Source organism: Trachypithecus francoisi, unplaced genomic scaffold (genome assembly GCF_009764315.1).
Source record: "Trachypithecus francoisi isolate TF-2019V2 unplaced genomic scaffold, Tfra_2.0 Contig00649, whole genome shotgun sequence".
Classification (NCBI taxonomy): Eukaryota; Metazoa; Chordata; class Mammalia; order Primates; family Cercopithecidae; genus Trachypithecus; species Trachypithecus francoisi.
The window spans coordinates 1,133-73,221 of record NW_022680795.1 but is presented as its reverse complement, the minus strand read 5'-3'; the positions used below and the strand labels follow the sequence as shown (position 1 = coordinate 73,221).

At 43.9% G+C, this 72,089-nt stretch overlaps 2 pseudogenes across 1 annotated transcript; one reads left to right on the top strand and one right to left on the bottom strand.

Moving 5' to 3' along the window:
- Positions 1 to 30,232: 30,232 nt before the first annotated feature.
- Positions 30,233 to 31,223, top strand: LOC117087394 (annotated as a pseudogene). Its single transcript, XR_004438798.1, has one exon. The product of XR_004438798.1 is annotated as a nucleophosmin-like (transcript).
- Positions 31,224 to 34,424: 3,201 nt separating this feature from the next.
- On the bottom strand, positions 34,425 to 35,804 carry LOC117087392 (annotated as a pseudogene).
- Positions 35,805 to 72,089: the final 36,285 nt, after the last annotated feature.

The following is a 72,089-nucleotide window of genomic DNA, read 5'->3' as shown; positions in this document are numbered from 1 at the left end:
AATGAGAGAACAACGAGCTTCTCCATAACTATTAAAATATAAGTTTCTTTCTCCCTGCCCTCCCCTATCAGACACCAGCAATTTTCTTTACAGTAATGGGAGCATGAACCGCACTGACCTCTTCCTACCAAACTGCAGTGCAGTTTTCTTTGCGGTGCAGCCTTTCTTTGATGCAAAGGTTGAACGAAACTCTCCTGAATGTATCTTGAACCCCTCAAGTTTACAAATCAGTTGGTAATCTTGGCCCTGTTTATGCAATGTGATTCTGCAGGATCCAAAAGGGTCCAGGAATGGGCTTTTCCAACAAGTCCCCAGTAAATGCTGATTGCGCTTTCCCAGACACATTATTAGCATTAGCAAGAGAAAGCAGGCACAGCAAAGAGTCCCTTACACACATCACATTTGTCCCAATACAAATACTTCTGGTACAAATAAAGACAACTAATTTCCACCCTGAAATACTATATTTTGTTGGCTTTTTTAAGTTTACAGGGACAACAGAAGACAGTAATGTCTGAGTAAATCTGTACTTGGGAAACCAAGTTATTAGTACATGTACTAATACATGTATTAGTACTAATACAATGTTTATTAAGTAGGTACTATGTGCTCAGGAGCATGTCACAGAACACTGTGCTGGGAATAACATATTTTGTGATTTAATTTTCATAGCACCCTGGGAGTTGGTACTAAGCGTTGAATAATTGTTAGCATTTAGATTAAGAGCAGAGTATTTGTATTTCTTCTTATGTTTCTCTATCATTAATTTTAAAAAGAAAATGTATAGGCCAGGCACAGTGGCTCACACCTGTAATCCTAGCACTTTGGGAGGCCTAGGCGGGCGGATCACAAGGTCAGGAGATCAAGACCACGGGAAACCCCGTCTCTACTAAAAATACAAAAAATTAGCTGGGCGTGGTGGTGGCGTCTGCAGTCCCAGCTACTCAGGAGGCTGAGGCAGGAGCGTGAACCCGGGAGGCGGAGCTTGCAGGGAGCTGAGATCATGCTGCTGCACTCCAGCCTGGGTGACAGAGCAAGACTCCATCTCAAAAAAAAAAAAAAAAAGAAAATGTACAGAATAATAATTCAATACAAAAAACATACGAAATGATGCAATTACATAAAGATTGAATAATCAGCTTCCAAATGGCTATTTTGTAAATAATGAAGTTAAGGCAGAAATAAAATTTTTGAAACTAATTAGAGCCAAAATACAACATACCAGAATCTCAGTTAGAGGTATGTGTTAAGATGTGTTAAGAAAAAAAATGTATACAATGTGTTTTATATATATATATGTATATAATGTGTTATATAATGTGTTAAGAAAAAAATGTATATAACTGAACATCCACATCAAAAAGTTAGAAAGATCTCAATTTAAAAATCTAATGTTAATTTCAAAAGTAAGAGCAAACCAACTTCAAAGCTCACAAAAGTCAAGAAACAACCAAAATCAGAGCTGAAATATAAAAATTTCAACGGGCCATGCACTGTGGCTCACTCCTGTAATCCCAGCACTTTGGGTGGCCAAGGCAGGCAGATCATGAGGTCAGGAGTTTAATTCCAGCTACTTGGGAGGCTGAGGCAGGAGAATTGCTTGAATTCCAGCTACTTGGGAGGCTGAGGCAGGAGAATCGCTTGAAAATGCAAGGCGGAGGTTGGAGTGAGCCAAGATCGTGCCACTGCACTCCAGCCTGGGCAGAAGAGCAAAACTCTGTCTCGAAAAAAAAAAAAAAAAAAGTTCAACGAAACCAGAAGTTGATTCTATGTAAAACCAAGAAGACAGATAAAACACTAGACTAATGGAGAAAAAAGAAATAATTCAAATAAAAACAATTGGACTAAAAAGTCAAAAAAAAACAACAGATGCTTATGAGGTTATGGAGAAACTGAATGCTTATACTCTGCTAACGGGAGTATAAATTTGTTTAACCATTGAGAAAAGCAGCTTGGCATGTTTTCCAAAACCTGAAAACAGAATTACCACTCCCAATCCCACAATGGGAATATACCCAATGAATGTAAGTTATTCTACCATGAAGATCCATGCACGCATATGTTAATTGCAGCACGATTCACAATAGCAAAATCAAGAAATAAACCTGTATGTCTTCAATGGTAGACTGGATAAAGAAAACGTGCTATGTAAACACCATGAAACACGATGTGGCTATAAGAAAGAACAACATCATGTCCTTTGCAGCAATGTCGATGGAGCTGGAGACTGTTATTTTTAGAAAACTAGTGCAGGAACAGAAAATCAAAAACTGTATGTTGTCACTTTTAAGTGGGAGTGAAATAATGAGAACATGTGGACACAAATAAGAGAACAACAGACACTGAGGTTCAGTTCAGGGTGGAGGGTTGGAGGATGAAGAAAATCAGAAAACAAATCTGTTGGGTACTATGCCTAGTATCTGAGTGATAAAATAATCTCTACACAAAAACTTCATGATATGATTTTACCTATATAACAAATCTGCATGTATCCTTGAACCTAAAATAAAAGGTAAAACAAAAATTCAGCTGGGTATGTGGTGGCTCACAACTGTAACCCCAGCCCATTGGGAGGCTGAGGCAGGCAGATCACCTGAGGCCAAAAGTTGGAGACCAACCTGTCCAACATGGTGAAATCCCATCTCTACTAAAAATACACAAATTAGCTGGGCGTGGTGGCACGCACCTGTAATCCCAGGTACTCAGGAGGCTGAAGCAGGACAATCACTTGAACCTGGGAGGCGGAGGTTGTAATGAGGTGAGATCGCACCACTGAACTCCAGCTTGGAGGACAGAGCGAGACTCCCTCTCAAACAAACAAACAAACAAAAATTACTATCTTGAAGAAAATATTCAGGCGTAGGCAACCACAGACTGCCAATTAATCTCTGATGACATAACCAAGAAATGTTCACCGGGATCTTACAAATAAGGAAACTACATAACTCTACCAAACAATAACTAAATCTGGTTTGCTTCATCGTGCAACTTATAACAGACTTTCTTCAAGTCTCTCCCATGGATCACAACCCACAAACCATAGCTGGGCGCTATTCTTGAATCACACGTTGATCAGATTCTCATTTTTACAGTGACTCTCATACATCTTTAAAAGGAAAAATGAGGAACTAGGGAACCCAGGACCACAGCTCTTTCCACTCATGAATCCTGTACCCTGAGTCAGGATTCTCCCCTAATAACTTTCCCATCCCCGCAAAATCTGGGTGAGATGAGGAGCTGGGAGTGCAGAGCAAACCAGAGAGGCCTCCAGTACAGGGCAAAGACACAGCAGAGGAAAAAGACTCAACTCCCAGTGTCCCAGCCGCTGGCCCAGGCACCATCTTGTGGCTTGAGGGGACTGAAAGCCGAGCTGGGCCAAAGAGGATTTGGGTCCTCAGACTCTGGAGCTGACTGCGAGAAAGTTTGGGTCCTGCCACAGCCACTTTCAGCCAGTTCCAACCAGCCTCCACCCCTCTCTCAGGATGACAGACCCAGCACTCACCATTTCTCGGCTGCCAGGGGGTCCCAGTCTTTCAGTCACAAATTTGCGGATACCTGCAGGACACAAGGACACATAGATTTGACCTCTAGGAGCAGAGGACACAGAGCAGTGAAGAGAAGAACTGCAGCTCTGGACGCAGAGAAACACAAGGACCCGCAAACTTATGGAAGCAGCCTGTTCTCTACAGCTGCATGCCTGATTGGATAGTTTCTAGTCTGCAGCTCTGATTGGATAAGATTTCAGGCCCCACCTTTCATGCCTGAATGAGGTAATATATCAGACTCTGGGCTGAATCCAGCAAAAGTAACAGCCTAGGCTGCAGCATTTACAGGCAGGGCTTCTTCCTTGATCTGAACCAGGCCAACTTCAGAGGATATTTGCATTTAACCTTGTGTATAACGTGACATGCATTTATAAATGATATACAATATTTATTCATAAATTGAAATAATAACAACCATTTTAAAATTTAGGATTTTATGACCTTTCTTGCTGCGGATCCTTTGCAGTCATATGGTGTGACTCTGTGGCTCCACCCAAATCTCATCTCAAATTGTAATTCCTGTCCATGTGCGGTGGCTCACACCTGTAATCCCAGCACTTTGGGAGGCCGAGGCAGGCAGGTCACTAGTTCAGGAGTTCAAGACAGGCCTGGTAAATGTGGTAAAACCCCGTCTGTACTAAAAATACAAAAATTATCCAGGCGTGGCCCAGCGCGCCTGTAGTCCCAGCTGATTTGCTTTAATGCGACCCCCAGAGCAAATGCCAGAGAAAAGACAAGTAGGCAAGGCAAAAAAAACCTTTATTTACAAACCAAATGTGAGGGAGGGGCGAGGTTCACCGGCCTCCGGCGGTGGAGGCCAACGAAGTCGCCCCAGCGTTCTCCGGCGAGGTTCCTAGGTCCGCACAGGAGCAGGGGCCAAGGAAGCTCGCTCTGGCGCTCTCCGGCAAGGTCCCTGGGTCCCACGCAGGAGGAGGGGCCAAGGAAGCTCACTCCGGCATTCTCGGAGGAGGTTCCTGGGTCCCGCGCAGGAGGGGGGGCCCAGGAAGTTCGCTCTGGTGTTCGCTCTCGGACGAGGTTCCCGGTCCCGTGGGTCCCGTATAGACGAGGAGGGGCCGAGGAAGTTCGCACCCTGCGCCGGCCAGGAGCGGCTTTTATGTCCTGGGCCCGGGAGTGGGAGGGCAGTGGGCGGGACATAGGCGGGTCAGGGGCGGGGTGGTAGGCGTGGCTAGGCGGGTTCCGGTTTCCCTCCGTCGGAGGTCGGGTTGCGCCTGCGCAGTCGACCGGTGTCTTTCCCAGGCACGGGAAAGTTGACGGTGAAGAACCCGGAACTGCGCCATCTTGCCTCCCCTCGTCCAAACACCAGCTACTTGGGAGGCTGAGGCAGGAGAATTGCTTGAACCTGGGAGAAAGAGGTTGCAGTGAGCCAAGATCGTGCTATTGCACTCAAGCCTGGGAGGCAGAGCAAGACTCCATCTCAAAAAAGAAAGAAAGAAAGAAACAAAAAAGAAATCCCTGAAACAAACAACAACAACAAAATAATGGATCAAGTTTCCCCCTTGTTTTATGTTCTTGGGAGCTTGAACTTGTAGCTGTGTGGCAGTATTTTCTCTTGGTTTCTACCATCACCATACAGAAAATTTGAAATTTATGTTTTTCTTAACTCTAAAAATGATCTTGAGCCATTAAAAACCTTTGCAAGCTCAAAATTGGCTGCTGTAGGCTTCTTCTGGGAGACTCCATTGGAGACTGCTCAGTGCTGTAGCTCAGTAGTTGGGCTTTGCTGTCTCACAGTGGCAACCGGCATTCAGAGTTCAATTTCTGGTGTAGGAAATGAGTCCTTTCTGATTTGACATCTGTGTGAACATTTGTTTATTCTCCTCCCCTCCATAAACCATTTTGGATTTTCCTTTCTCTGAGCTACCTTTGAAGATTCTAGATTTTGTAAAAACTGCTTGGCACCTTTTTGAAAATACCTTGTACACTCGTGGTTAGATTCATAACCTCAGTTAAAGCTTATTGGTTTCAGGAGGTGGAGGTTGCAGTGAGCCAAGTTTGGCCACTGCCCTCCAGCCTGGGTGACAGAGGGAGACTCCATCTCAAGACAAAACAAAACAAAACAAAACAAAAGCTTATTGGTTTGAACTGGGACGTTATGTTAGTGAAGTTCAAAAGTCATAAATATTGGCAATTTGGCATGGCTAAAGTCAAGCAATGTGAGAATTAAAAAAATGTTTTTAAAAAGGACATCATGGTTAAAAGCTGGCTTAATTATTATTGTTTTATTTACTTATTTATTTTGAGACAGATGATTTGCTTTCTAGGAAACTGATTTGCTTTCTAGGCTCACCAGGGCGAGTATTAAAGGACCAGCAAGTTGGCAAGGCAAGGAGCAAAAGTGCAAATTTATTTTTTGGTCAGCCAGCTTTGTAGGGGAGGGGTGAGGTCCATCGGTCTCCAGCAGGGGAGGCTGAGGGAGTCACCAGGTGGAGCTCTCTGGCGAGCTTCCTAATGCAGTCCCGACAGGAGTGGGGGCTGAGGAAGTTCACACACACACCTGCTGGGAGCGGCTTTTATGTCCTGGGCCTGGGGGTGGGAGGGCAGTGGGCGGGACATAGGCGGGTCGGGGCCGGGCGGTAGGCGTGGCTAGGCGGGTTCCGGTTTTTCTCCGACGGAGGTCGGGTTGCACCTGCACAGTCAACCCGTGTCTTTCCCAGGCACGGGAAAGTTGACGGTGAAGAACCCGGAACCGCGCCATCTTGCCTCCGTTCATCCAAACAGTCCAACCTTTTATTGATAACAGTGATAAGGGGTGCCGTGGTCTGTCTGGCTACTTCCTGCTGTTAAGGGACGTCATTAAGGTTGGGGTCTATGGTTGGTATTTGGACGTACGGATGAAGAAGCATCTGGTTGAAGGTGACGCGCGTGATCTCTTGAACTTTGGCTTGGAGAAATTTGATTAAAACAGGAGCGAGACATAAGACAAAACAGAGGATTAGTATGGGAATTAGGAATGGGAGCATCTGCTGTATTATGGGCAGCAGCCATACCGGTGGTCTGGGGGTAAAGGGGGTATTGTAGGTTTTTAATTCTGCTTTAATCCTGTTTAGGGTTTGAATGTTAGTGTCTACTACGCCTGACTCGTTTATGTAATAGCAGCATTCTTCTCCTAAGAAGAGGCATGTTCCTCCTTTTTCAGCAGTAAGTAAATCTAATGCTCGCCTATTTTGTGCTGCTACTTGGGCCACTGAGGTAATTTGACGCTGTAGAGAGGCCAGGCTTTCAGCTGAAGCCTCTATGGCCTCTCGAATTTGAGCTGTTAGAGATCGGGTAGACTGTACCGAGTAGGCAAGTGCCCCAGTTTCAAGCCCTGATGCCACCAGGGAGGAGGCCAGGGAGACTCCGATGACTAGGGGAAGGAAAACAGCCCGTTTTTGGAGGTCATTAGGAGGAGGGTTAAATTGTATGACAAGTTCAGCTATTCTGCTTTGCTATATAACGTTAAACTAGGTACTAGGGACACTGGGACACAGAGGGATTGACCAATGGATGTGTGATTAAGGACCTTGAAGAGGATTTTGTTGCACCACAAATAACCTCCGATGGGAGCCGTCTAGGTCTTAGCGGGTGGCTGGGTATAATTACACCAGGAGGTGTTTGGAGTAGGGTAGCAGAAAGGAAGGATTGGACTTTCTGGGTTTTGGTATAGTGGGACTTGGAGTAAGAACGGTTTTTGGGAGGCGCTTGTAGAGTTAGTTGTAGCCTTGAAAGCAGTAGGTAAAGGGACTGCCACTAAGGGGGCTCTTTCAAGGGCCTCACAGAGAAAACAGTGGGAGAGATTTGTTATGTTGGCTGCCTGTGTTAGGTTTAACCCTTGATGGACTAGTTTTAACCATGAGAAGGGGTCTTTATTGGAGGAGTGTAATTGATCTTGTAAGGCCGGTTCTTGTGATTGTATGGCTAAGGTTAAATTCTGTAGGACTTGTATGTTTTGAGGAAGGGATCTTTGCTGGACAAGTGTTCTTTTTATTAGGAGAGTAGCCATGGGAAATGAACTAAGAATTGTGTAGCCTGTGTAGAGTCCACCTTTGACTCCGTCTGCCCATTGGTGGTCCCATGTGTCTTTGATATTTAATTGGTATTGAAGGGGGGTTCGTTGATTCGCAACGGCAAAGAGAGCAGTGGGTTTCTCCTGTCTCAAGGTTGGATAATGGATCTTACAATAAATATAAGGGCATCCTAGGTTCTTTTGTTTCCAGTAAGTCTTACAATTATAATGTGTCTGATCATGCAGGAAGCAGAGAGCCTTAGCTCCAGCCGCACTGCAACACGATAGGGTGAAATTTATAGTAAGATGGGGTTGGCAGCCTGAAGGGGGGCAGTCAGCAGTGCCTTGTAGCTGTGAGTGCTGTTTATTTTTGTGTGACCAGGTTTCAACTATAGAGAATCTCCATATGAAAGTTGGGTTAGTAATAGAGATTGAAATGCAAGAAAAAGATAGTAATATAAGTATGAAATAGAACTTCATCTTCAGTGTAATCACAGAGTACACCTTGCCATCTATAAAGGTAAGCGGGAAAACCACTGTGATGGGCTATTATCTGGAGGCAAGTAGGGATTTTGGGTAAGATATTGGAATTCTGTTATGTTTATATAGAGTATGGCGAGAAATCGGGATAAGCGTAAGAGGTTAGGGAACATGTGGTGGTTGGGAGAGTTTGGTGAATTTGAGACGGGTAAGGGTAAGTCTAGTAGATGTCCACTGATTGTCTTTTGTGGGGGCCTTTTCTAATTGTGATATATGGACCCAGTGCATATGTCCTAGAAGTTTGGCTGCTGTGTATGTGGATAGGAGGATGGTATAGGGACCTTTCCACCTGGGTTGAAGATCTTTGGCTTGGATATCTTTTAAGTATACTTGGTCTCCTGGGCTGAGAGAGAGATGTGGGCTATAGGTGTCTGTTGGAGGGGGGTGTGCTAGTTCTGCATGTTGTCTCAGGAGTTGTCTCAAGAGGGTGAGGTATGGAAGATAAGTTGCCAGCCGGGAAGAAAGGGTAGGTAACTGCTAGAGGGTGAGGGGCCAGCCGTAAACTCATTCAAACGGACTGAGGCCTGTTGAACTCCATGGGGCTGCTCGCAGCCAGGTTGGGGCTAAAGGAAGGAGAGTTACCCACGATTGTCGAGTCTCGAGGGAGAGTTTGGTGAGCTGTTGTTTGATGAGTCCGTTAGCCTTTTCTACCTTACCAGAAGACTGAGGTCTATAAGGGATGTGGAGTTTCCAGGTGATGTGTAGGAGGGCTGCCACCGGTTGGACTACCTTGGAGATGAATGCTGGACCATTGTCGGACTGAAGGGTGACCGGGAGGCCAAACCTAGGGATAATATGTTCAGTGAGTATTGAAGCAACAATGTTAGCGATTTCTCCTGTGGTGGGATAGTCCTCTAAAACTGTGGAGGAGGTAACTACTGCATATCCTGCCTGTCTCTTTCCTTGAGGGTTGATAAAGGAGCTGCCATCCACAAATAGGGTTAGTTGTGCATTCTGAAGGGGCCGGTCATGCAAGTGTAGGTGGCTGGGGGGTTGAGCCTCCAGGACTTCAGGACAAGAATGTTTAGTATGAGGTGGTTTAAGAGGGTCTGGCAGTAAAGTGGCTGGATTTAGAGAGGAGCAAACTTCTAAAGTAACAGTGAGGTCTTCTATGAATAAGAGACGGAAAAGTTGGAGCAGGGATGGAGTTAAGTGGCTAATACTTTTATGAGAGATGAGATCCTGAAGACGGTGTGTGGAGAGGACTGTTACATTACTGCCTCTAATGAGCTTTTTAGCTTCCTGGGTCAGGCAGGCTGCCACTGCCAATGCACGCAGACAGGGTTGCCAGCCTTGTACAGTTGGGCCTAGTTGTTTGGATACATAGGCCACAGGGCGGTGGGTGCTGCCGACAGGCTGGTCTAAGAGACCAACTGTCACTTTCTGCCTTTCATCTGTAAAGAGTTGGAAGGGATGCTGGAAATCAGGCAGTGAGAGAGTGGGTTGTGAGAGAAGGCAAGCTTTTAAGTGGGTGAAATGAGTCGAGATTAACTTGGGGTTGGACAAGGCCCATGTGGGGTTTCTTTAACTGCGGCATATAAAGGTTTGGCTAAGATTCCAAAGTTGGGGATCCAATGTCTGAAAAAGCCTATTAGACCTAGGAAGGATTGAACTTCTTTTGCATCTTGAGGGGGAAGAAGGTTTTGTATTAGGGCCACACGGTCGGTAGTTAGTGACCGGGTTGTTGGGGTGATTTCAGTTCCCAAGTATGTGACGGTTTGGCGAGAAATTTGGGCCTTGTGTTTAGATACCCCATAACCTAGTGAGCCTAAATTGTTGAGGAGAGTTGCAGTGTCTAGAAGAGGCTCTTGTTTGGTAGGGCTACAGATTAGGAGATCATCTACATACTGCAGAACTTTGCTATTAGTGAGGGGGCAGGAAGCCAGGTCTCTTGCTAAGGCCTGACCGAAGAAGTGGGGGCTGTTCCGGAACCCTTGTGGGAGGACTGTCCACGTCAGTTGAGTGGACGTGTGTGTGTCTGGGTCTTCCCATGTGAAAGCAAAAAGGAACTGACAGTCTGTGTGTAGGGGGATGGTAAAGAAAGCATCCTTAAGGTCTAGCACAGTGAAATAAGTAGAATTGGTGGGGATATGGGACAGAAGGGTGTAAGGGTTGGGAACTACAGGGTGTGTTGGACGGATAACCACATTGACTAGCCGAAGATCCTGTACTAACCTACACGTTTCGTCTGCCTTTTTGACTGGAAGTATTGGAGTATTACAGGGGGGATGGGAGTGCGGACAAGAATATGTTGGCTAAGTAGCCATGTGATAATTGGCTTTAAACCTTGTAGATGTGTCAGAGAGAGAGAGAATTGGGGGCGGTTTGGGAAACGAGTGGGGTCTTTGAGCTTGACAAGAACTGGTGGGTGGTGGGCCGCTATGACTGGGATGGAAGTGTCCCACACTTGAGGGTGTACAAAATTTGGGAAGATCGGGGGTGGGGGTGGCATAGGAGGAACGTGTGCGCATGCACAAAGCATGAACAACAGGTCGTGAGGGGATTGAAGGGGAGTAGATGAGTTGGTGGGAATGGATATGGAGGCCTTTAAGGTGCTCAAGATGTCTCGGCCTAATAAGGGAGTAGGGCATGAGGGTATAATGAGGAACGAGTGCGCAAAGTAGTTGTTGGCCAGGCAGCAATTAAGGAGGGGAGTTTTTCGCGGAGTGGATGGCTTTCTGTTTACTCCTACTATGGAGATATTAGATGGAAGGCTAGGTCCAGAGAAGGATGGCAAAACAGAATAGGTAGCCCCGCTGTCGATCAAAAAATTAATTGTCTTACCCGCTACCAGGAGAGTTACCCATGGCTCGGCGAGGGTGATGGGGGTCCCCGAGTCTCAGCACCTTCAGTTATCATCGTCCAGATGTAGGAGCTGGAAGGAGCTCCCAGGATCCTGGGAAAGGGGGTCACGTTGAGACGTGGCACCTGTTCTCAGGGTGGGGCAATCAGACTTCCAGTGTCCTTCCTCTTGGCAAGCAGGGCAGGGGGTTGCTGGTGGACGAGGGTTAGGACATTCGCTGGCCCAGTGTCCTGACACCTTGCACTTATAGCAAGGCTGCGTTGGGGCTCGGGGGCCTTGTGGACACCTGTTGGCATAGTGTCCTGCCTCGCCGCATTTATAGCAGGCTCCTCTTGTAGCCTTGAAGTCTGCGGGGTGTGTGCTCTCTGGTTTGGGGTTACGACTGGGCTGTAAAGCCACCGCTAGGAGCTGTACCTTCTGTTTGAGGCGAGACTGCCGCTGTGCCTCAGCCGTTTCCTCTCTGGAGTTATAGACCTTAAAGGCTAGTTTAACTAGGTCTTGTATTGGTGTCTCGGGACCATTTTCCACCTTTTGGAGTTTTTTGCGAATATCAGGAGCTGATTGGGAAATGAAATGAGATGCCAAAGTGGTGGCCCCTGTGGGGGAGGCTGGATCTAGCCGGGTATATTGGGTTAGAGTCTCAGTTAGCCTATTTAGGAATGTGGCTGGATTTTCTTCCGGATTTTGAGAAATTTCTTTTAATTTGTTAAAATTTACGGCTTTGTTTGAAGCCATTTGCATACCAGCCAACAGGCACTGGACCATGATGTCTCTCCTACGGCGCCCAGGCTGGCCTACTTGGTAGTCCCAGTCTGGGTCTGCCGAGGGGACTGCTTGCTCCCCTAGTGGAATGGTGGTGTCAGTTAAATGTTGTTGGTTGGCGTGCTGCCTGGAGGCCACTAGGATGTGCTCTTGCTCCTCAGGGTTTAGGGTAGAGGTTAGGATAACCTGGAGGTCATGCCAAGTTAAGGCATAGGCCTGACAAAGGTATCTAAATTCCTTTATGTATACAGTGGGATTAGCTGAGAAATCCCCTAAACGCTTCTCAATTTTGGAAAGATCAGCCAGTGAAAAAGGGACATGTACTCTGACTACCCCCTCCACCCCAGCTACCTCTCGCAAAGGCGCTAACACTGTAGGAGGGTGTGGGGCAGGAGTGGGGGCATCAGCAGGGCACTTAGAGTGGGTGTGGGCAGCGATAGGGGACCCAAGGCGGCCAGTTGGGGGCCCTGAAGGAGGCACGGGACCAAGTGGATTACTAGTAGATAAGGAGGAGGAAGGAGGAGTCTGGATGGGGGGGGGAGGAGGAGTCTGGGCAGGAAGGGAGGGGTTGGAGAGAGCGGGGAGAGAAGGAGGAGTATAGGGCAGGTCGGGACGAGAGCATAAGGCCTAAAAGCCTTGTATGTAACTAATTTCAGACCACTTGCCTAGCCGCTGGCAGAAGTTGCTGAAGTCGATCAGAACATTGCAGTCTAAGGTGCCCTCTGGTGGCCATCGAGACTGATTGTCTAGTTGTATTGAGGCCACGCCACAGTGGAGAGGAATATTAACCACTTTCTTTTGAGGTCTTGTTCGAGTTGTAGAGTTTTTAGATTGGCTAGGAGACACCCTAAAGGGGTGCTCTTTGGAAATTTGGACTGGGGATTTCCCATTTGTTTCCTCTTTACTTACACAATGGACACAATGGAAATGGAAGTGGATCTCTGCCTGGCTTCAAAGCGTCCTTTGGAACCAGCAGAGACAGACTGGAGGCTCTTGGAGCCAAGGTGGAGATTACCTTCAGGCGGACGTCTCCGTCCTGAATGGGTCTCCCGAGCCACTTGATGGCTCAAAAGTGGGCCTCAGACCTGCGCAGGGTTTTTGGCTGAGGGAGGTAAAGAGGAGACAAGGGCACTTACCCCAGAGAGGCCGTGAGAGTGAGGGAAGCGGGTCCCAGGTCCTGGTCCATCCGCGGTGTGGAAGCAGGAGGAGGTTCCTCAGTCCTTAGAGGTCTGAGGAGGGGTCTCCTCCCGGGTTTCGGCACCACCTGATTTGCTTTCTAAGAAACTGATTTGCTTTCTAGGAAACTGATTTGCTTTCTAGGAAACTGATTTGCTTTCTAGGCTCACCAGGGTGAGTATTAAAGGACCAGCGAGTAGGCAAGGCAAGGAGCAAAACTGCAAATTTATTTTTTGGTCAGCCAGCTTTGTGGGGGAGGGGTGAGGTCCATCGGTCTCCGGCAGGGGAGGCCGAGGGAGTCACCCGGTGGAGCTCTCGGGGGAGGTTCCTAATGCAGTGCCCACAGGAGTGAGGGCTGAGGAAGTTTGCGCAGCACGCCCGAGGGAGCGGCTTTTATGTCCTGGCCTGGGAGTGGGAGGGCAGTGGGTGGGACATAGGTGGGTCAGGGGCCGGGTGGTAGGCGTGGCTAGGCGAGGTCCGGTTTTTCTCCGTCAGAGGTCGGGTTGCGCCTGCTGCAGTCAACCTGTGTCTTTCCCGGGCGTGGGAAAGTTGATGGTGAAGAACCTGGAACTGCGCCATCTTGCCTCCGTTCGTCCAAACAACGGAGTCTTGCTCTGTCACTCAGGCTGGAATGCAGTGGTGCAATCTTGGCTCACTGCAGCTTCCACCTCCCGGGATCAATCAATTCTCCTGCCTCAGCCTCCTGAGTAGTAGGGATTACAGACACCCACTACCATATGTGGCTAATTTTTGTATGTTTAGTAGAGACGGGGTTTCACCATGTTGGCCAGGCTGGTCTTGAATTCCTGACCTCAATGATCTGCCTGCCTCAGCTTCCCAAAGTGCTGGGATTACAAGCATGAGCCACCACACCTGGCCCAAAAGTCAGCTTAATTAATTGCAGATATTCAAGCTCCAACAGCTGGAAGTCCTTGGAAAAAAGAGAGAAGGTGCCACAATAGGCTTTTTGGGAAAAACATCTGTTTTCCTCATGAAACCCCAGGAATTGGAAGTAGATAGATCCCTCTCAGAGTCTAAGGCTCTGTTCCATTTTTGCATTGCATTATCCGATGATTTTTACTTTCCACGATATCAGAAATTACTTCACATTATGAGACAATTTAGATATGTAACAAGTAGGTAGGAAATATATATTTAGGGATGGTTAATGGCAGCTATGGGGGATACTCAGCGTTTTGCACATTTGAGTCAGAGATATGTGCTCTTGGCCACCTAGAAGGCATGGAAATGTAAGATGCCAATGGGAGAGGGGCCGATTCTCTCTTTTTGGGATCCAGGTTCTAGTATAAAAATAGCAGTCTTAATTTGTGGGGAGGTGGGGGAAAATCTGTTTTGCCTTCCAGCTGTGTCTACTTATTAGGCTGTAGAAACTGCTTGGTTTTTGCTTTCCTGGCCCTGTTTCTCCTAGGGATCCATCTTGAAGCCAGGGTGGTAATCCAATTAAGAAACTGATGAATGAAAAATCTTACAGGTACTTGATCTTCTTCCATCTGTGTATTTCTACATGTTGTGTGTGTAATATGAAGGAACTTTGATTAATTGGTTTAAAAATAATAAGAGCTCAAATCAAATATTTTATCAGAAAAATAGAAACCATGGTGTACTGTAGTTTACATCACTTTAGTAATCATGGGAAATAAAAACAGTTTTACATGCTAGGTATGTGAAAAAAGTAAAATGTGTTTTTGGTAAAAGATTACAAGAAGTCATGGGAATGTGGATTACTTTTGGCCTAAATTAAAGGATTAAAGGATTGTTTTAAGTTAGATAAAATGGAGCTGAAGGATTAACCAAGTTGTGAAAGGTTTGTAAAAATTTACATCTTGTAAAAGAAATTCTGTGTGTTAACATATTGTCTAAAGTTAAAGGTGTATTCAGTTTTTTTATAAATTGAACACTGGAATAAAAGTACAACTGGTTTTCCTTAGAGAACTAATCTGCTCTTTCACAAAATTTGTAAAGTGTTATAAAAGGGTTATAGGAATCTTACCATATGGTCAAACTGATTAAGACTAGATAGATTTGTCTATAAGGTTTTATTAAGAATTAGGTTTGACATCAATAGTGCACTAATGCAATGGTGAAATTTAGCTTTCTTTCATGAACAAGATTTTCATGTAATATTTTAAAAATGAAAGATTTTGTCCTTTTGAATAAACTGGAGCAAAAGGAAAGGAAAAAAAGATTGTTTGGAAAGTGAAGTCTTCCCTCTATTCGTGAGTAAAGGTTTTTGCCTTTTTAAAATTTTTGAGTTATCATTTTGGTTAATGAGTGACTTATGATAACTGGGATTTGACATTTGACAAACCTTTAAAAAATCAAATTATAAATTATGTATTTTTCTTACCTAAATATCTTTTAGATATTAGGTCCTCTAAAGTACAAAAATGACATTTTATTCGGTATAAAAATCATACAGGAAGAAATGTCAGAAAGCATTGTCAGGCTGGGTGCAATGACTCACACCTGAAATCCCAGCACTTTGGGAAGTCAAGTAGGGTGGATCACCTGATATCAGGAGTTAGAGACCAGCCTGGACAACATGGTGAAACCCTGTCTCTACTAAAAATACAAAAAAATTAGCCAGATGTGGTGGCATGCACCTGTAATCTCAGCTACTCAGGGGGCTGAGGCAGGAGAATAACTTGAACTCAGGAAGCGGAGGTTGCAGTGAGCAGAGATTGCAGCATTGCACTCCAGTCTGGGCAAAAAGAGTGATACTCTATCTCAAAAAAAAAAAGAAAAAGGAAAGAAAGAAAGCATTGTCAAATATGAAATGGTGTTTGATTTTCCTTGGGCTGTATTTGTATAAATATGTTATTGGTATGTGATTCAAAACAATGGAAAACTCCTATAATTCCAATATGACTTAGTGTATGTTATTAATAGTAATAATTGTTATGTAAAATCATTATATGCAACAGAAGTAACCAAAATCTGTCAATTGTAGCTTTAATAGTGGCTGTCCTAAGACTTCTTTATCATCCACAGACAATTGTTGTCTTGTTTTAATCCTCTTTGACAGGTGATTTACAATCATGTTTAGGACATTGATAGGTGCTCTTAAATGCAGGTTTCTGATAACTTTGGAAATTTTGGCAATAGAATAAAGAAAAAACTCTCAGGACTCTCATGGAGAGTTGAAATGTTCATGAATATCAAGCAGAAAGGGAGTTAACTGCATGGAGTGAACTAATATAAGACTAAAGTAATTTTTGACTTTGCCTGAAATATTACTGATTCTTTGTTTTGTTTTTCAGAGTCCTGAAAACTTTTATTTTGAGCTATTTACAGTTTTTAGCAATCGAATAAAATATACTTCTGTAAACAAAATTTGGAGCACATTTGTTGCTATCTGTTTTCTCCAGAATTTGGAAACTATTTGGGAGCATTCTTAACTTATGGCAATATAATTTGCATAAGTGCAAAAGAATGTTTTCTTCTACAACAGGACACTGCTGGAGAAATTAGTTATTTTGCCAAGGCTTTGACTGGAATGACATGCTTTCCTTTAAGGAATCAAACTTGACTTACAGAGCCAATAAAAGCCCACTGGGAAAACTGGCTTTATGCCTTGTCTACACAGTCCCTATACAGGGTTGCTAATCTGTGGTAAGTAAATAATGTCGCTTTTTCACAGGCTCATGAGCCCCAAGTTATCCCATGATATCAAAAGAGAAATTTATGCAACTCATATTTGAGGGTATAGACTCATGGCTGGCTCAGCTTTAAAAATTCTTATCTGAGATTCATTTTATGGAACAAAGTTTCATCAAATCCAATTTTTAAAACCTATGTAAAAATAATTATTCTTGCTGCACTTCATACAAATAATCAGGCCAAGTATAATAAAGCAACTTGGTCATACCATGATTTGTCTTTACTAAAATGGCAGACTGGGGAGAGTAAAAAATTATACTTTAAGAACTATGGTACATCTGTTATTAAATTCTAGATTTATCTGTTGTTGTTGAAATTTTTTTGAAGAAGTTGAATCTTTGAGTAAACCAATAACAAGTTCTAAAACTGAGGCAATAATAAATAGCTTACTAACCAAAAAAACCCAGGACCAGATGTTTTCACTGCCAAATTCTACCAGAGGTACAAAGAGTAACTGGTACCATTTCTTCTGAAACTATTCCAAACAATTGACAAAGAGGGACTCCTCCCTAACTCATTTAGTGAGGCCAGCATCATCCTGATACCAAAACCTGATGCTGGTGGCAGTGCAGCATGAGAGGGGGTGGGGATGGGGTTTATCCATGGGCCAGGGGTTAGAGGATTCCCTGGGCAGCACACTGCCTGGCTCCATTCTCTTCATATGAAATGTATTGGGAGGCTTTGATACACAGAGAAAGAGAAGACCTATCTCAATAAAGGGTGTGAATAGGGGATGAAATCAAGGACCAATCTTTGGAGGAGGGCTGCTTGTATCTATCTAACTCTGAGAACAGATTGGAGCAGCATGGGATTGGAGGAAGAGGGAGCCTCTTAAGGGAAAGGCCCCAAGAGGCTGGGCCCCTGCTCCCTCCCTTCCCCACAAGACCCCTTCAGCATCTTCCACCCAGGCCCTGTCAGTAACCTGTCCTTCCCTCTGTGTCTAGAAAATCAAAGTTCTCCAGGAGATGTAGCCACTATAGGTGGCTGAAAAAAATGACTATTTTCAGTCCAAGGAGCAATTTTGGGTCTGCTTTCAGGCAATGAAGTGGTGAAGTGAGAATGGGAGAAGAGGATCCAGTGAATTAGCATAGGGGAGGAGAAGACTCTTTTTTTGTGGCCAGCTGCAGAGAGCCTGTAGCCATAGCTCCCTGATCAGTGTCAGGTCCTGTTGCATAGTAACCACTGGGGCACAAATATTCCATCTGGGCAGGTACTGGGAGTGAGACCTGAGGTGTGACTCCCAGTAGCCTCACAGCTGCCTTAATGTCCTGCAGCTACAACCATTTCTGCCAGCTGCTGCCCCCATCCCAGCAGGCCAGCAGCTCATTCAGCACCTGTAGTGTCTGAGGCTCCACCAGAATGTGATTCAGGATATCAGCCCTGTACCATCCTTGACCTAGAGAGTGAGCCCCAGGGGACAATCTCGATGCAGGTATCAACTTAGCTCCATGGTGTCTCTGTTACCAAAGACCAAGTGCTCCCGCTGGTTGGGATCAGATCCTAGGAGCTCTGCAGGTGAGGTGGGTGACATGAGGCAGGCACCCCAATATTTGATGCTCTGGGGCTTAACACCTGCACAATAGGCACATGGCACCCCCACTTTACAGACACCCTGGTGAAGGTCAAAGCAGCCCTGAGAGGGGAAGAATCTGACCCAGAGCCTAGAGTTCCACCAGACAATTCTCAAACCAGGGTCTAAAAACCTCTTCCTCAAAATGGCTAAGGGTCAATATTTGCAGCTTTGCCAACCCATGTCGATTGCAGTGACTCAAATCTGCAGTTGCAGCATGACAGCAGCCTTCCGCAGACAACCTGTGAATTGAAGGCATCAGGCTGCAATCTCGTAGAACTTTCCTTACAGGCACTGGAAACTCCAATTTCAAAACATCAAGTATGAGTCTTCTTTTGGTTCGTTCGACCATTTGGAAATGTAAAATTCATCCTTGGCTCATGGGAGACAGAAGAGCAGGTGGGGACAGGCTGCACTTTGATGACCTCTGGCAGAAATGACGCTCAGAGGAGGAGATGACAGGAGGGGGTGAGCCCAACCCCCTCACAGCTGAGATTTACCCCAGGAGGGGTCCCTGTCGGCACCACCCTACTTATCCCTCATCTTGGCTTCAAGAGCAGTTCAGGTGAAGAGCAGGGGAACAGAAAAGACCTCAGCAACAAAAAGGAAGAGACTCAGGGTCAGGCAGCCATGTGGATGGATGGCTTTCAACAGTACATGCTACAGCAGCCATTGTTTTTTATTTTTTATTTATTTTTTACTTTTTGAGATAGAGTCTTGCTCTGTCACCCAGGCTGGAGTGCAGTGGTGTGATCTCGGCTCACTGCAATCTCCACCTGCCGAGCTCAAGCAATTACCCTGCCTCAGCCTCTTGAGTAGCTGGGATTACAGGGGTGCGCCAAAACACCTGGCTAATTTTGTAATTTTAATAGAGACAGGGTTTCACCGTATTGGCCAGACTGGTTTCAAACTCCTGACCTCTTCCTCCACCTGTTTGGCCTCCCAAAGTGCTGAGTTTACAGGCATGAGTCACTGCACCCGGCCTAATTTTTATATTTTTAGTAGAGATGAGGTTTCGTCATGTTGGCCAGGCTGGTCTCGAACTCCTGACCTCAGGTGATCCACTCGCCTTGGCCTCCCAAGTGCTAGGATTACAGGTGTGAGCCACTGCACCGGCCAACAGCAGTCATTTACACCAAGTTGAGCAAGGCATGACCAGCCCCAGGAGGACCATGGTGGGGGCTCTGTGGGGTAGAGGACATTCTGTATTCTGCACTTATATGGAAGCTCCACATAGCAGTCATTACAGGAAACACACTGGTTTTACTCAGTATACAAGTAGGACACCAGGACTGGCCAGTTGGGTCTCACTGGTCAGTGGGGTAAAGAGGTTCAGGTGGGCCCACAGGGTGTGGCTGCTGGTTGGCTTAACAGAGGAGGACCCAGGCTTGGGCGAGGAAGCCATCAGAGTTACCAAGTGAGTGGGTCAGAGCTCGAAACAGAGCAGGCAGGGAGCCCTGCCGTCTCCCCGTGAGGGCTGAGAAGCTGGGGTGGGAACACAACCCATGGGCAGATGCACACAGGTGATCTCTGGGCCCCTGCCCCTGACCAGTGACTGCCCAGTTGCTAAGGAGCCACTGAGGCCTGAGACCCAGGGACACACCACCTGATCATCACCCCCAGGTGTTTCTGCCAAGACCTAAGTGCAGGCAGGCGTTTTGGGATTGGGGTCTGGGGCAGGGGTGCATGTTCCTATCTGGCAGGCGCTCTGACCTAGACCTGCCTGAGCTGACTGCACCATCACTTGTTTTTCTGCCTATGTATGGCCTAGATTCAAAGGTCTAGCTGTCCATTCTGGCCACACCATTCTCTGACTTCTCTGCCAGGCCCTATTGTGCCTGACCTACCTAAGCCGGCCCCACCTGCCCAGTGATCACCAGAATCCTGCCAGCCAGAAGGACTCACTTTTGACCCCTGAAATATCCACAGGAGCCTTTATTTATTTATTTATTTATTGAGATGGAGTCTCACTCTGTCGCCCGGGCTGGAGTGCAGTGGTGTGATCTCAGAGGAGCCTGTCTTTAGGACGGGCCACAGCTCAGGGCCAGCTTTCTGGAAGCCCCAGAGTCAGGGGTACTCCTGTTCTGACTTCCAGCCTTCCAGTCCTGGCTATCTTGTTTTTTGGGGACTACTCAGCCCTGGGAGCTGCCCGAAGCCCCCAAATGGCAGAGAACGTCCTGATCATGACAGCCTCAGCCCAAGACCCCAGCCCAAGAGCAAAAGTCAGTTGGTTCTAGTGTCTGGATAGTGAAAACAGGTGAAGCCATCTGCACAAATATTGCCTTCAATCAGGTGCAGTTACAGACTAGGGGGGCCACAGAGCAGCCCCCAAGCCAGCCCTGCCCAGTCAAGAAATGAGGCAATCAGTGTGGCATGGAAAAAGGACCCTGTACTCAGCCAAAAGCTGAGCCCTGACCTGCCACCCACCCTGCCCGCGAGGGACTCTGACTTCAGGCCGAGGCAGGCAGCAGAGTTGTCAGCTTCTGTGATTCTATCCCATGGCCCACAAGGGCCTGAAGAGACCCAAAAAGAGCTGAGCTAGGGGAGTCAGAGAAAGGCCTGCTGAGTGAAGGGCAGCGTGGGCCTGGGCATGAGTGGGCACTAAGGGCACATGACCTGGCTCCCACTGGAGAGGAGGCAGCAGGGGAGAGTCCTGCAGAGCCCTCATATACTCCACTCAGCTCCCAGGTACATGTAGTGCCCATAAGCCTCTCAGGAGACCTAGGAATGGTTCTTCATTGGTCAAGAAATGAGGCAATCCCACCCAAACCCACACAGACACTGATGCCTGCACACATCAGAGAACAAACCTTTTGTGCCCAGGGTGAGGCAAAGGGGGAATATCCCCTCCTTCCCCCTGTGGATCCCAGAACACTTGCTCCTCCTGGTGCCTCCATCCCCAACCCCACAGGGTGCTGACCACAACTAAAGTGCTCCATGGAAAGAACAGCCCATGGTTGGATCCCAAGAGGCGTTATGTCCTGAACGGGCCATGCTGGGCCTAAGGTGGTAGTTCCCAATCACAGAGCCTCTCACTTTGCCACCCACTGGCCCTGTGCTTCAGCTTCCCTTGGTGGCACATAGTAACAATCCCACTCTGAAGGCTGGAGGACCCACAGAGGCCGCCACACCCAGTTAAATGGCTGCATTGTGAAAGTCGGGGGCAAGAGACATCCTTTGCCTTGGGTCTCTTGCCTTGGGACTGATGTCCATCAGGCCACAGCCAGGCCGGCCTGCTGGAGAGGGCTGTGTTCCTTGTACTCTGAGTGGGAAATGGTGCTCAGAGTTCTGGGTCACTACTGTTGACTCCCGCAAAACACAGGGGCAGGCATGCTCCATTATGTAAGCCTTGGGTCAATCCCAGAGAATAAGCATCAAATTCACTCCTGTCTGAAGCTGTCTGCCCCGAGGCATTTGGATTTTGGGGTGAGATAAGGATCTGGAGTCAGCAACAAAGTGTTCTGGTTTTGGAAACACATGAAGTTCTCTGCAGCTCTCTGAGGTACAGGACATGGTGCCAGGTCTGTGCTTTAAAAAAGTCTAAGAGGAGTGGGGGTGCCTGGAAGGAACTCTGAAGCCAAGGTTAAGGGTTTCACGTTTCCTACATCCCCACCGGAGACATTCCACAAAGTCTCATGACAAACTCGGAATAGGCAAATAATAATAATAATAATATAAAAAAATAAAAAAGAGTTGGGATGCAGAAAAGTGGAGGGGAGAGGAGGGAGTGATAAGACATTACAGGGGATCATCTGGACCAATCCTGAAACACTCCTACCATGTCATGCCCATCAGTCCTCTCAGACAGCTGAGGAATCTGAGGTCTGGAGGAGGCAATCAGAGCCTGGACAGGCAGCTGGCAGCCTGGAGCCCCCAAGGTCCAGGCAGACACCACCCCAACCCTCAGCCAGAGGCAGACGGACTCCCAGCTCATTCACTTGGAAATCACTCAGGTTGGCTGTGCCATTGGCCTTCCCAAATCCTCCCCTTCCACTTACCAGACAACAGCCTTCCTGCAAAGCTGCCAGGCTAGGGATGAGGATGCCTCAGTCCCCCTAGGAATTGGCTGTCCCAAGGGGGCAGGTGCCTGGCAGCCACCCACCAGGCCACTGCTCTCTTCTTACTGCGTGGAGCCCGGGGCTCATGTAAAGAGCAGTTGGCATGCACAGCGCTTAGCCCGGCTCGATTGGGGACTGTAGGTGCTGCACCTCTGGGACCGTGGTACCCCTGCAGGTTGGGGTCAGCGCACCCTTCCCCCTGCTGGCCCCACAAACCCTTCTAGAAGACCCACCACGATCTTCCTGACCCTGACAGCCAGCGGCCCCACAGCGCTGGGACATCTGCCCACTGCCCTTCTCCGTGCATTGGACACCCTATTAGCCCACCAGGTGTGAAAGCAGGGTGGGGGCAGTGGTGATGTCAGAGGGTGTCACCTCGTCGTGCCCACACTGGGGGCTGGACATGAGCTCATGCACTCATACCCACCCTCCAAAGTCCAGCCTCTCACTTTGGCCAAAGCTGGCCAGGAACTGGGGCCTTGCGACAGAGGGGACAGACATCTCCGTGCCGACTCCCTGCAGCGTCCTCACAGTTGGGTGTCACTTCTGCCACTGCAGGTGCCACATCATATGCTGTGCCCAGGTGGCTCCAGCTGCAATCTTCAGGAAGCAGGGGCAGCAAAACCAGGCACTGGCCCCACGGTGCCACTCACACCTGTAGACCACTTTCCACCCAGGCACCCATTCCGCGTCCTTGAAGCCTCAACCCTCTGAACCTTTGCTTTGTGCTGGCTGAGTCTTTCTTTGCCTCACTCTCCAGGAGCTCTGGGGAGGTGTCGGCCACAGCGGCTGCAGCCAAGCAGAGCACAATTACCCAGGCCGAGGTGCCCAAGGTGGGGAGGGGACCTTAGCGTCTTTAACTAGTGCCCTCGACTACCGGCAGGCACGCTCCCTGCCAGGTCTGTGTATGACACCCGCAGAAGGAGGGTTATGAGAAGCAGGCTGCTTATCATAACTCCAGTTCTGGGCCCCCAGATGTGGGATAGAGGGGGACAGGCAGAACTGGGATGTGACTGTAATGGAGATGGGTCTGTAAAGGGCTGGCTGGAAGCTCCAGTCTCCTCTTTCCTTGGTAGGAGGCCTGAGGCCCATCTGCAGCTCTCTTTGACTCCTTTTATTCTGCAGAACACCCAGACCCCAGCCTTCTCATGGAAATCGTAAGATGCATGAGGCCCAGGGTTCTTTCAGCCTCTTCCCAACCATGGTCTTTCTATTTCCCCCATATATTTGGGGGACAGGAGGCACTTATTATAAACTGAAATTCCACCCACCTTATAGTTAGTCCTAGGATCTGTCATCTTGGTCAGAATCCCAGAGAGTGCCTCCCTACGTAGAAGAGGCCATTGGGCATCTTATCCCACATTCTGTGGACATGACCTGCTATGATGTCTGTCTACTTTGAAGGAGTGTCTAACTCATTGAATAGAATTGAGGCCCGGAGATCTATATGCTGTAGTCATTAAATTATGCTAAAATTCTCGAAAACTAACCACACAAAGTTAACGACTTAGTATTTCTGTGTTAAATGAAAGAATCCCAACCAGAACCTTCTTGGATATCTAAGTGGGCATGACACCCCTTTTCCAGCACCCAGGGATCCCTAATCTGCCTATATAAAGGATGATGACAGCCGAGCACGGTGGCTCATGTCTGTAATCCCAGCACTTTGGGAGGCCAAGATGGGTGGATTACCTAAGGTCGGGAGTTCAAGACTAGCCTGACCAACATGGAGAAACACCTTATCTACTAAAAATACAAAATTAACCAGGTGTGGTGGTGCATGCCTGTAATCCCAGCTACCTGGGAGGCTGAGGCAGGAGAATCACTTGAATCCGGGAGGCAGAGATTGCGGTGAGCTGAGATTATGCCATTGAACCCCAGCCTGGGCAAAAAAAGTGAAATTCCATCTCAAAAAAATAAATAAAAATAAATAAAGGATGATGACTAGCTAGAAAAAAATCCCTCACACTTTCTTTAAAATAGAAAACAGATTATTAATTTATCTTATTGAATAAAACAGATTTGCTTTCTATGTGCTGTGTGCTCTTTTGCCTTTTACTATAGTTCACATTTTACTCAGATCAGATAATTCATACTAGAGAAATACTATACATGTAACGGACATAGAAAGAGTTTGATCTAAAATATAAACCTTAGAAATAACCAGAATTCGCAGAGAATTCTTCCATAGGGAAATTTTTCAAATGCAATAAATGTGAAGAAGTATTCAAAAATCAAGTCTAAATAAACATCAGAGAATTTCCACGATAAAGTACAAAGGCACTAAATTTTTCAAACTTTACATTTAACAAGAATGTTTAATATAGAGAATAATCTAAAGTCAAAACAATGAGATAATTTGTTTGTTTGTTTGAAACGGAGTCTGGCTCTGTCGCCCAGGCTGGAGTGCAGTGGTGCAATTTCGGCTCACTGTAAGCTCCACCTCCCGGGTTCAAGCGATCCTCCTGCCTCAGCCTCCCAAGTAGCTGGGATTACAGGCACCTGCCACCACGCCTGGCTAATATTTGTATTTTTAGTAGAGACGGGGTTTCACCGTGTTGGTCAGATTGATCTCAAACTCCTGACCTCAGGTGATCCACCTCTCTCGGCCTCCCAAAGTCCTAGGATTACAGGCTTGAGCCACCATGCCCAGCCACATGTGGAATTTTATTGCTGTGCTTTTTCATATGAGGCATTATAGTATTTTCACATAGTATAGTTCTCTGGATATAAAAGCTCAAAAATTGTGATTCCTTGGACAGTCACTAAATCTTCAAGCAAAAACACATTTTTACATTCTTTTTACATTGATTACAAAAGACCATATGAAGAATCATTTTTAATATTAACTTGTTACATACTTGATACACTTTACATCATTTTTATGTTCTTGAGGGAGGGAAATTAGGATTCAGTTTATCACTAGACATTCAGGAGGCAAGTCAATCTTTTTTATTTCCTTATAAAATTAGCATCTTCATAAGCTGTTAAACAGAGGGTTATCTTAATTTTTATTGCAGTAGAAGGAAATATATTTAAAATATTTATAGATTTATAGCAAATAGAGACTCATTACTTAAAGGATAAATAACAATTTTTTCTTTTGTTATTTTTGCCAGTTTAAGGCAGTAGCTGTGTATGTCATATAAATGTCTTCCTACCACATCAAAAATGTTGCTTTTAACATTTTTGTTCATAAATTGAGAAGGAAGGAATTTTCTCTATATAAGTTTATATCATTGAACACATCGACATCAAAAAGAATATTAGAATCCAGCATGAAGATAATGACTAATAAAAATGAGGTACATATTTTATAAAAGCATAATCAGATTTGAATGAGGAATGCTTTCCATATCCTTGAAAGAAAAACTGTGGCTTGGGTTTTAAAGTGTTCTGAAAATGAAGTATTAAGATCCTATTTCTATAAGCAAGATCAGTCTTACTAATTTTGCCACAACTAAGAGCTAATTCATTCACTCTATGTGTGCCACTAAATCAAGAGATTGAGCAAGTCAAAAAAATTATACAGAAATTGGAACTGGAATAAACAGTAGCAGAACTGAAAAAATAGAATAGAAATGTTTCACAGGAGACTCAATCCTAAAGAAGAAAAATTCAGCAAACTCAAAGACAGGCTATTTAAAAATAACCAACCATAAAGTGAACAAATGTACACATTTCAGAAATTTCAGAAAAAGGGAGAAAGAGGAAAAGGAATTTAAATATATAATTTCTCATGTGGGGAAAGGAAAGAGAGATCAGACTGTTACTGTGCCTATGTAGAAAAAAGTAGACATAAGAGACTCCATTTTGTTCTGTACTAAGAGAAATTCTTCTGCCTTGAGATGCTGTTAATCTATAACCCTAGCCCCAACACTGTGCCACAGAGACATGTGCTGTGTTGACTCAAGGTTTAATGGATTTAGGGCTGAGCAGGATGTGCTTTGTTAAAAACAGTGCTTGAAGGCAGTATGCTTGGTAAAAGTCATCGCCATTCTCTCATCTCAAGTACCCAGAGACACAATACACTGCAGAAGGCCACAGGGACCTCTGCCTAGGAAAGCCAGATATTGTCCAAGGTTTCTTGTCATGTGATAGCCTGAGATATGGCCTCGTGGGAAGGGAAAGACCTGGCCATCCCCCAGCCCGACACTATAAAGGGTCTGTGCTGAGGAGGATGAGTGAAAGAGGAAGGCCTCTTTGCAGTTGAGACAAGAGGAAGGCATCTGTCTCCTGCTCATCCTGGGAATAGAATGTCTTGGTGTAAAATCCGATTGTATGTTCTATTTACTGAGATAGGAGAAAACCACCTTAAGGCTGGAGGTGAGACATGCTGGCAGCAATACTGCTCTTTATTGCACCCAGATGTTTGTGTGCATGCACATCAAGGCACAGCACCTTTCCTTAAACTTATTTATGACACAGAGACCTTTGTTCACATGTTTTCCTGCTGACCCTGTCCCCACTATTACCCTATTGTCCTGCCACATTCCCCTCTCCGAGATGGTAGAGATAATGATCAATAAATACTGAGGGAACTTAGAGACCGGTGCCGGCGTGGGTCTGTGCTGAGTGCCGGTCCCCTGGGCCCACTTTTCTTTCTCTATACTTTATCTCTGTCTTTTATTTCTTTTCTCAATCTCTTGTCCCACCTGATGAGAAACACCCACAGGTGTGGAGGGGCAGGCTACCCCTTCATCTTAAAACTTTCCAAATCTAGAAAAGAATATGAACATCCAGCTTTCTGAGGCTCAAAATACCTACAGCAAGAAGAACCTAATAAAGTTTGCCCTTGGACATATTATGATCGTCAAAACACAAAGATAAAGCACAAATCTTGAAAGCAGCACGAGATAAATTCTTCACATAGAAGGAAATCTTTATAATGGTATCAGTGGATTTTTCAGCAGAAACTTTGCAAGAAAACTGGGAGAACATATATTCAAAATGCTGAAAGAAGGAAAAAAACTGACAATTAAGAAGAGTTTAACCAACAAAGCTGTTCTTTAGAAATAATAGAGGTCAAGACATTCCAACATTTCGAGACAAAAAAGAAGGTGAGGGAATTTATCACACCTCAACCTGTCTTGCAAGAAATGCTAAAAGGCAGTCTTCATATTGATATGATCGAATGTAAATAATATGAAAAACATTAAAGTATAAATGTTACTGAAAATGGTAAATGCTTAGTGAAATTTAGAACACTCTAACACTGTAGTGGTTTTGCACAAGTCACTTTGAACTTTAGTAAAAAATCTATAAAAAATATTAAAAATGAAATAACTACAATAATTTGCTAATGGACACATAACATAAAAAGTTGTAAAGTTTGACATATATAGTATAAAATCTATGAAAGGGAGAAAATTTGTAAAGTTTTTCTATGCATAGAAGTTAAATTGTCATCCTAAACAAGATTGTTAAGATACAAGATGTTTTACATAAGTCTTATGACAACCACCAGGAAAAAAAAAACTGTAGTAGATACACAGAAGAAAAAGAGAAAGTAATTAAAGCATATAAAAACAACAAAAATTTAAGTTTGGGTGATGGCTTATGCCTATAATCCCCGCACTTTGGGAGCAAGATGGGAGAATCATGTGGCAGCCACAACTAAGGGCTCTGTTGGGTGTCTGCCATAGAATCTCTATACATCAGGTGCCTAATAAGTGCTGAGGCAGGTGAGGCTCCTGGGCAGATGGGTGGGTGACCTATAGACCTGCTTGCTTTGAGCACCTCCACCAACAAACGGGCCAGGCCTCCACTTTTCTTCCTATCTGTCCCGTCTCATTTGATGTGCCCAGTCACCCTTTGCAGTTGGCACTGTTTGTGTCCCATACCCACTGTCTGCATATGGACAGGGAAGGCTGGTGGGTGAAGAAACTCATCCAAGTCGCACAGTTGGTGAAATGTGGAGCTGGGATAAGACCCAGATCACTAGACTCTAGTCAGGGAATGGCTGGTCTGAGACAGCTGGTGCCAGAGGCATGGCCTGACCCTGCCCTGCCCTGCCCTAAGGAGCAGAGCTGCTCACCCCTTCCATCAGAGTCAATTGCTCTGCCAGCAGCTGGGGAGGGAATTCCACGTCAGGCAGCTCTGCACTGAGCTGGTTTTTTGCAGTTGCAATGCCTCAGAAGAGTGCGCAGCTGAAACCAAAACACCTAGGCAAGGGCAGTGTGGCTATGTGATGGGCCTGTTACTGGGGAGGATAGGCCCCCCCGTCAGTGGGTGCATTGGAGGCTGGCAGCTGTGAAACGTTGTGGCCCACTTGCCACCTCCCTTCCTCAAAAACAGGGTGGATTCCACTGTTGGGGTGCATGAAAGTGCCTGGTCTCCACACTTCCTCCTTGGCCTTGTGGCAGCAATAGCAGTGGCAGTAGTGACTGTGGCAGGAGCCCCAGGGTGAACCATTGGCCTCTGGAGCCAGGCTCTCAGAAGAATGCGGGCCACAGCTGAAATGCTCAGGCAGGAGTAGGTCAGCTGCACTGTGGACTCGATACTTGGAAAGGCAGGCCTTGTCTAGTAGGACTGAGTCATCTCACAGATCTGTAAGGCTCTTTTCATTTTTCTCATTCATCTGAAACATTGTCTTCAGATTGGTTAATTTCTAGGGCTCCATCTTCAAGTTTATTTCTTCTGTTTCTAATCAGCTGATCCTCTCAACAGTACTTTTTTATTATCATCTTTCTATTTGGTTCTTTTATAATTTCCATTTCTCTGCTGAGATCCCACATCTGCTCAATCATTATGAGAATATTTTTCTTTACCTCCATGACCATACTTATAATAGCTGCTTTCCAATTCTTGTCATCTTATTACAACACCTTGAACATCTTGGAGACAGCATCTAATGCCTGTTTAGTTTTAGTCTTGTATATGAATTACATTATCCTGCTTTTTTCACACATCTCATGAATTTTAAAATTATGTGCTGGAAACTATAATAACAATTATAGAGACTCTGAATGCTGTTGTGTTTCTTGAGGAGTATTATTATTTTTCTAGAAGAACTTAATTTGAACTCAACTCCAGTCCCAAACCCTATCTCCCCTACAGTGGACAAAGCTGAAATTCTTATTCACGTCTTACCCACCCATGTATTATACCATATGTGTTACATATAAATTATATTTCTATATAATTATATATCATATTTTATCAAAAATGTATTATTTTTCCTGTGAGAGTCTTGTTAAGCAAGATATTTCACTCTTACCTGAAGCCAGAAACTCAGTTTTGTTTGCTTTTTGATTTTTTTTGTGAATGGAATTAAATACTATGCATGCTTTTTAATCTGTTTTCTTGTATGCAACATTGTGATATTCATTCATCCCATTGTATGTATGTATATATATTTTTTTCAGTAAGGAAACGTTTGGTAATCTGACAGGAAAATGTAAAGACAGTTTGAAATTAGAGTTATTCTTTAACATCTGTTTCGTTGACAAGGACTGAGAGGAGGCAATTCACCTGTGCAAGATTACCTAAGAAAATGAGTGCACTCATTATAAACTTCAGAACCCAGCTGTGGCGACTCTGCTGTTTTTTTCAGGAATTAGGTACATTTAGTTTTTGCCTTGGTGGCTCCCTTTTCTAACAATCCCAGGGCTAGGGCCATCCTGCTTCTACAGGTGACATGACAATTATGGGCGTGAGGGAGATGAACTCACAGTATCCCTTCCTTATAACCATGGTTCAGGGACCACAATTCATACACAGACTCACTCCAAGACTCAGCCGGGTAAGCGTCTGTTTCTCAGCTTCTTTGCCAGTTAGTGATCAAGACTCAGGTGGGATGATGTCTGTAATTCTCTCACAATTTGTTCTTACATCTCACTGAATTATAACTAGTCAGTAGGTATTTCTAGATGAAATATTAATATTATGATATATAAATGTACAGATTGGTGGAAGAAAATTTGAAATTATGTAATCAAGCTAGAAACCATCATTCTGAGCAAACTATAGCAAGGACAGAAAACCAAACACCATCCCCGGTGTGATTCTGTCCTGCACAGCTGTTCTCTGGAGCAGCGTTCCTTTATCTCCGTCCGCCTTCTTTCCCACCTAAGTACTTGCCGCCACCTGATGGAAGATTCGATGGACATGGACATGAGCCCCCTGAGGCCCCAGAACTATCTTTTCAGTTGTGAATTAAAGGCCGACAAAGATTATCCGCATGAGCACCAGTTATCTTTAAGAACAGTCAGTTTAGGGGCTGGTGCAAAGAATGAATTGCACATTGTTGAAGCAGAGGCAATGAATTACGAAGGCAGTCCAATTAAAGTAACACTGGCAACTTTGAAAATGTCTGTACAGCCAACGGTTTCCCTTGGGGGCTTTGAAATAACACCACCAGTGGTCTTAAGGCTGAAGTGTGGTTCAGGACCAGTGCATATTAGTGGACAGCACTTAGTAGCTGTGGAGGAAGATTCAGAGTCAGAAGATGAAAAGGAGGAGGACGTGAAACTCTTAAGTGTATCTGGAAAGCGGTCTGCCCCTGGAGGTGGTAGCAAGGTTCCACATAAAAAAGTAAAACTTGTTGCTGATGAAGAAGATGATGATGATGAGGAGGAAGCTGAAGAAAAAGCACCAGTGAAGAAATCTATACGAGATACTCCAGCCAAAAATGCACAAAAGTCAAATCAGAATGGAAAAGACTCAAAACCATCATCACACCAAGATCAAAAAGACAAGAATCCTTCAAAAAACAGGAAAAAACTCCTAAAACACCAAAAGGACCTAGTTCTGTAGAAGACATTAAAGCAAAAATGCAAGCAAGTATAGAAAAAGGTGGTTCTCTTCCCAAAGTGGAAGCCAAGTTCATCAATTATGTGAAGAATTGCTTCCGGATGACTGACCAAGAGGCTATTCAAGATCTCTGGCAGTGGAGGAAGTCTCTTTAAGAAAATAGTTTAAACAATTTGTTAAAAATTTTCTGTCTTATTTTATTTCTGTAACAGTTGATATCTGGCTGTCCTTTTTATAATGCAGAGTGAGAACTTTCCCTACCGTGTTTGATAAATATTGTCCAGGTTCCATTGCCAAGAATGTGTTGTCCAAAATGCCTGTTTAGTTTTTACAGATGGAACTCCACCCTTTGCTTGGTTTTAAGTATGCAATGTTATGATAGGACATAGTAGTAGCAGTGGTCAGACATGGAAATGGTGGGGAGACAAAAATATACATGTGAAATAAAACTCAGTATTTTAATAAAGTTTAAAAAAAAGAAAAGAAAAGAAAATCAAACACCGTGTGTTCTCACTCATGGGTGGGAATTGAACAATGAGAACACTTGGACACAGGGTGGGGAATGCCACACACTGGGACCTGTCGTAGGGTTGGGGGAGCGGGGAGGGATAGTATTAGGAGATATACCTAATGTAAATGACAAGTTAACAGGTGCAGCACACCAACATGGCACATGTATACATATGTAACAAATCTGCATGCTGTGCACATGTACCCTAGAACTTAAAGTATAATAATAATAAATAAATTATGTAATCATATTAGAATTTGAATTTTGTTTGACTATTTTTAATTTTAATAAATTAGTACAACAAATTGTTTTATGCATTTATGCAAATCTTTACATTTTAAGACACTACAAATCTGCACTAATTCAGAGTGATGTATTTATACCACTTTGGGCTTAAGTTTGGAAATGCTGTAGTGTATTTATAATACTTAAGGATGGTTTGAATGATCACGTGATAAAACAAGATTTTTTTTTTCATGTTTCCAGAAATCTCTTTTATTTCTTTAGATATATAAAACACTGTTCTTTTATATTCTCTCTGATAATTCCAGTATCTGTATCTACAGTGTACGTGTTGTTTCTGCTGGGTCTCATAGTGTATTGTTGTCTTGTGATGTTTATGAATTTTAAAACGGGAGATCTCATTTTCTTTTCTTTTGTTTCTTTCTTTCTCTTTCTCTCTTTCTTTTCTTTCTTTCTTCCTTCCCTCCCGCCCGCCCTCCCTCCCTCCCTTCCTTCCTTCTTTCTTTTCCTGTAGAGATGCGGTTTCTCACTATGTTGCTCAGGCTGCTCTCAAACTCCTGGCCTCAAGTGCTGGGATTCCAGGCGTGAGCCACCGCGGTCGGTGGAGATAGTCATTTTCCTTGGAACTTGATCAACACAAAATCCTGAGGCCTCCTGTGGTTGTTTCCTCTCCGGCAGATTCTCAACCAAGGACACTTCTGCCCACAGGGACACATTTTGACATCCCGAGACAGTTCTGAGTGTCACAACTGTGTGTGCACGCACTTGTATGTACCTGTGCATGCTACTGGCACCTCGTGGATAGTGACCAGGGATGCTGCTCATATCGTGGAAGGAGACTGACCCACCCAGCATCACTAGGGCGGGCTCCAGGGAGGGTCTGCATGTGCCTCTGCCAGCCACCTAGACCGTGCCAGTCGGGAGCCACTTTAAATTCTCCCCTGGTAGTCTGCAGGGCCACGCACTAGCCTGATTGCAAACTGTAAACTTGGAGGACCTATATTTTTTTCACCTTGCATGGAACACCAAGGCTGAGAGACAGTTTTTCCAGAGGTGCCAGCCTGTCTCACATTTCCTTTTTAGCTGCGGGGTCCAGCTCTACATGGGCGGTCTCTCGATGAAGTTACCCCAGGACAGACACTGTTCTGTCTCCTGCTTCCAGTCCTGTAAAGATGCTAGGATCTCCCAGGGCATGACAGGCACCCTCAAAGGCAGATGTGGGGAGGCCCTAATGGTCCGACTGCAGCCTGCTGATGGGGGTGGGGTGATGGTGACTTCTCCCAGGCTGCCGCTGGCCCACCCACTGCACTACAGTCCACCTCGTGCTGGGGCTGTGGGGCATAGGCCTTCAGGACCTACTCCATTACCCTCCCAGGAGGTCCAGGCCTGGAGTCCTTATGTCCCTTGGAAAGCTCACTCCCATCCTCAGGGTAGGAGGGCAGTTGCACGCTGGGCTGGTTTGGGCCTGTCCTGGGACACCCCTGCAGGCCAGGTGCAGCAGGGGATGTGGCTCTGAGGGGTTGCTGTGGGTAGGTTAGTGTGGAGCTGGGTTCTGGAAGGGAGTTGCTACGCTGCCTGCCAGGATACCTCCTCTGAGACAGGGGTGCCTTGTGGGACAGTGCACCAAAGTGCACTGGGCACAAGGGGACCCTGTACCCCACACACACTGACCCTGCATCGGGGTCCGTGCACCCCCCATACACTGACTCCTCATCAGGGTCCCTGCGCCCAACACACACTGACCCTGCATCGGGGGCTCTGTGCCCCACACACACTGACCCTACATTAGGGGCCCTGGGCTGCAGAATCTATCCATGATGTTGTCATGCCCCTGACTCTGGTGGCACTGGGACCCTCCAGGATGGGCTGAACAGGGCCTCCCACCAGTGCATACCCCAGCACCTGCAGGAGTGGGCCTAGGCAGGGGGGCAGGGAGTGACGCCCAAGGGGACCTACCCCAGCCTCCTCTTGTACCCTGGGGATTCTCGTTTTTCTTGGCTGAGGGAAGTGGCCTCTCCCCGCTGAAACCTGGGGTCAGGCTGGGTGTGGGAGGAAAGGGGGATGAGTAGGACCCCAGACCCTGGGAATCCTGAGTGGGGGGTGACAGACTCTCCCTATGACGTGCCTGGGAACTGTCTGGAGGTCCAGGTTGATCCCCCTCCTAGGGACAGGGCCCTCCTGGGGAGCCAGGCTCACAGGTTGTTTTGTGGGACTCAAGGTGGGGCAGACACGTTGAGTCCCACAGGATGAGGAAGGCCATCACCTGGCCAGAATGAGGAAGGCCATCACCCTGGGGTCTGCAGGAGGCACACGCAGGCCAAGCTCTAGTCTACCTGGCTCCGCGATCCGCTGCAGCCAGTCTCTCAAGCTTGGCCGAGACCTGAAATCCGACCGCCATCCCTGGGGCTCCCGTGCCAGGCGGGCATCCCCTGCTTAGAGGTCATCCCCACCCCCTCCATCTGCTCCCGTCCGGGCGACAGCCGCTTTGTCCTGGTACCCTGGTTGAGGTCGGGGGAAGCTGCCCTTGGACCCGCAGGTCTCGGGCGCCTGGCGCCCTCTGCAGGCCTTTGTCGGAAGTGCAGCCTGGCGCGAGCAGTTCTTTTCCCTGGCGATGGGACCCCAGGGCAGGCAGCATCGCTGGAAGCCAGGGCAGCCAGAGATCTGGTAACTCGTGGAGGGGTCCCCCACTGTCCACTGACAGCGGCAGTAGTAGCTGCGGACTATGCGGACTCAAGAGAGCCCCAGCCCATGTCAGCACCTGAGGCCAAAACCGAGTCAAGGGCTCGGTGTCCGGTCAGCCGGGGACAGGCCTGGGGAACCAGGATGGCAAGGCGGACAGGAAGGCGCCGACTCCTGGACTGCCTGGGCCTGCTGGGGGTCTCCAGCCAGAGAGGTTGGGTGCGACAAGGCGCCCGCCCTCGAAGGGCTGAGTGCCAGGCCGGCCCTGGGGGCCCACTCAGTCCACACCTGCAAGATGAAGGTGGAGTACAGAGACTTCGCGTCCTGCTGGCTCAGGGCACCGGCCTCAAACAGCTGCTTAATGAGCACCTACTTCTCCTGCTCCAGCTGCGTGATGCGCTCACTCTTCTCGGTCACCTCCTGGGTGAGGAGTCGGTTCCGCTCCTTCAGCATGAGGATGATCTGCTGCTGCCATCCCGGAGACAAGGTGGACGTCAGGGCAGAGCAGGCGGCCCGGAGGAGGACGTGGGCAGGGCCTGGCTGGCCCAGGCTGCAGCCAGCAGCTCCCCCCGCCACCGGGCCACCTCCTCTACCTTGGGCAGTAGCCGTCCCAGTGGGCGAGGGCTCCCCACAGCCCCAACGTCGGCGCTGGCTCTGCTCTGGCCCAGGCGGCACTGGCACTCCTGCAGTCGTTGCAGCTGCTGCTGGTGCCAATTGCGGCCCGGCACCATCATCTCCAAACCCTGTGGCAGCATCTCCCTCTCCTCCTCCAGCTCCTACATCTGCGTCAGCAGGCCGCAGTCCACGCCGCTGGTGATGGTGTGCCTCCGACGTTCCCCTCGGGCACGGGGGGGGGGGGGGGGGCAGCCGGGCATCCCCTGAATCCGCCTCCAAGGCCCTGCAGGCCGCTGCACCTGCGTCCGCGCCCTGGCTCGGTTCCAGCGACTGGCTCTGGGACCGCTGGGGCTCGGCTGGGCAGGGCGGCGCCTTGGCGGGGGCGTACAGCTGCTCCAGGCTGCGGGCCGGGCCTCTGGGACCTGTCAGAGGGGCGCGAACGCCCAGGGACAGGGGCTTTCTCTCCAGGACCGTCAGCAGATCGTCAGCCGGTACAAACAGCAGGCGCTGGGGCGGCTGGTCTCCGGGCCCGGCCCGGGCGCTCGTGGGGTCCCGGGTGCGGCAATCGGCTTTCAGCAGCGAGGTGCGCAGGCCGGCAACGAAGCGCTGGAAGGTCAGGCAGCAGCTGACTGGGGCCACCTGACTCAGGCCTTTCAGCACCCCGCTAGGCAGCCCTCGCGCTTCGGCACCCTGCCAGCAGGACTGGATCTCTCGCAGGTGCACGCAGCCGTGCCGCCGGTGGTCCAGGATGTCTAACAGGGTGAGCAGGCTCTGCAGGAAGGCGCGCGGCAGCCCATCCGTGCTGCGCGCGGGCTAGGCGGGAGACACGCAGCCCCGCTAGGCCGTCGCGGCCCGGGCCATGGGCTCCCGGCCTGGGTCCCCTAGACCACCCGCATGAGTCCCCGCCTGACCCCACCGCGGGGCCAGCCCTGCGCACTCCCAAGACTTTCAGTATACTTCGCATTAAGAAGATTTTAGTAGATGACCTTAATAAAATTAAGTTTAATCCTATTATACTAATTGCTAATAGGGAGGTTTGTTTGTTTGGTTTTGCTACCACAAAACTATCTGAAAAGAACATCTTCTGCTATGTGTCTTATATAATTTTTATAGGATACATGAAACGTTGCATGCATGAATGTGATACTCAGCATGATATCAGAGTGATGTGATATGACAGCCATTCAATGCCTTATTTTTTTTTTCCAAAATACTTCTGGTGATTGCTTTTTCCATTAGCACAAAATCTACTTAAGTTCAGTTCTACAAACACCCATGATTCATTTTTATATATGTGTCACAGTTCTGGGTAGTGAAAACTAAATGAAGGAATGCAAAAAGTGAAAACTGCGTACTAAAGAAGTGTGTCCTGAGGGCCTGCTCAACATGGCAGAATAGGAACAGCTCCAGCCTCCAGCTCTCAGCGTGAGGGACACAGAAGATGGGTGATTTCTGCATTTTCTTTTTTTTTTTTTTTTTTTTTGAGACGGAGTCTGGCTCCGTCGCCCAGGCTGGAGTGCAGTGGCCGGATCTCAGCTCACTGCAAGCTCTGCCTCCCGGGTTTACTGCATTCTCCTGCCTCCGCCTCCCGAGTAGCTGGGACTACAGGTGTCCGCCTAGTCGCCCGGCTAGTTTTTTGTATTCTTTAGTAGAGACAGGGTTTCACCGTATTAGCCAGGGTGGTCTCGATCTCCTGACCTTGTGATCCGCCCGTCTCGGCCTCCCAAAGTGCTGGGATTACAGGCTTGAGCCACCGTGCCCGGCCGATTTCTGCATTTTCAACTGAGATACTGGGTTCATCTCACTGGGGCGTGTGGGACAGTTGGTGCTGGTCCTGGTCCACGGGCACAGCCCAACCAGCCAGAGCTCAAGCAGGGTGAGGCATGCCTCACCTGGGAAGCACAAGGGGGAAGGGAATTCCTTTTCCTAGCCAAAGGAAATTGAGACACACAACACCTGGAAAATCAGGTAACTCCCACCCTAATAGTGTGCTTTACTAAGGGTCTTAGCAAACTGCACACCAGGAGATTATATCCCACACCTGGCCCAGAGGGTCCCACACCCAGGGAGCCTCCCTCATTGCTAGCACAGCAGTCTGAGATCTAACTGCAAGGCAGCAGCCACACTGGGGGAGGGGCGCCCACCATTGCTGAGGCTTAAGCAGGTAAACAAAGCCTCCCAGAACTCCAATTGGGTGGAGCCCACCACAGGCTCAAGGAGGCTGGCCTGCCTCTGTAGACTCCTGCTCTGGGGACAGGGCATAACTAAACAAAAAGGAGCAGAAACCTGGGCAGAGGTAAATGCCCCTGTCTGACAGCTTCAAAGAGAGCAGTGGATCTCCCAGCACAGAGGTTGAGATCTGAGAATGGGGAGACTGCCTGCTCAAGTGGATCCCTGACCCCTGAGTAGCCTAACTGGGAGACATCCCCCACTAGGTGCAGACCAACACCTCACACAGTGGGGTACATTCCTGAGACGAAGCTTCCAGAACAAGAATCAGACAGCAACACTCACCATTCAGCAATATTCAATCTTCAGCAGCCTCCGCTGCTGATGCCCAGACAAACAGGGTCTGGAGTGGACCTCAGGCAAACTCCAACAGACCTACAGTTGACGGTCCTGACTGTTAGAAGGAAAACTAACAAACAGAAAGGACACCCACACCAAAACACCATCACTATGTTACCATCATCAAAGACCAAAAGCAGATAAAACCACAAAGATGGGGCCAGGTGCGGTGGCTCAAGCCTGTAATCCCAGCACTTTGGGAGGCCGAGGTGGGTGGATCACGAGGTCAGGAGATCGAGACCATCCTGGCTAACACGGTGAAACCCCGTCTCTACTGAAAACAAACAAAAAATTAGCCGGACGTGGTGGCGGGCACCTGTAGTCCCAGTTACTTGGGAGGCTGAGACAAGAGAATGGCATGAACCCAAGAGGCGGAGCTTGCCGTGAGCAGTGATCTGCCACTGCACTCCAGCCTGGGTGACAGAGTGAGACTCCGTCTCGGAAAAAAAAAAAAAAAACCACAAAGATGGGGGAAAAGCAGTGTAGAAAAGCTAGAAATTCAAAAAATCAGAGCACATCTCCCCTTCCAAAGGAATGCAGCTCATTGCCAGCAATGGAACAAAGCTGGACGGAGAAGGACTTTGACAAGTCAAGAGAAGAAGGCTTCAGTTGATCAAACTTCTCAGAGCTAAAGGAGGAACTATGTAACCAGTGCAAAGAAACTAAAAACCTTGAAAAAAGATTTGACAAATGGCTAACTAGAATAACCAATGTAGAGAAGTCCTTAAAAGAACTGATAGAGATGAAAACCATAACATGAGAACTACGTGACAAATGCACAAGCTTCAGTAACCAACTCGATCAACTGGGAGAAAGAGTATCAGCGATTGAAGATCAAATGAATTAAATGAAGCAAGAAGTGTAGAGAAACAAGAGTAAAAAGAAATGACCAAAGCCTCCAAGAAATATGGGATTATGTGAAAAGACCAAATCTATGATTGGTGTGCCTGAAAGTGACGGGGAAAATGGAACCAAGTTGGAAAAAACTCTGCAGAATATCATCCAGGAGAACTTCTCCAATCTAGTAAGGCAGGCCAATATTCAAATTCAGGAAATACAGAGAATGCCACAAAGACACTCCTCGAGAAAAGCAACTCCAAGACACATAATTGTCAGATTCACCAAAGTTGAAATGAAGGAAAAATGTTAAGGGCAGCCAGAGAGAAAGTTTGGGTTACCCACAAAGGGAAGCCCATCAGACTAACGGCAGATCTCTCAGCAGAAACTCTACAAGCCAGGACAGAGTGGGGGCCAATAGTCAACATTGTTAAAGAAAAGAATTTTCAACCCAGAATTTCATATCCAGCCAAACTAAGTTTCATAAGTGAAGGAGAAATAAAATCATTTAAAGACAAGCAAATGCTTAGAGATGTTGTCACCACCAGGCCTGCCCTACAAGAGATCCTGAAGGAAGCACTAAACATGGAAAGGAAAAACCAATACCAGCCTTGGCAAAAACATGTCAAAATGTAAAGTCCATCGATGCTAGGAAGAAACTGCATCAACTAACGAGCAAAATAACCATCTAATAACATAATGACAGGATCAAGTTCACACATAACAATATTAACCTTAAATGTAAATGGACTAAATGCTCCAATTAAAAGACACAGACTGGCAAACTGGATAAAGAGTCAAGGCCCATCAGTTTGCTGTATTCAGGAGACCCATGTCACATGCAGAGACACACATAGGCTCAAAATAAATGGATGGAGGAAGATCTACCAAGCAAATGGAAAACAAAAAAAAAGCAGGGGTTGCAATCCTAGTCTCTGATAAAACAGACTTTAAACCATCAAAGATCAAATGAGACAAAGAAGGCCATTACATAACAGTAAAGGGATCAATTCATCAGGAAGAGCTAACTATCCTAAATATATATGCACCCAATACAGGAGCACCCAGATTCATAAAGCAAGTCCTTAGAGACTTACAAAGAGATTTAGACTCCCACACAATAATAATAGAGACTTTAACACCCCACTGTCAACATTAGACAGATCAACGAGACAGAAAGTTAACAAGCATATCCAAGAGTTGAACTCAACTCTGCACCAAGTGGACCTAATGGACATCTACAGAACTCTCCACCCCAAATCAACAGAATATACATTCTTCTCAGCACCACATCGCACTTATTTCAAAATTGACCACATAGTTGGAAGTAAAGCACACCTCAGCAAATGTAAAAGAACAGAAATTATAACAAATTGTCTCTCAGAACACAGTGCAATCAAATTAGAACTCAGGACTAAGAAACTCAATCAAAACCGCTCAACTACACGGAAACTGAACAACCTGATCCTGAATGACTACTGGGTACATAACGAAATGAAGGCAGAAATAAAGATGGTTTCTCTTTGAAACCAATGAGAACAAAGATACAACATACCAGAATCTCTGGGACACATTTAAAGCAGTGTGTAGAGGGAAATTTATAGCACTAAATACCCACAAGCAAAAGCAGGAAAGATCTAAAATTGACACCCTAACATCACAATTAAAAGAACTAGAGAAACAAGAGTAAACACGTTCAGAAGCGAGCAGAAGGCAAGAAATAACTAAGATCAGAGCAGAACTGAAGGAGATAGAGACACAAAAAAACTTTCACAAAATCAATGAATGCAGGAGCTGGTTTTTTGAAAAGTTAAACAAAATTGATAGACCACTAGCAAGACTAATAAAGAAGAAAAGAGAGAAAAATGAAATAGATGCAATAAAAAATGATAAAGGGGATATCACCACCGATCCCTCAGAAATACAAACTACCATCAGAGAATACTATAAACACCTCCACATAAATAAACTAGAAAACTTAGAAGAAATGCATAATTTACTGGACACTTACACTCTCCCAAGACTAAACCAGGAAGAAGTTGAATCCCTGAATAGACCAATAGCTGACTCTGAAATTGAGGCAATAATTAATAGCCTACCAACCAAAAAAAGTCCAGGACCAGATGGATTCACAGCTGAATTCTACCAGAGGTACAAGAAGGAGCTGGTACCATTCCTTCTGAAACTATTCCAATCAATAGAAAAAGAGGGAATCCTCCCTAACTCATTTTATGAGGCCAGCATCATCCTGATACCAAAGCCTGGCAGAGACACAACAAAAAAAGAGAATTTTAGACCAATATCCCTGATGAACATCGATGCAAACATTCTCAATAAAATACTGGCGAACCGGATTCAGCAGCACATCAAAAAGCTTATCCACCATGATCAAGTGGGCTTCATCCCTGGGATGCAAGGCTGGTTCAACATTCGCAAATCAATAAATGTAATCCAGCATATAAACAGAACCAAAGACAAGAACCACACGATTATCTCAATAGGTGCAGAAAAGGCCTTTGACAAAATTCAACAGCCCTTCATGCTAAAATCTCTCAATAATTTCGGTATTGATGGAACGTATCTCAAAATAATAAGAGCTATTTATGACAAACCCACAGCCAATATCATACTGAATGGGCAAAAACTGGAAGCATTCCCTTTGAAAACTGGCACAAGACAGGGATGCCCTCTCTCACCACTCCTATTCAACATAGTGTTGGAAGTTCTGGCTAGGGCAATCAGGCAAGAGAAGGAAATAAAGGGTATTCAGTTAGGAAAAGAAGAAGTCAAATTGTCCTGTTTGCAGATGACATGATTGTATATTCAGAAAACCCCATCATCTCAGCCCCAAATCTCCTTAAGCTGATAAGCAACTTCAGCAAAGTCTCAGGATACAAAATCAATGTGCAAAAATCACAAGCATTCTATACACCAGTAACAGACAGAGAGCCAAATCATGAATGCACTCCCTTTCAAAATTGCTCAAAGAGAACAAAATACCTAGGAATCCAACTTACAAGGGATGTGAAGGACCTCTTCAAGGAGAACTACAAACCACTGCTCAGTGAAATCAAAGAGGACACAAACAAATGGAAGAACATACCATGCTCATGGATAGGAAGAATCAATATCGTGAAAATGGCCATACTGCCCAAGGTAATTTATAGATTCAATGCCATCCCCATTAAGCTACGAATGACTTTCTTCACAGAATTGGAAAAAACTGCTTTAGAGTTCGTATGGAACCAAAAAAGAGCCTGCATTGCCAAGACAATCCTAAGCCAAAAGAACCAAGCTGGAGGCATCACGCTACCTGACTTCAAACTATACTACAAGGCTACAGTAACCAAAACAGCATGGTACTGGTACCAAAACAGAGATACAGACCAATGGAACAGAACAGAACCCTCAGAAATAATACCACACATCTATAACCATCTGTTCTTTGTCAAACCTGACAAAAACAACAAATGGGGAAAGGATTCCCTATTTAATAAATGGTACTGGGAAAATTGGCTAGCCATAAGTAGAAAGCTGAAACTGGATCCTTTCCTTACTCCTTACACGAAAATTAATTCAAGATGGATTAGAGACTTAAATGTTAGACCTAATACCATAAAACCCCTAGAAGAAAACCTAGGCAATACCATTCAGGACGTAGGCATGGGCAAGGACTTCATGACTAAAACACCAAAAGCAATGGCAACAAAAGCCAACATTGACAAATGAGATCTAATTAAACTAAAGTGCTTCTGCACAGCAAAAGAAACTACCATCAGAGTGAACAGGCAACCTACAGAATGGGAGAAAATTTTTGCAATGTACTCATCTGACAAAGGGCTAATATCCAGAACCTACAAAGAACTCAAGTTTACAAGAAAAAAACAACTGCATCAAAAAGTGGGCAAAGGATATAAACAGACACTTCTCAAAAGAAGACATTCATACAGCCAACAGACACATGAAAAAATGTTCATCATCACTTGCCATCAGAGGAATGCAAATCAAAACCACAATGAGATACCATCTTACACCAGTTAGAATGGCAATCATTAAAAAGTCAGGAAACAACAGGTACTGGAGAGGATGTGGAGAAATAGGAACACTTTTACACTGTTGGTAGGACTGTACACTAGTTCAACCATTTTGGAAAACAGTGTGGCAATTCCTCAAGGATCTAGAACTAGAAATACCATTTGACCCAGCCATCCCATTACTGGGGATATACCCAAAGATTATAAGTCATGCTGCTATAAAGACACATACACATGTAAGTTTATTGCAGCACTATTCACAGTAGCAAAGACTTGGAATCAACCCAAATGTCCATCAGTGACAGACTGGATTAAGAAAATGTGGCACATATACACCATGGAATACTATGCAGCCATAAAAAAGGATGAGTTTGTGTCCTTTGTAGAGACATGGATGCAGCTGGAATCCTTCATTCTCAGCAAACTATGGCAAGAAGAGAAAACCAAACATCGCATGTTCTTACTCATAGGTGGGAATTGAACAATGAGATCACTTGGACACAGGAAGGGGAACATCACACATCTGGTCCTACTATGTGGAGGGAGGAGGGGGGAAGGATAGCATTAGGGGATATACCTAATGTAAATGACGGGTTAATGGGTGCAGCACACCAACATGGCACTTGTATACATATGTAACAAACCTGCACGTGTGCACATGTACCCTAGAACTTAAGTATATATAAAAAAAAAGTACCAAAAAAAAAAGGTGTGTCCTTGGTACTATCGGAGTACAGATAATGTGCGCCCTCTACTGGTGTGACTGTGCATGTGTGCGTGTTCGCTCAACTATATTACTAATTTGGTTATCATATAATGATCAGGCTGTATGTTTAAAAATTATATGTGATAATCAACATTAATCACAATGAATGTATGGATTAAATGAAAATGACGATGATAATTTTGAATTTGAAGTAAGTAACATTGATGATGGAAGTTCTATTGTTGTTTTTTTCAGGTACATAAAATATTTCCTATTTGCCATTAAAATGAACAGTTTCCACTTACATTATAATCCAAAAGTGCCTTCTTTGCCCAAGCTGGCATTGGAGTCTCCATCAACATCCTCCTCCTTTTCTCTTGTACCATGAAGCTCCTGGATCTTAAGCTCACTGACCTGACCACCAGTCACTTGGCTCATCCACATCATGATGCTGCTCACCATTGTGTTCTTGGTGTCTCGAGACGTTTTTAAGTCCCTTCATTTTCAAGATGACTTTGAGTGTAAGATACATTTTTAGCTGAGCAGGGTGGTGCGGGGCCTTTCCATCTGCATCATCTGCCTCCTGAGTGTGCTCTAGGCTGTCACCATCAGCCCCAGCACCTCCTGGTTGGTGAGGTTTAAACATAAACTCACAAATCACATTTCACACGTTCTTGTCTTCTTATGGTCCTTCAGTTTGTCCTGCAGTAATTACATGATCTTCTACACTGTGGTTGCTTCCAATATGACTCACACCAGTTTTCTGATGCTCAATAAATACTGCCTCATTTCCTCAAGGAAGTCCATCATCAGCAACCTTGTTTTTCTTACTCTCTCATTATCCAGAGATGTGTCCTTTGTGGGAATTATGCTGTTCTCAAGTGAATACGTGGTGACTGTCTTATGCAAACATCAGAGGCAATCCCAGCACCTTCACAGCACCAGACTCTCCCCAAGAGTTTCTCCAGAAAAAAGGGCCACCAAGACAGTCTTGCTGTTGGTGAGTTTCTTTGTGGCCATGTACTGGATGGATTTGAGTCTCTCATCCTACTTGATCCTGATATCAACGTATGACCCAGTCATCCTGGGTGTCCAGAGGCTTGTGATCAGTGCCTATGCCACTGTGAGCCCTGTGGTGCTAATAAGGTCTGAAAAAAAGATAATTGATATTCTGCAAATGATGTGACAGAAGTATTGTATATTTTTTCTATGAAAATACTTATCTGAAAAGGAGATTCTAACATCAGTTAAATTATTCAAGTATCAGAGGATTTGATATTTTATTTCATTGCAAACACCGTTATTTTATGTAAATCATTTGGAAACTGATGCTGCCAAATGCTTGATGGATCCTTTAGTTCATTGTCCACTGTGATTTCACAGCTCAATATGTTTGCAGTTTTTTGCATTTCATTTTGATTTCTTGAACTTCATTTTAATTTTTTTCTTTTTGAAGCATATTCTAAATAACCTCATATTGGTAATAAGATTTCTCATTTTTTTTACTTTTGGAAATCATTTAGTGCATCCTTACTTATTCAAAATATGTTAGTGAAGTATCTAATTATTGGTTGAACAGTAATTTCTCCAAGCAGTCTTACTTATTTCTGTTTTCTGGCTGAACACAGGCTCTGGAGAGTTTGCTCTCACCTTCATTGGTTCTCTCTTCTCTCTCATGGCTTTAAAGATTTTTTTCTTTTCTTTGATGTTATGCAGTTTGACTTTTATTTCTGTTGAGTATTTTTCGTTGGTGCTCACTTAATCACAATACGCTTCTGCATTCAAGGGTTTCCATCTGATATTCAGTTTCAGAAATTTATAAATATTTGTTATTAGTGTGATTTGTTACTTGTACGTAAGCTAGTGAAACCAATGTATTTGATTTCATCTCATTTTATTCTTTGTACATGTATAATCACATTTGTATTGTGATCATTTTGTTTTTCTGTAGTTTTTTATTTATTCATTTCAGTATTCTAATTCGTTAACCCTGTTGTTATTAACGTGGTCTAATTTAATAATTAAACCATACATTGTATATTAAGTTTATTTAAGTTTCAGTTGTTCAATTTCTATTTGAGTCTTTGTAAAACATGCCTGCTCAGTGTGTGTGTGTGTGCGTGCACGTGTGTGTATTTGAGACAGAATCTCTCTGTCACCCAGGCTTGAGTTCAGTGGTGGTCATAGCTCACTGTAACCTCAAATTCCTGGTCTCAAGAGACACTGTCACCTCCACCTCCCCAGCAGCTGACACTACAAACACATGCCACTGTGCCTGGATTATTTTTCATATCTATTTATTGTAGAGACAGCTTTTGCTTTGCTGTCCAGGCTGGTCTCAAACTCCCGCTCAAGTGATCCTCCTGCCTTGGCCCCCGCAAAGTGCTGGGAGTACAGGCATGAGCCACTGCCCCCAGTGCCCGCTTTATAACTTCATGTGTTTTCAAAATTATTTTGATATTCTCTTTCCCCATTTGTGTTACTTAATTATTTTAAATATATTTTCAATCTGTGAAGTTTATATGATGTATAATTTCTTCTTTACCTTTTTTTTGGGTAACTTATTTTGTGTGCTTCATTACTTACAATTTGGTTCTTACTTTATAGAGATCTCACATTTGAGATGGCACTGGTTAGTAATTTTCTCTGTTTATTCCAAGGGACAGAGTGGACGATCCTCACAGGCTTGAGGTCTTTGTAATCAGCCCTGAAATCAGAGCTGTACCTGCAGGCAGCTCTAACTTCTTGCTGTCGTGCCTCCTATGAATCTGCCTCTTGATTCACTTCTAGTCCTGGGAAGTTCCCATATTTTTCTACCAGCTCGCAGTTTTAGAATTCTTGTAAATTTTAAAGATTTTTAATTTACTACATTAAATGACCTTTGAGAATATGTTATTCTGTGCTAAAACATCAAATGTCCACATGCATATATGAGTAAAAAATGTTACAAAAATATTTTGTGTAGAACAGTGCCCCATGAGAAATTGCAATTTTTCTCATTTGAAACATCGGAATGCCCATGTATTATACACTAACATTATCTATGAAGTGTAAATATTTTCTTAATACTTGGAAGAATTTTTATGTTTTGGACAAATATCTGAAGTGACCATGCTCCACTTTAATGCATAACTCCTGTACGTGGGCAGAATTGCTGTTTTTCTCTAAAATTAAGAATTTTAATTAGTAGAGTTAAATATATAAATTCAGGTCTTTTGGTTTCAGTCACAAAGCTTCCTCTTTAGCATTTCTCTGGTGCTGTAAAAGTAATCTCAGTTTGAATTTTCCATTTAATCTAGATGTCATTTAAAACAATTTTAGGGATAAAAGACTACCCATTGGGTACAGTGTAACTGCTCAGGTGACGGGTGCACCAACATCTCAGAAATCACCACTAGAAAACGTATCCCTGTAACCAAACACTACCTGTTCTCCAAAGATCTATTGAAATAAAAAAATCACATAAAATTTAAAAATAGGGACTGGGCGCGGTGGCTCATGCCTATAATCCCAGCACTTTGGGAGGCTGAGGCGGGTGGATCACAAGGTCAGGAGATTGAGACCATGTGGCTAACACAGTGAAACCCCGTCTCCACTAAAAATACAAAAAATTCTCTGGGCGTGGTGGTGGGCGTCTAGTCCCAGCTACTCTGGAGGCTGAGGCAGGAGAATGGCATGAACCCACGAAGCGGAGCTTGCAGTGATCCGAGATTGCGCCACTGCACTCCAGCCTGGGTGACAGAGTGAGACTTCCTCTCAAAACCATAATAATAATAAGTAAAAAATAATAAAACAATCTGAAAGGAAATTTGCATGTGGCTACACATTACTTGTTGGCTACACTTTAATTTTTATTGTCATTTTACAGTTATCAAGAAATACTGCTTATAGGATTTGTGACTTTGTGAAGTTAAAGACACTAATTTAGGTGTAAAACCTTGCAATATTAAATGATTTTCTTGGTATTGGAAAATTATGTCCATCCTCTTTTTAGTGCTCAAAAATGCTGATCCTTTTTCCACTGAATTAACTATCTAATAAAGTTTCAAACTTTCTAATACTTAACACTCTTTATTTGTTCTACACCAGACAGTTGATTTCCATGTTCATTTTAATATCAATTAATGTCATTGTAAATGTATCAGTTTTTCATTTAATTACTCTCTGCGTACACATTAAACTCTTTGGTATTAAATCTACGTGTAAATGGCTTGAAATTGCACCTAATACATCATTAATTATATCTAAGCATTAATCACTCTGCTTAATCCAATTTTCATTTCTTTCTACTGTTTTGCATTTACTGTGTCATGTAGTGTTTATCAAAATTTATAATTCCTTTCCTTCAAACATATTTCCAATATATGAAGTTTATATGATATACAAATAATATTTAGGAGGTAATTTCAGTTTGTCATTTAGGCAAAATCAAGTTTAATGACACAGATTTCTAATTAACTTTATTCTTTGTTACCTATTTATAATATTTAAATTTAATGAGGTCATAGTTATATGTATACATATACATATCAATGATGACTGCAATTAAACAATTTAACATATGCATGAACTCATGTAGTTTCCTTTTGGTGTCAAAGCACCTAAAGTTTACCCTGTTAAAAAATTACCAATATATCATATAAAAATAGTAACTATAACCTTTAAACTGTACTTTAGTCCTCCAGATTCATTTATTTTATAAACTGAAATGTTGACTTGTGTTTGTTCTCCCCCCAGTCATCATTCTATCCTGTCTCTATGTATTTAATCTTTTTAAAGATTTCATACATAACATAAACTATGCAGTATTTTTCTCTCTCTCTCAGCTATTTCACTTGGCTTAATATCCTCCAGGTTCATTTATGGTATCACAAATGGCAGTATCTTCTCCTTTTTAAAAGCTGAAAAGTATTATATTATATAATATATTATACACACACACAAACACCTCCCCCACAACTTTTTTCTCCACTTGTCCATCAATGTACAGTAACTTGGTTCCATAACTTGGCTGTTAGGAATGATGCTGTGGTGGGGCACAGGGAAGAGGGGAGTGCAGATATCTCTACAACATGCTGATTTAATTTCCTGTTGATATATAATTTACAAGATGGATTACTAAGCCATATGGTAGTTCTAGTTTTAGATTTTCAGGAACCTTCATACTGTTTTCCATAATGGCTGTACTAGCTTACATTTTAACCAGCAGTGTACAAAGGTTCCCTTCTCTCCACACCATCACCAACACTTGTTATCTCTTGTCCTTTTTATGACAGTCATCCTAACAGATGGGAGGTGATATCCCATTGTTATTTAACCAAAAACTGTACAACTCCTAGAATAATACATAGGGCAAAAGCTCCTTGACATTGGTTCAGATAATAATTTATTAAATACGACATTAAAAGCACAAGCAACAAAAACCAAAAATACAAATAGGAGTACATCTAACCCTAAAGCTTCTGCACAGGAGAAATCAATGAAATTAAAAAGCAGCTTATGAACTCGGAGAAAACATTTGCTAACAATATATCCCATAAGGGGTTAATATAAGAATACATAATAAACCCACACAATTGAACAGAAAAAAAGAGAGACAACTCACCAAAATCTAATAACCTGATTTAAAAACAAGCAAAGACCCTGAATAGACATTTATCTTTGAAAAAAGATATAAAAATGGCTAACAAGTGCTCAACATCAGTAATCATCAGGAAAATGCAAACCAAAGTCCTCATTTACTTTAGATTTTATACTTTATTTCGCGCAATAAACATGAATGTGTACAGCAGGTACAATAATCTCCATCCTACAACAGAGGACCCTGAGACTGGTGACTCGGGGATGCATCTGCATGGAGCCGGCCTGGGGTTGGGGGTGTGGTGCTGAAGAGGACAGCAGATAACGTAGAACCAGGGACAGCGACTCACCTGGGACCCCTCAGCAGAGGAGCCTCGGTCGGTCCCCACAGCTCACTCAGCAGCATCCTCTGGGGACCTGCTCCCTGCAGGTTTGGTCAGCACCATGGACAGAGGACAGGAGGGCGAGGCTGAGTCAGAGATAAACAGAGGGAGGACAGCGAGGTGCTCTAATCCAGGGCTGCTGGCTGACAACCCTAAGAACCCCCTGAGGCTACGGATGAGGTAAAGGACCAAGCTGGCCACATGTGAGGTCCTCAATCAACCTCATTGCCTCTGGTGCCACCCCAGCAGTGCACAGTAGTGCAAGTGGACAAGGCAGGCACGTGGATGGATCTGGGGAGTCTTGCTCAGGAACTCTGACAGGACAAGGCTAAAAGAAGGGCCACTGTGGCTGGAGAGAGGGTCACAGCCTCTGGTTCAGACACAATGGAGAAATGAGCAAAAGGGAAGGGGTGGTGGCTGATATGCAGGAGAGGCCAGTGAACCCTGGATGGTCAGAGTCTATTAGACAGGATGGGCTCCAAGTGCATCCTCCGTGTACTGGGCACTTCTCAGGCTTCCGGGAACTGAGCCTGGTGATGTGGTCCTTTTTGGGAGACTGCTGTCAGGGCCCAGCCACATACCCCTGGGCAGCACTGTCCCATCTCAGGACTGGACTTTCTCAGCTCACATAGGGGATGATGCCTGCAGCCCAGGAGGGGCAGCCCCATGGTGCAGCCTGAGCCCCCATGGATCCTCAGCAGCCCCTGCCTGGCCCTGCGCTCCCTCTGCTCTCTTGCCCCAGCCCCTCCTGAGTGTCAGCCAGCACGAAGGCCCTGTCTGTCCTTTCTTCCCTTTGCAGCCTCCTGGGCTAAGACCTGGGTCAAATGGGGATGGGGTTGGCTCCTCCCTGAGACCTGCTCAGGAAAGGGGACGGCCCCCAGGCTTCTTTGGACTATTTGTGGATATTTTGTTTAGTTTTGAAAGTTAAATGTGCATCATCTTGTTGGCCATGCAGTCATGCAGGCATCAGTGCCCTAGCTGTCCTGTGAGTCCTCATTCAGAGCTGTGCCATCATGGACAGCCCTTGTGAATAAGTGAGCATACCCTGAAGCTGACTTCCATCTGTGTCCTGCACTCTCATCCAGCATTCTCTATGGAAATAGTTGTCATTTCCTCAGTGATAGTGTGTCTTATAGTGATGGTTGTAATGGTGAATAGCTAGTGTCATTTTGTTTAATTTTGTTTTGCTTTTTCATGGTGGATAAGATGAAATTTTAGTTGTTTCAGCACCAATCCAACTTAAAAGCATCTTGGACTTTATTTTCCCTTCCAAACTAAAAGATCAAGGCATGTATTAGACCCAAGCATATTTGCTGCCTCAACTCCTCTGACATCCATATTAGGAAAAGGCCTGCCACCAAAGCAGGAAGCTGCACACTCCTAACCCTTCTCCCATGGTGTGGGGGTCCCTTGACACCATGAAGTGTTATTGCAAGGTGCTTCTATACTTTTCCGGCCTGGAAATGGAGGGTGAATGGCCGTCGCTCCTGCTATGAGAAGAAAACCAACCTCATTTTCTCAGTGCCCCAGAGATCTAGGACAGGATTTCTAAACTGGAATCATCCTTAATCAGCTTGAAGATCCTCCAAGAAGCATTTGACTGGTGCTGCCATCTGTGTCCTCAAAGTAATGCTGGTGGCAGCGTCCTGTGTACACACGCAGAGCTAATATCCAAACTAAAATACTGAGTAACTGGCTCTGAAGTGCTTCCCAATTAGCAAGCCCATAGGAAAATGTTTGATTTTTATGTTGTGTTGGATTTTGCTTTGCTTGGCATATCTAAAGGTGCCTTTTCTTTTTTTGTCTTTCTTTCTTTCTTTCTTTTCTTTCTTTCTTTTTCTTTTCTTTTTTCTTTTTTCTTTTTTTTTTTTTGCTTTCTGCTTTGTTTTGTAGGACTTTTTCTAAACATGGAAAACAAGTCCAGAAGACTCTCCCTCTGACTATTACCTTTGCCCCAAGCGACCCCAAACTTCTATGCTCACATTTTATTAAAGCAGGTGCACCCTGGAATCTCCGGGACTGTTTTGAGGCATTTGAAGCAGAATATAGAGTGGTCTCATCTCCTTCCTTAATCTTCCTGGTGATTGGGATATTCCACTTGTATATTAGATGCTTTTACTTACTGATGTGCTCTGCAGTTTTTAAATGTGAATTTGTGTGCAAACGTGCAGATTCAATGATCTTGTTACAGATCGAATAAATCTTTATTTTGAAAAAAATTGAAAACTGCTAAATTTCTTGAGACAAAGGAAAATGAAAATACCACATATCAAAAAATTTTGAGATACAGTGAAAGCAATTATAAGAGAAAAGTTTATAACAATAAACACCTTCATGAAAAAGAAGAGATATTTCAAATAAATAACCTAATATTACATCTCAAAGAACCAGCAAAATAAGAAGAAACAAATGTCAAAAAGTAGTAGAAGTGAAGAAATAACAAAAATCAAAGTAAAAATAAATAAAATAGAGAATTAAAAATAGAAAATATGAATGATGAAGTTGGTTTCTTGAAATAATAAAATCAACACTTCCTAGTAGACTAAGACAGTAACAGAGAATAGTCAAATAAATAAAAGTAGAAATAAAAAGGGAGAAATCACAACTGCTACCACAGACATACAAAGGATCACAAGAGACTATTAAGATCAACTGTATGTCAATAAAATGAAAAACTGGGGAAAAAAAAGATAAATCTGTGGAAACATGCAACCTACCAAGATTAAATCATGAAAAAATAGCAAACCTAAAAAGACAAATAATTTGTAACAAGATCAAACTGGAAATAAAGACTCTCCTCTCAAAGAAAAGCACAGGGACTAATGGCTTTACTGTTAACGTCTGAAAACATTTAAAGAAGAATTAATACCAATACTTCTCACATCTTTACAAAATATGAAAGAAGAGGAAATTACTGCAAACTCATTCTACAAGTCCAGTATTACCAAGATACCAAAATCACAACAGAAAGTAAAAGTACGGACCAATATCTCTCATGAACACAGGTGCAAAAATATTTGAAAAAACACCAGGAATTTGAACTCAACATTTTATTATTATTATTATTATACTTTAAGTTCTAGGGTACATGTGCACAACGTGCAGGCTTGTTACATACGTATACATGTGCCACGTTGGTGTGCTGCACCCATTAACTCTTCATTTACATTAGGTATCTCTCCCAGTGCTATCGCTCCCACCTTCCTCCTCCCCACAATAGGCCTTGGTGTGTGATGTTCCCCTTCCTGTGTCCAAGTGATCTCATTGTTTAATTCCCACCTACGAGTGAGAACATGCGGTGTTTGGATTTCTCTTCATGCAATAGTTTGCTGAGAATGATGGTTTCCAGCTGCATCCATGTCCTTACAAAGGACACGAACTCCTCCCTTTTTATGGCTGCATAGTATTGCATGGTGTATATGTGCCACATTTTCTTAATCCAGTCTGTCACTGATGGACATTTGGGTTGATTCCAAGTCTTTGCTATTGTGGATAGTGCCAAAATAAACATAAGCATGCATGTGTATTTATAGCAGCATGATTTATAATCCTTTGGGTATATCCCCAGTAATGGGATGGCTGGGTCAAATGGTATTTCTAGTTCTAGATCCTTGAGGAATCGCCACGCTGTTTTCCAAAATGGTTGAACTAGTTTACAGTCCCACCAATAGTGTAAAAGTGTTCCTATTTCTCCACATCCTCTCCAGTACCTGTTGTTTCCTGACTTTTTAATGATTGCCATTCTAACTGGTGTGAGATGGTATCTCATTGTGGTTGTGAATTGCATTTCTCTGATGGCAAGTGATGATGAGCATTTTTTCATGTGTCTGTTGGCTGCATGAATATCTTCTTTTGAAATATGTCTGTTCATATCCTTTGCCCACTTTTTGATGGGGTTGTTTGTTTTTTTCTTGTAAATTTGTTTGAGTTCTTTGTAGGTTCTGGATATTAGCCCTTTGTCAGATGAGTACATTGCAAAAATTTTCTCCCATTCTGTAGGTTGCCTGTTCACTCTGATGGTAGTTTCTTTTGCTGTGCAGAAGCTCTTTAGTTTAATTAGATCCCATTTGTCAATTTTGGCTTTTGTTGCCATTGCTTTTGGTGTTTTAGTCATGAAGTCCTTGCCCATGCCTACGTCCTGAATGGTATTGCCTAGGTTTTCTTCTAGGGGTTTTATGGTATTAGGTCTAACATTTAAGTCTCTAATCCATCTTGAATTAATTTTCATGTAAGGAGTAAGGAAAGGATCCAGTTTCAGCTTTCTACTTATGGCTAGCCAATTTTCCCAGTACCATTTATTAAATAGGGAATCCTTTCCCCATTTGTTGTTTTTGTCAGGTTTGTCAAAGATCAGATGGTTGTAGATGTGTGGTATTATTTCTGAGGGTTCTGTTCTGTTCCATTGGTCTATATCTCTGTTTTGGTACCAGTACCATGCTGTTTTGGTTACTGTAGCCATGTAGTATAGTTTGAGGCCAGGTAGCATGATGCCTCCAGCTTTGTTCTTTTGGCTTAGGATTGTCTTTTTTGGTTCCATATGAACTCTAAAGCAGTTTTTTTCCAATTCTGTGAAGAAAGTCATTCGTAGCTTAATGGGGATGGCATTGAATCTATAAATTACCTTGGGCAGTATGGCCATTTTCACGATACTGATTCTTTCTATCCATGAGCATGGTATGTTCTTCCATTTGTTTGTGTCCTCTTTTATTTCACTGAGCAGTGGTTTGTAGTTCTCCTTGAAGAGGTCCTTCACATCCCTTGTAAGTTGGATTCCTAGGTATTTTGTACTCTTTGAAATAATTGTGAAAGGGAGTGCATTCATGATTTGGCTCTCTGTTACTGGTGTATAAGAATGCTTGTGATTTTTGCACATTAATTTTGTATCCTGAGACTTTGCTGAAGTTGTTTACCAGCTTAAGGAGATTATGGGCTCAGATGATGGGGTTTTCTAAATATACAATCATGTCATCTGCAAACAGGGACAATTTGGCGTCTTCTTTTCCTATCTGAATACCCTTTATTTCTTTCTCTTGCCTGATTACCCTAGCCAGAACTTCCAACACTATGTTGAATAGGAGTGGTGAGAGAGGGCATCCCTGTCTTGTGCCAGTTTTCAAAGGGAATGCTTCCAGTTTTTGCCCATTCAGTATGATATTGGCTGTGGGTTTGTCATAAATAGCTCTTATTATTTTGAGATACGTTCCATCAATACCGAAATTATTGAGAGATTTTAGCATGAAGGGCTGTTGAATTTTGCCAAAGGCCTTTTCTGCATCTATTGAGATAATCATGTGGTTTTTGTCTTTGGTTCTGTATATATGCTGGATTACATTTATTGATTTGCATATGTTGAACCAGCCTTGCATTCCAGGGATGAAGCCCACTTGATCATGGTGAATAAGCTTTATGATGTGCTCCTGGATTTGGTTTGCCAGTATTTTATTGATGATTTCTGTATTGATGTTCATCAGGGATATTGATCTAAAATTCTCTTTTTTGTTGTATCTCTGCCAGGCTTTGGTATCAGGATGATGTTGGCCTCGTGAAATGAGTTAGGGAGGATTCCCTCTTTTTCTATTGATTGGAATAGTTTCAGAAGGAATGGTACCAGCTCCTCCTTGTACCTCTGGTAGAATTTGGCTGTGAATCTGTCTGGTCCTGGACGTTTTTTGGTTGGTAGGCTATTAATTATTGCCTCAATTTCAGAGTCAGCTATTGGTCTATTCAGGGATTCAACTTCTTCCTGGTTTAGTCTTTGGAGAGTGTGAGTGTCCAGGAAATTATCCATTTCTTCTAGGTTTTCTAGTTTATTTGCATAGACGTGTTTATAGCATTCTCTGATGGCAGTTTGTATTTCTGTGGGGTCGGTGATGATATCCCCTTTATCATTTTTTATTGCATCTATTTGATTCTTCTCTCTTTTCTTCTTTATTAGTCTTGCTAGCGGTCTATCAATTTTGTTGATCTTTTCGAAAAAACAGCTCCTGGATTGGTTGATTTTTTGAAGGCTTTTTTGTGTCTCTATCTCCTTCAGTTCTGCTCTGATATTATTATTTCTTGCCTTCTGCTAGCTTTTGAATGTGTTTGTTATTGTTTCTATAGTTCTTTTAATTGTGATGTCAGTGTGTCAATTTTAGATCTTTCCTGCTTTTGCTTGTGGGCATTTAGTGCTATACATTTTCCTCTACACACTGCTTTAAATGTGTCCCAGAGATTCTGGTATGTTGTATCTTTGTTCTCATTGGTTTCAAAGAACATCTTTACTTCTGCCTTCATTTTGCTATGTACCCAGTAGTCATTCAGGAGCAGGTTGTTCAGTTTCCATGTAGTTGAGCGGTTTTGATTGAGTTTCTTAGTCCTGTGGTCTAGTTTGATTGTACTGTGATCTGAGAGACTCTTTGTTATAATTTCTGTTCTTTTACATTTGCTGAGGTGTGCTTTACTTCCAACTATGTGGTCAATTTTGGAATAAGTGCAATGTGGTACTGAGGAGAATGTATATTCTGTTGATTTGGGGTGGAGAGTTCTGTAGATGTCTATTAGGTCCATTTGGTGCAGAGTTGAGTTCAATTTCTGGATATCCTTGTTACCTTCCTGCCCGTTGATCTGTCTAATGTTGACAATGGGGTGTTAAAGTCTCCCAATATTATTGTGTGGGAGTCTAAGTCTCTTCGAAAGTCTCTAAGGGCTTGCTTTATGAATCTAGGTGCTCCTGTATTGGGTGAATTTATATTTCGGATAGTTAGCTCTTCTTGTTGAATTGATCCCTTTACCATTATGTAATGACCTTATTTGTCTCTTTTGATTTTTGTTGGTTCAAAGTCTGCTTTATCAGAGACTAGGACTACAACCTCTGCCTTTTTTTGTTTTCCATTTGCTTGGTAAATCTTCCTCCATCCCTTTATTTTGAGCCTATGTGTGTCTCTGCATGTGCAATGGGTCTCCTGAATACAGCAACTGATGGGTCTTGACTCCTATTTATTTATTTATTTATTTATTTATTATTATACTTTAAGTTCTAGGGTACATGTGCATAACGTGCAGGTTTGTTACATATGTATACTTGTGCCATGTTGGTGTGCTGCACCCATCAACTCGTCAGCACCCATCAATTCATCATATATATCATGTATAACTCCCCAATACAATCCCTCCCTCCTCTCCGCTCCCCATGATAGGCCCCAGTGTGTGATGTTCCTCTTCCCGAGTCCAAGTGATCTCATTGTTCAGTTCCCACCTATGAGTGAGAACATGCGGTGTTTGGTTTTCTCTTCTTGTGATAGTTTGCTAAGAATGATGGTTTCCAGCTGCATCCATGTCCCTACAAAGGATGCAAACTCATCCTTTTTTATGGCTGCATAGTATTCCATGGTGTATATGTGCCACATTTTCTTAATCCAGTCTATCACAGATGGACATTTGGGTTGATTCCAAGTCTTTGCTATTGTGAATAGTGCTGCAATAAACATACGTGTTCATGTGTCTTTGTAGTAGAATAATTTATAATCCTTTGGGTATATACCCAGTAGTGGGATGGCTGGGTCATATGGTACATCTAGTTCTAGATCCTTGAGGAATTGCCATACTGTTTTCCATAATGGTTGAACTAGTTTACAATCCCACCAACAGTGTAAAAGTGTTCCTATTTCTCCACATCCTCTCCAACACCTGTTGTTTCCTGACTTCTTAATGATTGCCATTCTAACTGGTGTGAGATGGTATCTCATTGTGGTTTTGATTTGCATTTCTCTGATGGTGAGTGATGATGAGCATTTTTTCATGTGTCTATTGGCTGTATGAATGTCTTCTTTTGAGAAATGTCTGTTCATATCCTTTGCCCACTTGTTGATGGGGTTGTTTGTTTTTTTCTTGTATATTTGTTTGTGTTCTTTGTGGATTCTGGATATTAGCCCTTTGTCACATGAGTAGGTTGCAAAAATGTTCTCCCATTCTGTAGGTTGCCTGTTCACTCTGATGGTAGTTTCTTTTGCTGTGCAGAAGCTGTTTAGTTTAATTAGATCCCATTTGTCAATTTTGGCTTTTGCTGCCGTTGCTTTTGGTGTTTTAGACATGAAGTCCTTGCCCATGCCTATGTCCTGAATGGTACTACCTAGATTTTCTTCTAGGGTTTTTATGGTATTAGGTCTAACATTTAAGTCTCTAATCCATCTTGAATTAATCTTCGTATAAAAGGTAAGGAAAGGATCCAGTTTCAGCTTTCTACTTATGACTAGCCAATTTTCCCAGCACCATTTATTGAATAGGGAATCCTTTCCCCATTTCTTGTTTTTGTCAGGTTTGTCAAAGATCAGATGGCTGTAGATGTGTGGTATTATTTCTGAGGACTCTGTTCTGTTCCATTGGTCTATATCTCTGTTTTGGTACCAGTACCATGCTGTTTTGGTAACTGTAGCCTTGTAGTATACTTTGAAGTCAGGTAGCGTGACACCTCCAGCTTTGTCCTTTTGACTTAGGATTGTCTTGGCAATGCGGGCTCTTTTTTGGTTCCATATGAACTTTAAAGCAGTTTTTTCCAATTCTGTGAAGAAACTCATTGGTAGCTTGATGGGGATGGCATTGAATCTATAAATACCCTTGGGCAGTATGGCCATTTTCACGATATTGATTCTTCCTATCCATGAGCATGGTATGTTCTTCCATTTGTTAGTGTCCTCTTTTATTTCACTGAGCAGTGGTTTGTAGTTCTCCTTGAAGAGGTTCTTTACATCCCTTGTAAGTTGGATTCCTAGGTATTTTATTCTCTTTGAAGCAATTGTGAATGGAAGTTCATTCCTGATTTGGCTCTCTGCTTGTCTGTTACTGGTGTATAAGAATGCTTGTGATTTTTGCACATTAATTTTGTATGCTGAGACTTTGCTGAAGTTGCTTATCAGCTTAAGGAGATTTTGGGCTGAGACGATGGGGTTTTCTAAATATACAATCATGTCATCTGCAAACAGGGACAATTTGACTTCTTCTTTTCCTAACTGGATACCCTTGATTTCTTTCTCTTGCCTGATTGCCCTAGCCAGAACTTCCAACACTATGTTGAATAGGAGTGGTGAGAGAGGGCATCCCTGTCTTGTGCCAGTTTTCAAAGGGAATTTTTCCACTTTTTGCCCATTCAGTATCATATAGACTGTGAGTTTGTCACAAATAGCTCTTATTATTTTGAGGTACTTTCCATCAATACTGAATTTATTGAGCGTTTTTAGCATGAAGGGCTGTTGAATTTTGTCAAAAGCCTTTTCTGCATCTATTGAGATAATCATGTGGTTCTTGTCTTTGGTTCTGTTTATATGCTGGATTACGTTTATTGATTTGTGAATGTTGAACCAGCCTTGCATCCCAGGGATGAAGCCCACTTGATCATGGTGGATAAGCTTTTGGATGTGCTGCTGAATCCGGTTCGCCAGTATTTTATTGAGAATTTTTGCATCGATGTTCATCAGGGATATTGGTCTAAAATTCTCTTTTGTTGTTGTGTCTCTGCCAGGCTTTGGTATCAGGATGATGTTGGCCTCATAAAATGAGTTAGGGAGGATTCCCTCTTTTTCTATTGATTGGAATAGTTTCAGAAGGAATGGTACCAGCTCCCCCTTGTACCTCTGGTAGAATTCAGCTGTGAATCCATCTGGTCCTGGACTTTTTTTGGTTGGTAGGCTATTAATTATTGCCTCAATTTCAGAGTCAGCTATTGGTCTATTCAGGGATTCAACTTCTTCCTGGTTTAGTCTTGGGAGAGTGTGTCCAGGAAATTATCCATTTCTTCTAGATTTTCTAGTTGATTTGCTTAGAGGCGTTTACACTGTTCTCTGATGGTTGTTTGTATTTCTGTGGGGTCGGTGGTGATATCCCCTTTATCATTTTTTATTGCATCTATTTGATTCCTCTCTCTTTTCTTCTTTATTAGTCTTGCTAGCAGTCTGTCAATTTTGTTGATCTTTTCAAAAAACCAACTCCTGGATTCATTGATTTTTTGGAGGGTTTTTTGTGTCTCTATCTCCTTCAGTTCTGCTCTGATCTTAGTTATTTCTTGCCTTCTGCTAGCTTTTGAATGTGTTTGCTCTTGCCTCTCTAGTTCTTTTAATTGTGATGTTAGAGTGTCAATTTTAGATCTTTCCTGCTTTCTCTTGTGGGCATTTAGTGCTATAAATTTCCCTCTACACACTGCTTTAAATGTGTCCCAGAGTTTCTGGTATGTTGTATCTTTGTTCTCATTGGTTTCAAAGAACATCTTTATTTCTGCTTTCATTTCATTATGTACCCAGTAGTCATTCAGGAGCAGGTTGTTCAGTTTCCATGGAGTTGAGCAGTTTGGATTGAGTTTCTTAGTCCTGAGTTCTAGTTTGATTGCACTGTGGTCTGAGAGACAGTTTGTTATAATTTCTGTTCTTTGACATTTGCTGAGGAGTGCTTTACTTCCAATTATGTGGTCAATTTTGGAATAAGTGCGATGTGGTGCTGAGAAGAATGTATAATCTGTTGATTTGGGGTGGAGAGTTCTATAGATGTCTATTAGGTCTGTTTGGTGCAGAGTTGAGTTCAATTCCTGGATATCCTTGTTAACTTTCTGTCTTGTTGATCTGTCTAATGTTGACAGTGGAGTGTTGAAGTCTCCCATTATTATTGTATGGGAGTCTCAGTCTCTTTGTAAGTCTTTAAGGACTTGCTTTATGAATCTAGGTGCTCCTGTATTGGGTGCATAGATATTTAGGAGAGTTAGCTCTTCCTGTTGAATTGATCCCTTTACCATTATGTAATGGCCTTTTTTGTCTCTTTTGATCTTTGATGGTTTAAGGTCTGTTTTATCAGAGACTAGGATTGCAACCCCTGCTTTTTTTTGTTCTCCATTTGCTTGGTAGATCTTCCTCCATCCCTTTATTTTGAGCCTATGTATGTCTCTGCATGTGAGATGGGTCTCCTGAATACAGCAGACTGATGGGTCTTGACTCTTTATCCAGTTTGCCAGTCTGTGTCTTTTAATTGGAGCATTTAGTCCATTGACATTTAAGGTTAATATTGTTATGTGTGAACTTGATCCTACCATTATGATATTAACTGGTTATTTTGCTCGTTAGTTGATGCAATTTCTTCCTAGCCTCGATGGTCTTTACATTTTGGCATGTTTTTGCAATGGCTGGTACCGGTTGTTCCTTTCCATGTTTAGGGCTTCCTTCAGGGTCTCTTGTAAGGCAGGCCTGGTGGTGACAAAATCTCTAAGCATTTGCTTATCTGTAAAGGATTTTATTTCTCCTTCACTGATGAAACTTAGTTTGGCTGGATATGAAATTCTGGGTTTAAAATTCTTTTCTTTAAGAACATTGAATATTGGCCCCCACTCTCTTCTGGCTTGTAGAGTTTCTGCCGAGAGATCTGCTGTTAGTCTGATGGGCTTCCCTTTGTGGGTAACCCACCTTTCTCTCTGGCTGCCCTTAAGATTTTTTCCTTCATTTCAACTTTGGTGAATCTGGCAATTATGTGTCTTGGAGTTGCTCTTCTGGAGGAGTGTCTTTGTGGCATTCTCTGTATTTCCTGAATTTGAATGTTGGCCTGCCCTACTAGGTTGGGGAAGTTCTCCTGGATGATATCCTGAAGAGTGTTTTCCAACTTGGTTTCATTTTCCCCCTCACTTTCAGGCACCCCAATCAGACGTAGATTTGGTCTTTTTACATAATCCCATACTTCTTGCAGGCTTCGTTCATTTCTTTTTCTTCTTTTTTCTTTTGGTTTCTCTTCTCACTTCATTTCATTCATTCGATCCTCAATCGCTGATACTCTTTCTTCCAGTTGATCGAGTCGGTTACTGAAGCTTGTGCATTTGTCACGTATTTCTCGTGTCATGGTTTTCATCTCTGTCATTTCGTTTATGACCTTCTCTGCATTAATTATTCTAGCTGTCAATTCTTCCACTCTTTTTTCAAGATTTTTAGTTTCTTTGCGCTGGGTATGTAATTCCTCCTTTAGCTCTGAGAAGTTTGATGTACTGAAGCCTTCTTCTCTCATCTCGTCAAAGTCATTCTCTGACCAGCTTTGATCCGTTGCTGGCGATGAGCTGCACTCCTTTGCAGGGGGAGATGCGCTCTTATTTTTTGAATTTCCAGCTTTTCTGCCCTGCTTCTTCCCCATCTTTGTGGTTTTATCTGTCTCTGTTCTTTGATGATGGTGACGTACTGATGGGGTTTTGGTATAGGTTTCCTTCCTGTTTGATAGTTTTCCTTCTGACAGTCAGAAGGACTGTCTGTTAGTCTGTTGGAGATTGCTTGAGGTCCACTCCAGACCCTGTTTGCCTGGGTATCAGCAGCAGAGGTTGCAGAAGATAGAATATTGCTCAACAGCGAGTGTACCTGTCTGATTCTTCCTTTGGAAGCTTCCTCTCAGGGGTGTACTCCACCCTGTGAGGTGTGGGGTGTCCGACTGCCCCTAGTGGGGGATGTCTCCCAGCTAGGCTACTCAGGGGTCAGGGACCTACCTGAGCAGGCAGTCTGTCCGTTCTCAGATCTCAACCTCCGCATTGGGAGATCCACGGCTCTCCCCAAAGCTGTCAGACAGAGTTGTTCCCGTCTGCACCGGCCCCCGCTGCTTCCCCTATTCGTCTTCAGCTGTGCGCTATCCCCCGAGGTGGAGTCTACAGAGACAGGCAGGCTTCCTTGAGCTGCTGTGAGCTCCACCCAGTTCGAGCTTCCCAGCGGCTTTGTTTACCTACTTAAGCCTCAGCAATGGCGGGTGCCCCTCCGCCAGCCTCGCTGCTGCCTTGCGGATAGATCGCCGCAGACTGCTGTGTTAGCAGTGAGGGAGGCTCCATGAGCGTGGGACCCTCCCGGCCAGGTGTGGAATATATTCTCCTGGTGTGGCTGTTTGCTTAAAGTGCAGTATTGGGGTGGGAGTTACCCAATTTTCCAGGTGTTGTGTGTCTCAGTTCCCCTGGCTAGGAAAACGGATTCCCTTCCCCCTTGTGCTTCCAGGTGAGGCAATGCCTTGCCCTGCTTCAGCTCTGGCTGGTCAGGCTGCAACAGCTGACCAGCACCAATTGTCCGGCACTCCCTAGTGAGATGACCCCAGTACCTCAGTTGAAAATGCAGAAATCACCGGTCTTCTGTGTCACTCGGGCTGGGAGTTGGAGACTGGAGCTGTTCCTATTCGGCCATCTTGCTCCGCCCACCCCAGGTCTTGACTCTTTATCCAATTTGCCAGTCTGTGTCTTTTAATGGAACCATTTAGTCCATTTACATTTCAGGTTACTATTTTTATGTGTGAACTTGATCCTGTCATTATGATATTAGCTGGTTATTTTGCTCGTTAGTTGATGCAGTTTCTTCCTAGCATCGATGGTCTTTACATTTTGACATGTTTTCCCAATGACTGGTACCGGTTGTGTCTTTCCATGTTTAGTGCTTCCTTCAGAATCTCTTGTAGGGCAGGCCTGGTGGTGACAACATCTCTAAGCATTTGCTTGTCTGTAAAGGATTTTATTTCTCCTTCACTTATGAAACTTAGCTTGGCTGGATATGAGATTTTAGGTTGAAAATTCTTTTCTTTAAGAATGTTGACTATTGGTGCCCACTCTGTCCTGGGTTGTAGAGTTTCTGCTGAGAGATCTGCTGTTAGTATGATGGGCTTCCCTTTGTGGGTAGCCCAACCTTTCTCTCTGGCTGCCCTTAACAATTTTTCCTCCTTCATTTCAACTTTGATGAATCTGACAATTATGTGTCTTGGGGTTGCTCTTCTCGAGGAGTATCTTTGTGGCATTCTCAGTATTTCCTCAATTTGAATGTTGGCCTGCCTTGCTAGGTTGGGGAAGTTCTCCTGGATAATATCCTGCTGAGTGTTTTCCAAGTTGGTTGCATCTCCCCATCACTTTTGGGCACACCAATCAGACGTAGATTTGGACTTTTCACATGATCTCATTTTTCTTGGAGGCTTTGTTCATTTCTTTTTACTCTTTTTTCTCTAAACTTCTCTTCTCACTTCCTTTCATTCATTTGATCTTCAATCACTGATACTCTTTCTTCCAGCTGATCGAGTCAGTTACTGAAGCTTGTGCATTTGTCATGTAGTTCTCATGTCACGCTTTTCGTCTCTATCAGTTCTTTTATGGTCTTCCCTGCATTGATTATTCTAGTTATCCATTCAACCATTCTTTTTTCAGGGTTTTTAGTTTCTTTGCACTGGGTATGTAGTTTCTCCTTTAGCCCTGGTAAGTTTGATCAACTGAAGTCTTCTTCTCTCAACTCATCGAAGTCATTCTCCATCCAGCTTTGTTCCGTTGCTGACAATGAGCTGCATTCCTTTGGAGGGGGAAATGCACTCTGATTTTTTGAATTTCCAGCTTTTCTGCACTGCTTTTTCCCCATCTTTGTGGTTTTATCTGCCTTTGGTTGCAGGGGCCATTGAAAACAATATGCTAAGAATGGATAAGGCTCAAGGACAGTATCTCTAGCTAGTTGCACTTTTAATGAACTCCAGTAGTCAAGGATACTATCTCTAGTTGAACTTTTAATGAACTCTAGTAGGCACCAAGAAGGCAGACAAAATAAGAAAGAACTTAGAGACAAAGAACTAAGCAGAAGGTTATATCTGGGTGCAGAAAGTTTGTTTTGCATTGTGTTATTTTTGCTGACGTGGGATTTATGGAGTATAAATAAAGTGAGGCGGAGGCTCTAGGTGCGGCCGCCATGTTCTCTGTTTGTCTTTGTCTCTTGTGTCTATTCATTCTCCACCACCCCCGGCACGGGCCCCAAGAAGTGGCGCAGTGAGCAGGGTGCACAGGGTGAGTAGTGGGGAACAAGAAGGGGAACCCCCCAGGAGCGGGTAAAACCCGGGAATTGTTAAGGGGAACCTTCTTAAGCTTTCATTATAGGGAATTCCAGTTCCTTGGCCTCAGAATATTTAAGATTATTACAAGGGCTTTTACTTTCGATTGGGGTTGATGCAAAAGAGAGAACTTTGCGGAAATTGTTTGCTCATGTGGAACAACATTGCTCTTGGTTTCAATATCAAACTGAAGTACAATTAAATAAGCGAGAGTGGCAATAGGTTGTTAAGATCCTTCGTCAAGCGCATCAGCGCGGCGATGTAATGTCAGCACCTTTGTGGGCCCTTTGTGCCTCTATTACTCAGGCTTTGGAGCTCTTAGAGACAGACTCTGAAAAGGGAGAAGGCGGGGATGAGGAGTCTTTGACGTCTCCGATAGCCATTTCCCCTCCTTTAGATAATTCTGTAACTGAAGGAGAAGGTCCTTTGTGTGATAATGTGTCTCATGAAAAGGAATCAGAAATTCAAAAGGAGCTTCAGTCGGTTGTTCAATTGTTACAACAAATTTTACAATTGCAGTTATCTCCCCCCCAACCTTCTCCTCCACCCACTCCTGTTTTTACTTTTCCCATGGTTCATCCACCCCCATCAGTACCTAAGGCGGAGGAGGAGGACAGTTTTCCCCCACCGCCACCGTCAGTGGAAATGCTGCCTCGTTCAGGCACAGATTTTGCTGTTCCCACTTCTACTGCTAAAGCTGTAATTAAGGTATTGGATTCTCAAGAGGATGAGGATCCTCTACAATTGTTCCCCGTTATTAGGCAGCCTTTTGGTCCTAATGACCAATTTCCTCAAGGGGTATAAATGTGCAGTATAATGTTCTTCAATTTAAATTTCTTAAAGAAATGAAGGCAGCTGTTGCTAATTATGGCCCTCAATCTCCTTTTGTCATGGGGCTTCTAGATTCTTTCTCCTCTGAGAATTTGTTTTTGCCTCTTGCTTGGGAGACTTTGGGGAAGGCTGTTTTGGACTGCTCTCAGTGGCTTCAGCCATGCAGTTGGTGGCTGGAAGATGCCAAAGAACAGGCCCGCCGTATTGCTGCTAAAAATCCTCCAGGGCCAACAGAGGAGCAATGAACAGATACTGGTCAGTTTGCTACCGTAGCGGCTCAATCTGGACTCGATGATATGGCATTAGCACAAGTTAAAGGACTGTTTTTAAAGGGTTGGTGTAAAGTAGAATCATCGCGGAAAGCTGCCTTGTCTTTTGTTAAGGTTTTGCAGAGTGCCAATAAACTTCATCTTGATTTTGTTGCTCGGTTCCAAGATGCTGTAATAAAGACTGTGGGTAACGGGGCAGCAGGCAAAATCCTGGTAACCACACTAGCTTTTGAGAATGCTAATCAGGAATGTCAGAGGTTGTTGCATCCTCTAAAAGCTGCTGGAAACTTACAAATAGAAGATATTATTAGAGCCTGTGCAGGAGTGGGAGGGGCTGCCTACAACGCTCAGTTGTTTGCTGGAGCTTTATCTAAGGCATTTATAGGAAAAAAGGGAGTTTGCTTCCAATGTGGAAAGACCGGTCATTTTAAAAAGGAGTGCCGTAAGTTTTCTAATAGGAGTGACTCCTCCAAAGTAGAATTTAAAAAGCTTCCTACTGAGCCCTGTCGTCGTTGCGGCAAAGGGCGACACTGGACTAATGAATGTCACACTAAGGTGGACAAAGATGGTAATCTTTTAACCTCCGGATCAGGAAACTTGCAAAGGGGCCCTTCAGCTTGGGGCAACAACAACAATACAAGCCCTCTTCATTTGCAATTCCCAGTCAGCTTGGGGGTCCAGCATCAGCAAGCCATTCAATCAATGTTAACTCCCAATTTTTAGTAGCTCAGCTTTTTTCTGCTACTTCTGGTAGCGCTGCTGCTGATGTTGTGACTTTGCAGGCCATCGAACTCACCCCAGAAATGGGGATTGTTAAATTGGCTACAGGTATTTTTGGGCCATTACCTCCACATACTGTTGGATTGCTTATAGGATGCAGTAGTAGCATTTTACAGGGTTTGCAAGTTCATTTGGGTGTTATAGATTCTGATTATAAAGGGGAAATTCAAATTATGGCTCAGGCTCATAAACCTATATCCCTGAAAGAGGGACAGCAAATTGCACAACTCCTTGTACTACCCTATTTTCAGTTTCCTTCACGGAGGCAAGAAAGAACCGGAGGTTTTGGAAGCACAGGTAAACATATTTTTTGGGAAACTTTAGTAACTCAACAAAAACCCTTATTTCCCCTCGAAGTAGAGGGACAAATTTTTCAGGGCTTGGTTGACACTGGAGCTGACGTTTCCATTATTACTTCTGATCAATGGCCTTTGCAGTGGCCTAAACAGCCTGTTGCTGTTTCTCTTACAGGATTAGGTTCTGCCTCTGAGGTGTATCAAAGTTCTCAATCCTTAAATTGCCGAGGGCCGGATGGCCAAGTGGCCCAAGTTCAGTTTTATATTGTTCCTATTGCCCTAAATTTATGGGGGCGATATTTATTGCAACAATTTGGAGCTTTTGTTTCTATTCCTCATGTCTCTAATTCTGCCAAGAATATGATGTTCTGCATGGGCCACAATCCCCTTGAAAAATCTTTAAACATGTAGCCACTGTTCAGCAGCCTCAAGCCCTTCCTTTGACTGGGAAAACTAATGTTCCTATATGGATTAAACAGTGGTCTTTAACAAGTAAAAAGCTTAAGGCCTTGGAAAACTTGGTTCAGGAACAATTATCCTTAGGCCATATAGAGCCTAATACTTCTCCATGAAATTCCCCTGTCTTCGTGTAAGTAAAAAAAAAAAAAAAAAAAAAAAGAAGTAAATGGAAACTATTAACAGATCTTCGTGCTATTAATGCATGTATTCAACCCATGGGATCCTTACATCCTGGCCTTCCTAACCCTTTTATGATTCTTCAAGATTGGTTGCTCATGGTTATTAATTTAAAGGATTGTTTTTTCTCTATTCCTTTGGATCAAAAGGATTGTGAGCGTTTTGCCTTCTCTGTTCCTGTTTTTAATAATTCTCAGCCACCATCTTGATATCAGTGGAAGGTTTTACCTCAAGGAATGTTAAACAGCCCTACCTTGTGTCAAGAATTTGTCCATCGGGCTCTGGATCCTGTTCGAAAGTGTCACCCTTCTGTTCTTTTATGTCATTATATGGATGACATTCTTCTTGCTGCACCTACTAAAGAAAAGCAGCAAGATGCTTTTGCATCATTACAAACTCAGCTTTCTTTATATTCACTTAATATAGCCCCAGAAAAAATTCAAGTGGATTTTCCTATTCAATATTTAGGTTATGCCTTGGGACCACAAAATATTCGACCCAAAAGATTCAAATTCGATGTGATCATTTAAAAACATTAAATGACTTTCAAAAGCTTTTAGGAGACATTAATTGGATGCGTCCTGTTTTAGGAATACCAACGTATCAATTACAACATCTTTTTTCTATTCTAAATGGAAACAGTCACTTGGACAGCCCACGTCATTTAAATCCTTTGGCTTTACAGGAACCCCAGCTGGTAGAAGAGCAGCTTCAAAAAGCCCATTTACATTATATCCTTCCCGACATTCCCCTTTCCTTTTGTTTATTTCATACTTTACATTATCCCACAGGAACGATTCATCAAACAAATTGGCCGTTAGAATGGATTTTTGTCCAACAAAACATCTAAATGCTTGACTACTTATATTGATCATTTAGCTAAATTAATCATCAAAGGACGACATCACTGTCGACAACTCTGGGGAGGAAATCCTTCCTTCATTATTTCTCAATTTACTCATAGTCAGATTACTTATCTTCTTGCCACTTCTGATTCTTGGCAAGTTGCTTGCGCTTCATTTGTCGGACAATTTTCTACCCAATGTCCTAAGTCTCCGATTTTTTCATTCTTTAGGCAGCATTCTGTATTGCCCTTCTCACCAATATCTATATTTCCTGTTCAAGGTCCTACTTTTTTCACTGATACTAGTAGTAATGGTAAAGCTGAATATTGGAGTGTTCATCAATCTCGAGTTACAGTTTATTCTTATCCCTCGGTGCAACAGGGAAAATTGTTTGCTATTCTCATGGTCTTACTTGATTTCCCTTCCACCAGTTGTAACATTGTTAGTGATTCTCAATACGCCGTATATGTTACTTCTTATATTTCTCAAGCCACTCTACCTTTTTGTGCTACTTCTTCTCTTCAAAAACTCTTTTCTTTGTTGTCTTCTACTTTGAGCCACTGTTGAGCTCCTTTATTCATCACTCATCTTCGTTCTCATTCTCAACTTCCTGGACCGTTAGTTCATGGTAATACTCAGATTGATTCACTTTTAATTGGCCACCTACAGGCTGCAGAACAAGAACATGCTCTACATCACACTAATAGTTCTGGCCTTCAACGACGATTTCATTTAACTCGTAAACAAGCTCGTTCTCTTATTCGAGCTTGTCCTTCTTGTGCTCCTTTGAGCATTCCATCTTTCCATCCTGGGTTTAATCCACGAGGTACTCAAGTTAATCAGATTTGGCAAATGGACGTCACACACGTCCCTTCTTTTGTACGATTAAAGTATGTTCATCATACCATTGATACTTTCTCTCATTTTCAATGGGCAACTCCTTTGCCATCTGAAAAAGCTGATTCTCTTATTACTCATCTCTTAGCTTGTTTCGCCATCATGGGCATTCCTCTAATACTTAAAACTGATAATGCCCCTGCCTATGTTTCTCGTAAGTTACAAGTTTTCTTACAGCAATACAATATTCAACATCTCACCAGTATCCTGGGCAACAGTCAAGGTCAAGCCATCATTGAGCATGCAAATTTAACCTTAAAAACTCAACTGCTAAAACAAAAAGGGGGAAATGAGTCCCCCAGAAATCAGATTTTAAAGGTTTTGTTTACCTTAAATTTTTTGAATCAATGGAGACAATTGCAGGACTCCACTGTCGTAACTCATCTTTCCTCACCTCCCTCGACGATAGTCCCCGCCGACAATTTAAAGGTTTGGTATCCTAATGAAGAAGGTAAGTATGCACAGGGGCAAGTTCTAAAACAGGGACGGGGCTATGCTCTTGTCCTTACAGGGAGCAGACCTGAGTGGTTTCCTACAAGGCGATTGAAACCCTGTTGAAAAGAAAACTGGACTCAGCATGCATCTCTTCCTTTGTTGGATGTGCCTCAGCGGGGGACTTATTTCCCTTAGTGAGGCTTTGTATGAATATTGGACTTATATTCCCTTTCCACCCTTGTATCAGGGAGTCACCTGGGGGGAGGCAGAAGTTAAGGTTTTCACCAATGACACTACTTGGATGCTGTCCCCCTATATGGACAAGGACAACATAGAACGGGAAATGGGAATAATAAACAGCACATACCAATTTGGAGTGGAAGGACTTCCGATTTGCATGGGAAATAGTCCTCATTGTCTCTGGAAATCGCATGAAGCTTGGGCTGTTCACTATAATCATAGCCATGTGGCTGCCAATACTGTTATTATTGTAACTAGAAGTTTTCATTATAATCATACTGTATATATTAATGAGACTATTCCTAGTTCCTTACCTTTTTGTCCTATTCCAGAGGTTTCCCCTAATATTGAGCTATTGGAGTGGCAACATTGTTGGGGAACTAAGCCCCGGATTTTATTAGAATATAATGGGCTGCAAGTAATTGATTGGAGTGTGCACGGTGATTTTCAAACAAAATTTAGTCACATACCTTTGAAATGGCACCGGTAAATAAAAGTATTGCTGCTGACGGTAATGAAACTTTGGTATGGCGTGAAGGAGGCTTCTCGCCACCTATGCCTCATCTTAGATACTCTTTACAAGTACAAAGTCATCTTTGGAAGTTATTAGCTGCAGGTGATGCCATTAGTACTTTTGTGGGGAATATGTCCCTTAATCTTTCTAACCCGAATAACCCCTTTCATATTCAATTACATTGGAATATCTCTCGATATATTATTGCTTGTGTCCAAAAGCCTTATTTATTGTTAGCGGGGAATTTAACATGGGATAATGATACAGGGATTGTTAATTGTAAAGATACGTGTACATTTTTGTCTTGCCTCAATCATTCCTGGTGGCGCAGTTTTACGGGGGATATTTATATCCTCAGGGCTCGTAAGGAAATTTGGCTACCTGTCAACCTTACATGACCGTGGGGGCATCACCTCTTGAGACTTATATTTGGACTTCCCTTCAGCAGACCTGTCATGCCCTTGGACTTATAATTGCCTTGGTAATGAGCCTTGTTGCCATTGCCTCCACTGCGGCTATGGCAGGGCTCGTGCTACATCAAAGCATACAAAATGCTGAATTTGTGCAGCAATGGCATGAGCAATCTCATCGGTTGTGGCTTCAACAACAGAACATTGACTCTCAACTCGCTGAAGGATTGGACAACGTGGAGCAAGCCTTAACGTGGCTTGGAGATCAGCTCACTGTCCTCAGTACTCGAGTAACATTGCAATGTGATTGGAACTCCACTCAATTTTGCGTAACACCTGTGCCTTTTAATATTTCTCAGAATTGGACTGAAATCCAAAGATTATTAATAGGCCATAAATATATTAGTTTGGACATCCAAGAACTCACTCGAAACATTTCTGAAGCATTTCAACAATTCTATGTATTGTCCGGAGCAGCTACTATGCAGGAGCTGGGTCAACGCCTTGCTGCTCTTAATCCATGGACTCAGATGAAAACATGGATTTCTACAATCTCTGGAAGTATATTGCTTTGGGCGCTTGGATTGAGTCTACTTCTCCTGGTAATCCAATGCTCCCTCCGTCGCATCCAAAAACAAAGGAAAAAACAGGAACAAGTATGGGCTACCTTTCTTAGATTGAGGCAAAACAAAAAAGGGGGAAATGCAGGGGCCATTGAAAACAATATGCTAAGAATGGATAAGGCTCAAGGACAGTATCTCTAGCTAGTTGCACTTTTAATGAACTCCAGTAGTCAAGGATACTATCTCTAGCTGAACTTTTAATGAACTCTAGTAGGCGCCAAGAAGGCAGACAAAATAAGAAAGAACGTAGAGACAAAGAACTAAGCAGAAGGTTATATCTGGGTGCAGAAAGTTTGTTTTGCATTGTGTTATTTTTGCTGACATGGGATTTATGGAGTATAAATAAAGTGAGGTGGAGGCTCTAGGTGCGGCTGCCATGTTCTCTGTTTGTCTTTGTCTCTTGTGTCTGTTCTTTCTCCACCACCCCCGGCACGGGCCCCAAGATTTGGTCTTTGATGATGGTGACATACTGATGGGGTTTTGGTGTGCGCGTCCCTTCTGTTTGTTAGTTTTCCTTCTAGCAGTCAGGACCCTCAGCTGTAGGTCTGTTGGAGTTTGCTTGAGGTCCACTCCAGACCGTTTGCCTGGGTATCAGCAGGGGAGGCTGCAGAAGATAGAATATTGCTGAACAGCAAGTGTTACTGTCTGATTCTTGCTCTGGAAGCCTTGTCTCAGAGGTGTACCCAGCCATGTGAGGTGTGAGGTGTCAGTCTGCACCTAGTGGGGGATGTCTCCCAGTTAGGCTACTTAGGGGTCAGGAATCCACTTGAGCAGGCAGTCTTTCTGTTCTCAGATCTCAACCTCCATGCTGGGAGAACCACTGCTCTCTTCAAAGCTGTCAGACAAGGACATTTACCTATGCAGAGGTTTCTGCTGCTTTTTGTTTAGTTATGCCCTGTCCCCAGAGGTGGAGTCCACAGAGGCAGGCCGGCCTCCTTGAACTGCCGTGGGCTCCACCCAGTTGGAGCTTCCTGGAGGCTTTGTTTACCTACTTAAGCATCAGCAGTGGTGGGAGCCCCTCCCCCAGCCTCGCTGCTGCCTTGCAGTTAGATCTCAGACTGCTGTGCTAGCAATGTGGAGGCTTTGTGGGCGTGGGACCCTCCAGGCCAGGCATGGGATATAATCTCCTGGTATGCCATTTGCTAAGACCCTTGGTAAAGTGCAGTATTAGGGTGCGAGTTACCCGATTTTCCAGGTGTTGTGTGTCTCAGTTTCCCTTGACTACAGAAAGGAATTCTCTTTCCCCTTGCACTTCCCCGGTGAGGCAAAGCTTCGCCCTGCTTTAGCTCTCGCTGATTGGACTGCACCCACTGACCAGCACCGACTGTTCGACATGCCCCAGTGAGATGAACCTGGTACCTCAGTTGAAAATGCAGAAATCACCCATCTTCTGCATTGCTTATGCTGGGAGCTGGAGGCTGGAGCTGTTCCTATTCGGCCATCTTGGG